General features: G+C 34.1%; 2 long non-coding RNA genes across 22 annotated transcripts; both read right to left on the bottom strand.

Moving 5' to 3' along the window:
• Nucleotides 1–14,730: 14,730 nt before the first annotated feature.
• On the bottom strand, nt 14,731–44,666 carry LOC132287206 (uncharacterized). 4 transcript variants are annotated; one of them, XR_009472948.1, is made up of 10 exons: nt 44,625–44,656; nt 41,982–42,601; nt 39,964–41,797; nt 39,728–39,797; nt 35,223–39,651; nt 35,071–35,120; nt 34,801–34,849; nt 29,743–34,684; nt 29,571–29,653; nt 14,731–26,399 (listed from the first exon to the last, which is right to left on the bottom strand). It is a non-coding gene; the product is annotated as an uncharacterized LOC132287206 (long non-coding RNA). The 4 variants fall into 4 exon arrangements; XR_009472949.1 differs by having other exon boundaries at nt 29,743–36,224; nt 36,334–39,651; XR_009472947.1 differs by having other exon boundaries at nt 29,743–39,651; nt 41,982–42,170; nt 44,625–44,666.
• Nucleotides 44,667–58,434: 13,768 nt separating this feature from the next.
• LOC132282819 (uncharacterized) lies at nt 58,435–66,918 on the bottom strand. Of its 18 annotated transcripts, none has more exons than XR_009471888.1 (7): nt 64,226–66,918; nt 62,210–64,051; nt 61,974–62,043; nt 59,482–61,897; nt 59,255–59,291; nt 59,106–59,155; nt 58,435–59,032 (listed from the first exon to the last, which is right to left on the bottom strand). It is a non-coding gene; the product is annotated as an uncharacterized LOC132282819 (long non-coding RNA). The 18 variants fall into 18 exon arrangements; XR_009471889.1 differs by having other exon boundaries at nt 58,435–59,155; nt 59,482–59,552; nt 59,655–61,897; XR_009471884.1 differs by having other exon boundaries at nt 59,255–61,897.
• Nucleotides 66,919–72,089: the final 5,171 nt, after the last annotated feature.

The raw sequence follows: 72,089 nt of genomic DNA, 5'->3' as shown, positions 1-72,089 counted from the left end.
CAAAGGGCAACAATGTCAATTCATTAGGTGTTAGATGTGCTAAGGGTGTCTTTGTCAACTTTATCAAATTTAAGGGGTTGTCATTATCCAAAAAAAACCGAACTTATATATGACTGTCCTTATGCCAAACCTCAGGGGGTATCATTGTACTTTACCCTTAATAATATGTAACTATTATTTTGGATAAAATGCAATAAACCCCTTAAGCTAATGATAAACTTGTAAAAAGAAAACCTCATTGACTTACAAAAATATGTATAGAATCCCATGAACTATCGAGTTTGTTACAGAAAGCCAATCCAGCGAACTAAGAAAAAAAAAAAGCCAATCCAGCGAGCTTCCGTTCAAGTATGACAGTTATTAAAGCACATGCTTGTCAAATGATGCAAATGTTACACTAATGACCATAACCCTTATAAATATGAAAAGACTACAATGCCCATCTCTTAACTCGTATACCCATACACCTCCTAATTTAAATTTTCAAAAATTCCCAAGATCTGTTTCATCTATCTTGCTCATCATTGTGCTTAACCCTTTCTTCCCCAAAAATCGGCGGAGCCAAGATCTTAAGATTGGGGGTTAAAATTATAAGCAACATTACCTAGCTAAAACTTTTGGAAGAAAAAAAAATTACGTAGGCAAAAATGTTTTACTATTCATTATATTTATACAAAAATATATCTATCTAAACTTTTGCCAATTTATTTAAATAAAAAAACTTTTTATCAAACTTCCTGAACAAACACAAATAATATTTATGTCAAAATTATAAAAAAATTCAATTAAACAATTAGATTTTAATTTATAAAAAAAAAAGAAATTCATGTAATACTTGCACAAATTAATAATCATTACACAATAGTAAAAGGGGGAAAAAAAAAGTGATAAATAAACATTGTTACTTTTTTAGAAACTTATTTGAGATTCAAAACAAAACTATACTACAATATTAATATTGAAAAAGGTAGATATTGGATCTATGTATTCTTATAAACTAAAAATCAATACAACAATATACCAAGTAAAATTTTGAGAAATTCAACTTTTCTAGAGATTAAGAAAATCATAACTAATTAGTATAATTCAATCCAAATTTAAGAAAGCTAAAAAAAAAAAAAATAGACACACACCCATACAAAAATACATATATACATACAAAATTTACATAGAGAGAGGAACAAGAAAAACTTTGAGATTAACTTAGATTGCAGTGTGCATAAAAATTATTTACATCGATGAGAAAGAAGTGATTCCTTAGGTCAAATCAATACATGGGTGCAATGAATAAGGGATTTTTTTTTTTTTTTTTTTTATTCGGAAGTTACATTGAAATAAGGGATTGTAAGTATATTTTGTTTGTGTGTGAAACTTATTTCTCTACACTCTCAGGAGAAAAAGGGCAAAACAAATTCAAGTGGGGAACAAAACAAAACAAAAAGGTCAAAAGTGTGGATGAAAATCATTAAAAAAAAACAAAAAACAATAATTTAGATTATTTAGCATCTCCAACCGTTGTGTATATATATATATATATTTTTTTGTAAATCTGATGTGTTATTATAGATTTACACAAAAAATTTGAATTATTTATTTTTAACTCCAGTGGTTGTTTTATACCTTTTGTGTAAAAATATATCCCCCAATAACAACCAACCAATATTATACCTGGACCCCACATAATTTTTACAAACCTACTTAATATAGAGTTGATTCTTTAATGAAATGAGAAAGAGGGAGGAGAAATGAAATATACTGATGTGATTGTGTAAAAAGGTTGTGTAAAATACACAACAATCTTACACATTGGTGATATGATAATGTATTTGCTAGAGATAAAAAAAAAAAAAAAAATTACACATCATATGTGGCAGTGTATATTTTACACAAAAGATTATTTTAACATATTGCTAATGAATCCGAGGAGAATCCATTTTCTTCTTTGGTTAAATCTAAAGATGTGCTCAACGCGTGCCCACTTCTTCCGCTTGACTGTAGGTTAGGAAAGGGAGATGCAAGGGGCCTTTCAATACAAAATGCTTTTGTTGGCTTGAAAGTTCAAATCCTTTGCAACAATGGCTTTGGATTCGCATAAAGCTTTCATTGGCTCGGTATACCTCATATGCCTCTGCAGTGGAAGAACGACGCCAGTGGATATAACAAGAAGACCAATTTGACACCTTTTTACTTCTCTTCTGCTTAGCCACTATAACTTTTCGGAACCCACAAACCATTCCGACTGGTGGTCAAAATTTATTCGAATATGTCCTTCAATTCATTCGAGATGTGAGCAAAACTCAAATTAGATAAGAATATAGGAGATGCTCTTACACATAAAAAGTATATAACTAATTTAGATTAGAGTATACTATTTTGCTTGATAAATACAAAGTCGGTGACACGTGGCAGTGTAAAAATAGATCATTTAAAACCAAAATATAAAATGCCTTTCAAAACAAAAACTCTTCAAAAATAAATTAACAAAAATAACTATCTTTACTTACGGAAAAGAAAAAAAAAAAAACAAAAATAACTTTTAAAAAATAACAATTGAAAATTTAACCAAACAATAATTATGATAAATAAACACAAACAAATTAATAAAATAAGAATTTAGATTCTTCAGTCATTGATTTATATTCAAAACTTCAAATGAAATTTTTGTTCTAGATTTTATAAAAATTAATTTCTTATAGAATTCTTATTAAAGCATTCCAATAAAAATAAATAAAAAGAAGAAAAAAAAAGGTGATGAAAAGAATCATGTATGAGATGAAATTTTAGGACAATGAGGTTATGAAAAGAATCGTGTTTGAGTTGGAAGGATTTTAAGATAATCACGCTATGGAAATAACATCCCCCCCCTCCTTCCGCCCCTGCGCGTTACATATACACTTGAAACAGGGTCAGCCTTAAGATTCCCAAACTTTTGAGAGCACGTAGGGGTGGCAACGGGGCGGAGTTGGAACGGGTTTGGCTAAACCCTATTCCGCCCCGTTAGAAAATCTATCATACCAACTTTGCCCTTACTTCAGAACGGGTTTGTAATTGTTATACCATCTCCGCCCCTAGTCCGATAGATAAAGTACCGACTTCGCCCCATGTACTCCGTTTAATGGTAGGGTGCGGCAGAGGCGGGTTATGCCACTTTATTACGTGGTAAAAAAATAAAAAATAAAAAACTAGCCTAATGTGGTCAAATTGGACGGATAAATAAGCTAACCCAACTTTTAAATTGCTAAGTAGTAAATATTAATATATTAACGGAAACTTCCAACAAAGTAATAAGAATCTTAAAAATATAATATATATATATATATATATATATATATATATATATATATATAATTAAAATGTACATATATAGTCGGGGCAGGTTCATCATTAAATCTGCCCCCTCCCCCCCAAAACTGGTTTCGGGTTTTCAATTATTTTATCATACCCATCCCAAATCTATTTAGGGACCACTAAATCCACCCTATTAGGGGCGGGTGTGGGGCGGAAACCTGTCGAGTCGAAGGAAATTCCCATCCTAAGCACCAGGGGCGACTCGAAATAAATTGGGACCTTAATTAGGCGAAAAATAAAAGGTGACATTTTAATAATATGTTAATATTAAATAATAAATAAAATCATCCTTCTTACTTTGTGAAATACAAAATTACTATTTACCAAAAAAAAAATACTAATTAGATTCTTGTATTCAAGTTTGGTTAAAATATACAAATAATATATATATATATATATATATATATATATATACACAAATTTATAATAACAAAAAATAATAAAACAAAAAAATAATTATAGAAAAAGAATAATAGAACCTGATTTAGGAAATTCTAATCCAATGTTCCTACAAATTGTTCAATAGAATACAAATAGGTTCACGTAGAGAGTAATGAGTATTGAGTGAAGAAGAAAGAAAACTATAAATTTGTAATTAGAGAGGAAGGAGACCATCTAGTGAGAGAGGAGAGAAAGTATGTGAGGAATAAGAAAATTAAATAAATAAATAAATAAAAGATAAAAGTTAGAAAAAGAATATGGAAAGTTTTACCATTTTCTCAAACAAGTGTTAAGTACATATTTAATATTTACTCGTGTCTGGGGTATGACCTACCGTTAATGAGAAAAATTTAGTGTTGTTGTAAAAATGCGAGTGCAAGAGAGAAAAAAAAATTATTTAGGAATATAAATCTTTGGGCCCTGTATGGAGAGGAGAGAGAGAGATACATAAATAATAATAATAATAATAAAAAGGGATAAATCTTTGAGGCCAATATTATTAAAATTTAATTAAAAAACGTGAAGGAGGAGGAGAGAGAAAATAAAAAATTATTTTAGGATACAAATTTTGTAAATCCAATATTAAATTTCTATATTGATTAACTTTTAATAACATTTGGAAATAATTATAATATAATTTATTTGAAGACATTTGAAATTTTGAAACCCTCCCAAATTGAAGGCCATAAACCTGGACTCTTCTCACCTCTCCCTCTCTCTCTCTCTCTCTCTCTCTCTCTCTCTCTCTATATATATATATATATATTTATTGCCATCCTTGTGGTATTTCTTTCCTTTGTAGTTGAAAGAAATGAAAAAAAATACAGGAAAAATCTATACATATGGAACACAGGGACTAAACATATGTCACTAGCACTCACAAGAAATCAATATACAAGAGGACACCAAATTTAAAAACCCTCAAATAAATATGAACAGGCCACCCAAGACAGCAATTAATTATGAATAATTATAAGCACAAAGAAGTCAAAGGATGATTTGATAATAATCCTAATAAAAGCAAGTTAGGTAGCTCGAAAAGGCCAAACACATAGATGGTCTCATTGCCATTAAAATCTATATTAGATGAGAATAGAAAATCAAGCATATATTATTGGTCAATCCTTTGTCTCAACTAATAATAATACCATAAAATGTTAAGTTAACAACTCTACGTGCAACAAATTTAATTAGAAGCCTAATCGTGTCACGCCACGTGTTTAAATATAATTTTTTCAATGCATAAATAGTATTATTAATCTTTGTGTATTGGGAGAAGTTAATTAAAATGTAAATATGTCTTTTTCTTCTTTTCACAATATCTATATATAGTAAGCATATAAAGAACATTTGGAGCGTCTAGTTACAATTTACATATGAAGAGAGCAGAGGAAGAAGAAGCAAATGATGTTATATGGGATTGTAGGAGTCCCTTGTATGATTCATTTGAAGTAGCTTCTATTAGTCATCACATCGAGCGGCACATGATGGCGTTGGTGTTGCCATCCACCGTTGGATCCACTGTGATCACTATCCCGTCGAGTATGTCGAGATCAGACGGTGATAATGCAGCCATGAAGAAGAAGAATTATCATCAAGTGGGAACAGTAACCAAATTTGAGGGGAGCAATGTGTGGAAGAGGAGGATGATAAGAGGAAGATGCAAGAAGAACAAGCTCAAGAGTGGTTTTTACAGCTTTTGTAATAGTATTATTGGTTTATGGAAGAAATAGAACTATGAATAAATGAATGAAAATCTAATTACTATTTTTTTGTGGCATTATTTTATGCTCTTTTTAATTATATAGGAACATGGAATGTTTTGCACCCAGCTTCTCCCTCTTTCTTTTTCTCAAGGGGTCTCCTAGGAGTACACTACGTGTTTGAGCATGCATATGTAGCTTCATGATCATGATTAGGGGTGACAAACAGGCGGGCGGGCTAGGTCGGTTTGGGCAGTGTTAAATATGGGTCGTGACCCATATTAAATCAGCTTGTATGGGTCGGTGAAAATGGACTGGGTCAACCCATCATGACCAGCTAACCCGTTTCAGGAAGAAATTAAAAAAAAAAAAGAAGTAATTATTTTAGGTAATCTCATTATTATTATATAAATATTAATTAACATAAACAAGAATATCAAACCAAAGAAATTTGAGAAAGAGAGGATATAATGCATATTTCCTTTTGCTTGCTCTATACATTTCGGATACACACCAATACCCCCGGCCCCCACCCCCCCACACACAGCCATAAGCCAACAACTTGCTTATATATATTTAATGTGTTCACACCCACAACATTATATATACAATAAACTTATACACACAATTCAAACCAGCGTACCAAATTATCTCTATCACGCTACTAATTCCATTTCTTCCAAATTTTCATAAATAGTGGACCCCACACCATATATATATAAATATAATAATTATTATAGTTTTTGTTTAGAGAGATAAAAACTTGTAAAAGTATGTATGGATAATTGGAAATCCTCTTATTTATTTTAGAAATTCTTTAAATTTATATTATTTTATTTTGTGACTAGACATGCATGAAGGTAAGATATTATATATATGAAATCATCTGTTAAGCTTTTTATAGAATAAATAATTAAAGGAATAAATCAGATCGTCCTACTTCTTTGAAATACACAGATGTAAACATAGGTTTCTTTCGAACCGTAGTATTACATACACGAGGAGTCCATGATGCATAGAGAATTTTAGAGAGAGATAGTTGGAGAGAGAGAAAGAGAATTTGGAATCGCGTGAGAGAATTTTAGAAAGGAAGAAGTGAATTTGAGTCAAATAAAGGTTGTAAAACTGGGTCTCTTATATAATGGGTGAAATATGGGTCAAAATGGGTGACCCATATTCAACCCATTAAACCCTCTATAAAAATGGGTTGAATATGGGTCACCCATATTCATTTTAAAGCGGGCGGATTGGTGAGCCATAACCCATTTTGCCACCCCTACATGATCATAATCATAGTTGATCCATTAAAAAAATATGTAGGTAAATTATATGCATATCAACATATAATGCATGATGATTATTTTTTTGAAATGATTGATTATAGATAGGGAGCTGATATTGGTGCTCCACAATAATACTCTGTCCTCCACTTTCATTCTCTAAATGAAATTACAAATTAACCCTTGCATCACACAAGTTTTTTTTTTAGTTGGTACTCACACACACATACCTCCACTGGGCTTGAGCCCCTTATCTCCCTTTGGGAAGTAGGGATTTGTTACCACTAAGTAGGGGTGAACGAATAATCCGTTAATCCGTCAATCCGGTCTGAATTAATCCGATTCATGTGGTTCAGTTCGGTTTTCAGATCTCATGATTCGGTGATGATTTAAAAAAACAACAATCCATTATTCACGGTTCAATTGGGTTGGAAAAATCGATCCGATCTATTAACCGATTTGATCCGATCTGTTACCTTAATTATATATTATATATATATAACTATATATATACAATATACTTACTATATTTCTATTTTTTTTAATTTAAAACTTTTCACTTTTGAATGATTTATAAGTCTATTTTGTTAGTAGGTAATTTAAGTTTGTGGTGATATATGTCAAAAAGTTAGTTACAAGTTTTTAATTATTAATTTGAGATTTTAATGAGCCACAAAGTGTAATCATATTAGACTGTTTGAAAAGTTCAATCCGTGAAAACTGAGCCGATCGATTCTAATTTTTAGGAATTCTTGCACCATCTACAACTTCTCTCTGGCGTCCCCTCCTCTTCTCTCTCCCGTTCTTTTTTCTCATAAAATGGAAGATCTCACTAATGATGCAAATAAATACTCTTGATACACCTCCCCACCCAAAAATGGAAGATCTCGCTAATGATATAGTGTTTGAGTATTGAAGAAATCTCAAAAATTTATGAATCATTCCACCCTTCTAATGTCTACTATAACGATAATTTCTTACTTTTTTGTTCTACTTTTTTTATTTTTTATTTTTAGAATATATATTTTTGGGTTGATTTTGAAAATATTTTTTATTTGATGAATCTATCCATAGGGAATAATAATACACACAATTCCTGTATGAGGAATGGTTATCCTTAACGGCATGCTATTAGAATAAATATATTTGAATTAAAAGCAAACTATATATCAATATATCCTCTCTAATTATAGAAAAATATTTAATTGAATTGAAAATCAAGGAAATTTTAATTTTACTCAAATAGAAAATTTGATGTATAGAAAAGCTTATTTGATTTTAGAAGGGAACATATAGAAATTAAGAAATGGAAAGAAAAAAACGTGGGAAGAAAAAAACACGTAATTGAAATTCTTATCCAATTGTAAATTTTCATAATTTGAGTATGGAGATTTTGTAGCAAAAATTCACCAAAATAAAATAAAAAAATAGGAAGAGTCTCACTTTAATAGGGAAGGACAATTCTGGTACTATAATTGATAATAACCAAATTTATGTGGTGTAAGGGTTAATTTGTAATTTCATTTACAAAGAGAAGTAGTATTATTGTCGATCGCTATTATCAGTTCCCTATAGATATATATGATTTGATTATATCATGAGGGCAAACTACGGGGGCTCTACCAAGTAGGCTCTAACAATTAGGCCATGCAATAATGCCCTAATGTGGGAAGATTACAACAGTTGGTTCACAATACATGTTTATATGAAAGGTACAAAACCCTACTATGGGAAAAAGTAGAGCAATGCACCTATAAATTTGTGTAGTATCATTGACAAAGGAGTTTAGGAATTCAATTCACTTGGCCAATTTTTTTTTTTAAAAATCCAGTATGCGTTTAGTGATGAATTATGGGATTGTGCTATGAAAGGTTTGCCATCATCATAACTATGGAAAAAAAAAAAAAAAAAGTTTGCCACCATCATGGACAAAATAAAAATAAAAATAAAAATAAAAATATGGATACGAATAAAGCTTCAAATGGAAAAGGAAAATAATAAATTTAGGAAAATAATTTTCAAGGTGAAGGCTATATACAATAGTCTAACCGTATCACTTATAATTTTTGATGCATTAAAATTAGTCTCTAGTATGATCCATTTTAAGATAAATGATGTTGCTACTGATGCGAAAATCCACACAACCCGAAACGATGATATTTCCTTAAAAAAAAAAAAAAAAGGGATGTCAGAGATAACCCTAGTATGACCCACTTTAAGATACATGATGGTATTTATAAATGCAAAAATTCACGCAACCCGAAACGATGACATTTCCTACAAATGGCACCGATATGGTACCGACCGAGGACACTCCGATGGTCAAGTAAGTGAGCAGAGACTATTCAATGAATCGCTATTAATTTTTTTACCCTACCTCATTTACTGGTTGACTTTCTATTTCTATTTCTATTTACCCTACCTCATTTACTGGTTGACTTTCTATTTCTATTTATTGTCGTTCTCGTGGCCAGAGTTGTGAAGATGAAGGTAGAAAAGATGAACCTTATCTCCTGTAACTACTCTGACAATCTTCATAAATAGAAGTATCAAACGAGGAGGCTATGTTGATACATGTTTTGATAATATCCCAGAGTCTAAAAAAAATGAATGGATGCTTCATCCTTGCTTGCTTCCTCCTTCTCTTCCTTTCATTCTCCTTTTCTTCCCTTCCTTCCAACCAAGGAAAGTTTATTCCATCCCTCCTCCCCTTTTCGTGAAGGCAAAAACTTTATTGCAAGAAAACAAGTACAATACATCAACAACCACCAAAACAGTCAACCAAAACAATGTGAAACTTCTCTATTCTACTCCTTAAAGCCCACCAACTACTTGATGTGCCACACCACTAGGTTCATGAGATACGGAGACAACCAATAAATCACCATCAACTTACCAAGCCTCTTCAAGAAGACAATTTCTGCTCCATTAGAAGATAAATTGGAATGGCTTTTGAAGATGGTGTGTTGAAAAAATAATTTTTGAAATCAGGCTGAAAGCCGATAATTCCAGAGGACCAAAGAGCAACTTCCTTTGACAAAGTTGCAATTTCCAAAAGAGTACCAAATAATCCAAGGGTAGCAAATGATTGGGCAATGATAAGCACAAAATGGAGGGCCAATATGCATTTTTCAAAAAAGGAAGTGCAAGGTGAATACGAAACATAATTTCAATTCCACATCCTAACCTTGTTACAATATGTGTCAACATTGATTTCCATGTACATAGAAATCAATTTAAGAGGAAAGCTGACAACTAATTTCAACTCAACATAATAACTTTGCAAAAACATGTCTTAACAGTTGAAAAAAAAAAAAAAAAAGACATCACATGTTTTATCTAACATATCCACATGATTGATCGACACCTTCACAACTTCAATCGACAGGCTACACCAATAACATCGATCCTAAAAGTTCAGATACATTCTAAAACCTAAAAGTTCAGATACATTCTAAAAGGCTCGCCAAAGTTCAAATAAATTCTGCCATCGTTAGGATCAATCCTAGCTCCTCTAGGATCGACCTCTGTCCGCGATGAATGAAGAAGTTAACCTTATGTGGTTCAAGTTGAGTTTTAAGGCCTCCGTCCAATAGGATTGAAGAGGATGGGTGATCGTTTCTTCCCATCAACAACCTGCTCTCTCCATGTCCTGAAGTTAGGAATCCTATTTAACATCATCCTTGTGATCTGAGTCGGTTGTGAAGATGCAGGGAGAGAGTATGAATAACAACTCTTTAAATAGGGTGATCGTTTCTACGCGTCAACTTCTTGATGTGTTCGTATGATTACAAGTGAACACAAATATAAATTTCCTCATAAATAGCAATCAATTATGTTAGACTATTCGACCTCAAAAATTGGCCTGAATGTCATTACTAGTAAACAAGCTTACAAGCTTATAGACAACTTTTTGTTGAATATGGATAAAGAAGAAAGAGACCTTGTGGATAAATTGGTATGATTGGAGTGCTAAGGAGTTTGTTTGCGTTACAAATTGCAGAATACTCCTCTTGGTAGAAACGTGACAGTTATGAAGAAGACTAGAATTAGCGACCACAAAACGATAATGTCGTGGGCAGTTAATACTGGAAGATTAGAATAAATGTCAATTTTTTATCCATTTCCAATCCATAATTGGATCCTTAATCCATTCAAGAACAACTTTATTTATCATGGGCATCCAATTTCGATATGTCATTGCTTTCAGTAACATTTAATTAGTTATTTATAACATCATTTTAGAAAAAAAAATCTAACATTTTAATTTTTGTGGTGACATCACAATTTACTCTCTAATTGCATTTCATTTGGCTCAAGAAAATGACATATTTTGGGTAATATGTGCTCGCATATTCCTTAAATGAAATATTGAAAAGACAATTACTCTTAAAAAAAAAATAGAGTGCAATTCTACTAATAATTGTGAAGAGCAAAAGATTGTGATGTCACCACAAAAATTAAAATATTATTTTCTTGATAAAGTACAATGTTAGGAATATCCGAGCTTCAATCAAAGCCTTAAATGATCTCGACCCATTAATACTTGTGGTCCAACCTAAATCCAAAATATGATTAAGAAAAGCGGACCCAACCCACAAGAGTGTAATAATATATCACGAAGTTTGATTAATTACTGTATAGCATCTAATATTCATACCGGCGAATTATATTTCTTGAATCTGCAGGACACATTTTACCAAATTATACATCCAAAAGCAATGCAAAATCTGTATAATCAAAGTCATCAAATTTGAAATAGACAATACAAAACCCATAAAAGCAAAACCTACAGTATTCAAAGTGATCTCTAAACATAATATCTGTGTTAGTACCCGCCCACTCGTCTTCACCCACACAAACAGAAACCAAGAGATTTCGTATTACCAAAACTAGAAGTTCTAGAAACAGTAGTTTATAAACAGTGACACATACCTCCTCTAAGGTAAATAAACCATCTCCAAAAGTGAAATAATCCTAGCATGACCAACTTTAAGATACATTATGGCAGTTATGGATGCAAAAATTCACGCAACCAGAAACGATAACATTTCCTACAAATAATTCACGCAACCTGAAACGATGACATTTCCTACAAATAATGTCACTACAAATGGCACCGATATGGTACCGACCGAGGACACTCCGATGGTCAAGTAAGTGAGCAGAGACTATTCAATGAATCGCTATTAATTTTTTACCCCACCTCATTTACTGGTCGACCTTCTATTTATTGTCGTCCTCGTGACCAGAATTGTGAAGATGAAGGTAGAGAAGATGAACCTTATCTCCTCTAACAACTCCGACAATCTTCGTAAGTAGAAGTATCAAATGACGAGGCTATGTTGATACACGTTTTGATAATATCCGAGAGTCAAAAAAACTGAATGGATGTTTCATCCTTGCTTGCTTCCTCCTCCTCTTCCTTTCATTCTCTTTTTCTTCACTTCCTTCCAACCAAGTAAGGAAAGTTTATTCCATCCCTCATCCCCTTTTCGTGAAGGCAAAAACTTTATTGCAAGAAAACAAGTACAATACATCAACAACAACCAAAACAGTCAACCAAATGGTAAACTTCTCTATTCTACTCCTTAAAGCCCACCAACTACTTGATGTGCCACACCACTAGGCTCATGAGATACGGAGAAAAACCAATAAATCACCATGAACTTACCAAGCTTCTTCAAGAAGACAATTTCTGCTCCATTAGAAGATAAATTGGAATGGCTTTTGAAGATGATGTGTTGAAAAAATAATTTTTGAAATCAGGCTGAAAGCCGAAAATTCCGTAGGACCAAAGAGCAACTTCCTTGTACTAAGTTGCAATTTCCAAAAGAGTACCAAATAATCCAAGTGTAGCAAATGATTGGGCATTAATGATAAGCACAAAATGGAGGGCCAATATGCATTTTTCAAAAAAGGAAGTGCAAGGTGAATACGAAACATAATTTCAATTCCACATCCTAACCTTGTTACAATATGTGTCAACATAGATTTCCATGTACATACAAATCAATTTAAGAGGAAAGCTAAATAATGACAACTAATTTCAACTCAACATAATAACTTTGCAAAAACATGTCTCAACAATTGAAAAAAAACAAGAAATCACATGTTTTACTTAACATATCCACATGATCGATCGACACCTTCACAACTTCAATCGACAGACTACACCAATAACATCGATCTTAAAAATTCAGATACATTCTAAAAGGCTCGCCAAAGTTCAAATACATTCTGCCATCGTTAGGATCAATCCTAGCTCCTCTAGGATCGACCTCTGTCCACGATGAATGAAGAAGTTAACCTTATGTGGTTTAAGTTGAGTTTTAAGGCCTCCGTCCACTAGGATTGAAGAGGATGGGTGATCTTTTCTTCCCATCAACAACCTGTTCTCTCCAAGTCCTAAAATTAGGAATCCTATTTATCTTCGTCCTTGTGATCTGAGTCGGTTGTGAAGATGAAGGAAGAGAGTATGAATAACAACTCTTTAAATAGGGTGATGTCAACTTGTTGATGTGTTCGTATAGTGAACACAAATATAAATTTCCTCATAAATAGCAATCAAAAATTGGCCTGAATGTCATTACTAGTAAACAAGCTTACAGGCTTATAGATAACTTTTTGTTGAATATGGATAAAGAAGGAAGAGACCTTGTGGATAAATTGGTATGATTGGAGTGCTAAGGATTTTGTTTGCGTCACAAATTGCAGAATAATCATCTTGGTAGAAACGTGACAGTTATGAAGAAGGTTTTCAGAATTAGCGACCACAAAACGATAATGTCGTAATTTCAATTCCTATCAAATCCAAAGGTTCCAAACAGAGTGAAGGAAATGAAGACCAAATGGGCAGCAAACCAAGAACAGGTACTACTTTATCTATTAACTGGAAGATTAGAATAAATGTCAATTTTTTTTTTATCCATATCCAATCCATAATTGGATCCTTAATCCATTTAAGAACAACTTTATTTATCATGGGCATCCAATTTCGATATATTATTGCTTTCAGTAACATTAGATTATTTATTTATAACATCATTTAAGAAAAAAATCTAACATTTTAATTTTTGTGGTGACATCACAATTTACTCTCTACTTGCATTTCATTTGGCCCAAAAAAATGACATATTTTGGGTAATATACGCTCGCATATTCCTTATATGAAATATTGAAAAGACAATCACTCTTAAAAAAAAAAAAAGAGTGCAATTCTACTAATAATTGTGAAGAGCAAAAGATTGTGACGTCACAACAAAAATTAAAATGTTATTTTCTTGATAAAGTACCATGTAAAGAATTTGTGAGCACAAAATATCCGAACTTCAATCAAAGCCTAGAAATTATCAAATGATCTCAAACCATTAATACTTGTGGTCCAATCTAAAAGCAAAGCAAAATCTGTATAATCAAAGTCATCAAATTTGAAATAGACAATGCAAAACCCATAAAAGCAAAACCTACAGTATTCAAAGTGATCTCTAAACATAATATCTGTGTTAGTACCCGCCCACTCGTCTTCACCCACACACACAGAAACCAAGAGATTTCGTATTACCAAAACTTGAAGTTCTAGAAACAGTAGTTTATAAACAGTAACACATACATCCTCTAAGGTAAATAAACCATCTCCAAAAGTGAAATAATTGTTCCCTACTAGACCTTAAGAATCAATAAACATCACCAAAAACATTAAATAATTTTTAAAAAAATCCACAAAAATACAAAATATCCAAATCTCCCAAGTCATCCAACATGCTTTTCTTCGGTGACTTGTCAAATCTCAACTGGCGGGGGAAAAAAAATTCTAGATCCATCTGTTCAGATCAAAACCGTCTACAAGGTCGCCTACAATGAAACTAGACACACCAAAAAAGAAAACATCGGAAAGAAAAGAGATGCAGAAGTATTTTTCAGCCTCTTTTTTAGGATGTATAAGAGGAGAGCCTTCAAAACAGAACATCAATTTTATATTCTTAAAGTTTAAAAAAGATAAATTTTATTTACACAGTATACACTACAATTGCACTTGCTCTAACACTATCCAACCAAGAAACAAGAAAGTAAATCTAGGGAAACAGACATTCTCCACGAGAGAGAACATGTATCAAACAAGAAAGAAAAAGAAAAGCAACGATACCACCTATATCAAGGACCTTCCAATACTTACAGAGAAATATATAGCTGTAGAGAACAAAATACATTTTAGAAGCCAATCAGAAGATCAGTCTGGCTACCGGAGGTCACGTACAAACTTTTCACCTCACTTGAAAAACTGAAAACGGTAAAACTTAAATGCCAATATCTCCTCCACATAGGAGTCCAGCCATCAGAACCGCAAACCACCGCCAAAAAAAAAAAGAAATCTCCTGCAGATAGAGTGGGCAAATGATGCAACAACAACTATGCTTAAACAAAACAGTAATTCTGTCCTCAAGCTTATCAACAGTTCATCAGAAATTAGAACTGCTACCAAATATAAAACACAGTCACATGAAATTCCTACAATCAACATAAATAAATAAATAAATGAAAATTGTACCAATAATCAAATAGGAAACAATAACAGTAATGAACTGCACTACAAAAGCACAAATGGATTAACAGTAATGGCAGCACGTGCTCCACATTTCTGTGCTATACATCCTACTTCCGGAAGTAGGATATAAGATTTTGCCATGATTTTGTTTTGCCTGAATTGCAACCAACAAATAACCTGCAGCCTAAAGCATTACAATAAGTGATGCAGGATCGGGTAGGGGCGATTCGAAAATAGAATTCAAGTAAATAAGAAAGAGGTTAAGAGAGAGATTGAGAGAGAAATAGAATTAAGAATAATAGGGGAAGAAATAAGAATGAGGGAGAAGAGAAGAATAAGGAGAAATCAGAATTGAGGAAGAAAAAACCACAATAATTTCTGAATAATCAATATCAAAAGCTAACTTTCACAATGTCTCAACCAACATATAAATAGACATCAAATAAAAAACCCTAATCAACCTATTACCATAAACAAAACCGTAAATTGCTGAATATCCCATAATAATAATAAATAAACAAAAATCCCTAATTCTATCTTTCTTTCCCATGTCTCCATTTCTATGTTTCATCTGGAAGGAGTTTTTATGATAAGGTTGAGGTAGCGCACAAATTATAGCATAATCTCCTTCATTAAATTCATGATTCCTATTATGAGCATATGTAGCAAGTTTATAATTCTTTTTACTTGTATTAATTTTTTGTCGCATAGCGGCATAAAAACTGTTGAAATATCTTTATTATTTTTATTTTTATTTTTATTAGATGTTTTATGTAAGATCCCTATAATCATGGGATCATGTAGATAAGATCCCTATAATTATAGGATCCCGTGGATAAGATCCCCATAATCATGGGATCCCGTAGATTTTGGCATATTTTATGTCTTTCTTTGATTTGGTTTCCTTTCTTTGTTCCCTATTCATGTATATAAATATAGATCTTGGCTTTCAGTTTGAGTAAGCCAAAACCCAAAACTTCTTCTTTATGGTATCAGAGCAAAAACAAAAACCTTCATCTCCCCATCTTCCTCCCCAACGCCGCCACCTTCTCTCTCCCTCTCTCCATTTTCCCTCACCTCCGGCGCACCTCCATATCTTCCCAGCCCTTGCACCGGACCCCTCGGGTAACCCTCTATTTTTGACTCCTTTTATAGGAGAATTCCCTTAGGTTTTTTTTAATGATCTAAGGGTCCTTCTAGTGTTTTATTTTTTTATTTTTATTTATTTATTTTTTTTGGGCTGCCGGTGTTTGTTCAGCAGCATATTTGGTGGAAAGCCCCGATTTTTCCGACCTTACTTTTTCTCTTTCCTCCTCCTTCGACTTGTGGACCAGCCTTAGTTTGGTACTATGAATGATTCTAGTAGCCAAAATGACACTTTTATCTTCGGGCCGTGACCACACTGCCGCAATAGCCGATACTATTGGTGGGTATACTACTCTACAGATTGTTGTCCCTCTTGCTTCAACTCCTCCCAGATCATCTTTTCAGAACTTCAAACAGTTACAGCCCCAAATTGATCAGCTTCAGGAGCAGTTCGGAGCCTTATCTACCAGGGCTGGCTCTTCTACTCTCACGACTACTATAGCTACACGTACTCCTGCTGCTTATCATGTTAAAGCGGGAAAACCTACTTGGGTTCTGGATTTCGAAGCCAATGATCACATGACTGGTGAGTTGTCATTATTTTCTACTCCCGTTACCCCTGTTAATCAGGTTGTTAGTCTAGCCGATAGGTTAACCACCATTATTCGTAGCACAGGAAATGTTCATCTATCCCCTGATATTATTTTGCCATTTGTTATTTATGTTTCTGACTTTGCATTTAATCTTCTATCGGTTAGCAAGCTTGCCAAATCACTAAATTGTGCAGTGATTTTCTTTCCTCATTACTGTGTTTTAAAGGACCTGTGTTCGAAGAGGATTTTTGGCAGGGTATATGAGCACGATGGCATCCACTACTTTGGGGATCCTCCAATGACACCCCTCCACTTGCCCCAAGCCTTCAACCCTCTGTTCTTCCATTTTCGAGGTCTTATGATTTTTCTTTTTAGACTTTAAGTTTATAGCATGCTCGCCTTGGGCATGTAAACTTTCAGTATTTATGTTTACTTTTCCCTTCATTAAAAACGGCTTGTAAGGATAATAAGTTTCAATGTGAGATTTGTGAGCTTTCTAAACATACTAGAACCAGTTATATTTCTCATATGCATCGTGCACCTAGTATGTTTGATCTCATACATTCTGATGTGTGGGGTCCTTCTCCTGTTACTACTTTTTCGGGGAATCGTTATTATGTCACATTCATTGATGATTATTCCCGCTGCACATGGGTATATTTACTTAAAAAGAAATTTGAAGTTTTTCCCTTGTTCACTAAATTCCTCCAAATGATCAAAACTCAATATAAAACTATTGTTAGGAATATTAGGTCTGACAATGGTCGTGAATATGTTTCCAATAAGTTTCAGTCTCAACTTAACCAACAGGGTATTCTTCATCAGCTTACTTGCCCATATACCCCTGAACAGAATGGTGTTGCAGAGCGTAAAAACCGCCAACTAATGTCAGTTGTTCGATGTCTTTTAAGTGGTATAAATGTGTCAAAGTTATTTTGGCACATGACGATTCTTACAGCTACTTTTCTCATTAATCGTACCCTTAGTAGAGTCTTAAATGGAAAGGCCCCCTTACAAGTGCTTCAGCCTGATATTACTCTTTTTTCCATCATGCCTCAGGTGTTTGGATGTATATGTTTTGTTCAAAATCGTAGCCCTTCTTATACTAAAATAGACGACAAGGCCATTAAATTTATCTTTTTAGGGTCCTCTTCCATGTCAAAAGGTTACCGGTGTTATGATCCAGTACACAAACACACATCACTCTCTTGATGTCACCTTTCATGAGCATTCCCCTTTTTATGGTTCTAACACTATCTTGCAAGAAGCTTCTACTCTCGATCAAAGAGGCTTCTCATCTTGCTCGTCCTCTTCCTATTTTCCAAGAAGAGCCTTCTCTTATTGTTTCCTCACCCCCTTTGCATGTCTATTCACGCCGTCTTCGTGCTCCGCCTCAACTGCCTTCATCCTCCTCAGACTCAGGTACATCTCTCGCTTCTTTACATTGCCCAGACCCTGTTCCTGCTCCTGAGTCTCAGCATCCAACTCAAGACCGCAAACCCCCTGCTAGATTTGGATTCGCTTGTAGTACTGATTATCTTATTTCGCAATATATCTCTTATGATTGTCTTTCAGGGTCTTACCGAGCCTTTCTAAGCAAACTTGATTCCATTTCCATTCCTAGAACGTTGTCTGAGGCTCTCTGGAATCCTAATTGGATGTCTGCTATGAAGGTAGAAATGGATGCTTTGCAACATAATGAAACATGTGAGCTTGTATCTCTCCCTCCTAGTGAAAAAACTGTTAGTTGCAAATGGGTATTCAGTGTTAAATATCTGGTTGATGGTTCTATTGATCGGTATAAAGCCCGCTTGGTGGCCAAAGGATTTACTCAGATTCCTGGTAAAGACTTTAATGATACCTTCGCTCTTGTAGCTAAATTGACCTCAGTTCGTTTGCTTAGTCTCCGCCTCTCACAATTGGCCTCTTCATCAGCTTGATGTGAAGAATGCTTTCCTTAACGGTGATCTTCTTGAGACGATTTACATGGATCCTCCACTCAATTTTTGGGTTGAGGGGGAGTATGCCGGAAAGGTCTGTCGATTGCGGAAGTCTTTGTATGGATTAAAACAATCTCCCAGAGCTTGGTTCAGCCGCTTTAGTGATGTAATTCTATCCATAAAGTTTGTTAGATGTCATTTTGACCATACATGTTTTATCTGCCATTCCTCCAATGGTCGATGTATCATTTTGCTTGTCTATGTTGATGATATCATCATTACTGGCAATGACATCCCTGGGATTGCTCAAGTAAAGCTTCAATTGGCTAAAGCTTTTGCTGTGAAAGACCTTGGGCAGCTCAGATATTTCTTTGGAGCTGAGGTTTCTAGATCTAAGCAGGGTATCTCCTTATCGCAAAGGAAGTATGTCTTGGATCTTCTTCGAGACACGGGTATGCTTTGGTGTAAACCTGCTTATACTCCTATGGATCCTAATCTAAAGATCTCGATTGAATCCGAAGATCTCCTTTCTGATCCCTCGCAGTATCAGCGCTTGGTAAGAAGATTGATTTATCTTACCAACACCCGTCCTGATTTGGCTTTTGCAGTTAGTGTTGTGAGCAAGTTTATGCATGCTCCTCATACAGCTCATATGGATGCAGTATATCATATTATTAGATATCTTAAGTCCTGTCCTGGACTTAGATTATTCTATTCTTCTAGCAAGCAAGTTGGGCTACCTTGTTTAAGTGATGCAGACTATGCTGGGTCCAAGACTGACAGACGTTCCACATCTGGCTTCTGTACTTTCTATGAAGACCATCTTATATCCTGGAAAAGTAAGAAACAACCTGTAGTTTCGAGATCTTCAGTAGAGACTGAGTATCGTGCCATGACTCTAGGTACTTGTGAGATTCTCTGGCTTTGATCTTTCTTGGAGGAGCTAGGGCTAGGAGAAAAACAGTCCTCAGACTTGTTTTGTGATAATAAGTCAACCATCATGCTTGCTTCAGATTCTGTTCTTCACGAGAGGACTAAACATATAGAGGTGGACATTCATTTTATCAGAGAGAAGGTTCGTTCGGGAATTATCAAGCCGTGCTTTGTTCGTTCCTCTAATCAGTCGGCCGATGTGTTCACCAAATTTGTTGGTCCATCTTTGCTTCATTCCTCGATTACCAAGCTGGGCTTGAATGATATCTTCACTCCAGCTTAAGGGGGAGTGTTGAAATATCTTTATCATTTTTATTTTTATTTTTATTAGCTGTTTTTAACCTTTTATTAGATATTTTATGTAAGATCCCTATAATCATAGGATCACGTAGATAAGATCCTTGTAATTATAAGATCCCGTAGATAAGATCCTCATAATCATGGGATCCCATAGATTTTGGCATATTTTATGTCTTTCTTTGAATTGATTTCCTTTCTTTGTACCCGATTCTTGTATATAAATATAGATCTTGGCTCTCAGTTTGAGTAAGCCAAAACCCAAAACTTCTTTTTTAAAACCATGAACAAGCTGCACGAAGGAATCAACAAATTCAAGTGAATGCATACATGGAGGTGGATGAAAATAATAAATTGACTGGCTTGGCACTATAAATAACCTCAAAAGAACATATGGCAGTACTTTCATTAGTCAAACTAGTACAACAAACTCCATGATGGGTAAAAACAAGTTCTAAGTATCTAGGTGCATACTAACATTAAAACTAACCAACTTTCTTAGTCCTTGGTTCACAACCTCAATTTTCCTATCTGTCATCGGACAAGATGCAAAAAAAAACTTCAAATTTGTTCCTAAAAATGTACAAAGTGTCTTCTAGAAATTATTGCGGTACTTGATATCTTTATTCAACACAATGGAATTAGATGACTTATGATATTTTAAAATTCTTTCAAAACGATCTTGAGTGAATTCTTTTTGTGCAAACTAATCATTTGGTTGACTCAGTTTAACATATTCACAAGGATGTGTGAGATTTTGTGTGACAATTGAATATGATCCTGGGGCTAAGGTAATTGTGTTTTGCACAACATTCATGTGGCAATTCAGACACATCTTGACAAATAGAAACGATTACTTCCATAAAATCAATGGACAAAAGGCCCAAAGAATGTAGAGCCTTTGGAAGAGGGGAGTAGTTTTTCAAGACTTTTTCTCCTAACTTATAATAAGATTGAGGTGAAATAGTCTGATTTCCTTTTCCTAACACTAGTTTGAAGAGGACGAAGTTGCTCTACGAAGATATAGTCGCATGTACAAGGGTCATAATTTGCTCTTACATGTTAAAAGATATTGTCCGGATGATAATATCTTATTTATGTTAAAAACTACTGAAGCATCTGGACAATCAACTCTTCACATTCCAAATCTAACATTATTAATCATGACTTACACTTGCAAATGTGTTGAGGGTTCTGACCCTTTTATCATAAGATGGACTGATCTATCATACTGACTTTCAAAAGATGATACAATCATTGTAACTCACTAAGGCATGAAGCTACTGCAACTCTAACATCACAATCTATAATCCTTTAAAATTCTTTAGCAATTAAAAAAATACCCCAATGTTAAATCATACTCTTCAGGAGATATATATACAGATATTAATCTACTATTATAATAAATATTTAACAAAATAACAAAATATAAAATGTTACTCTAAAAGATATGAAAAAAAATATAAAAATATTTCTGAGCCAGGATCAAACTCAAAGATTCACTAAGATTACTGATAGTACGTGGTCAAACCTGGTGAACACAGCTACATGCGGATGTACAGGATATCGATAGCCATTAAGCAGAATCATTTCTTGAGCGTTCTAGAGAAAGCCTTCATTATTGGAGAGAGAGTGCAACTTGCATTGAAGCACATGAGTCCTAGCGTACTTTGCAAAGCAAGTGATTAGTTTTGTTAAGCAAACAAAGGAGTTCACTGATTGAGGATGGAATTTGAAAAAGCCTATTTCCAATTTTCAAAAGTAGTTGTTCCAAATTTATTTTCAATGTTGTTTTTGTTTTCCTTTCATTTTCACACCAGTTAATTCTATTTCTAATGGGAACCTTGGTTTGTACTCAACAATCTTAACCTTGCTTGGCTTATAACAAAGCCATTGGGGACATAAAACGAACAAAGCCATTGGGGACATAAAACGATATTCTCCTCTGACATCGTTAAGAAGATGTATCAACTAGGTCAGTGGATAAAGTTTAAAGAAGGTTGTTGATAGTCATGGTGAAATGGTAGGACATAAGAATGGTTGAGGATAATGCCAACATAGACCTCAAATTGAATCAAGTACACTAAATTATAAACTCGAACAATGCACAACTAAGAAATCTGAACGCAAATGAAATTAATTATGCTAGAAGTAATGCACTGGTGTCGGTACTTAGGTGTAAAATTAAAGGTGGAAACAATAAAAAAGATATATATTTATTTGGTTCAAGGGTTCAATTAGGACCATTTGCAATTTCTAAACTAATCAAATGGATAAAAGTACTAAAACAACTTTCTGAAGTCCTTTGTGATCAACCCAAATATTGAATGCTACTAAAAAAGTCAATCTCATTTTATTCGTTTTTTTATTTTTATTTTTTTTTGAACTGGTTCAAAAACTACTGGAATTGTTGAACTGGTTCAATTTTGAACTGATTTCAGAACTTGTTCAAAACTTGAATAGCTCTATACCCGAAACCAAACAGGGCTGGTGTAATTCTGGTTGGCACTTGGGCTGAAGTAATACTAGACTGGGCCAAACAACTAATCTGATCTGATCTGATCCTCTGATATGTATACCCTGCGCTTTCTTTCCAAATGGATAGAAGACCAAAACTTTAGGCTTGAATCAGTGACCTTCCAGCAATGACAACAACGAACAGCAGAATCGACTCCGACGATGGTCATGAAACTAACGATGGCGAGGGCAACGCGATGCGATTCTGACTACGGCTTCCGGCAATGATGTTTGTATCAGATTCCAATTTGAGGATTTGCAGCGGCGATGAAGGTTGACGACGACAAGAACTAACAAAAAGCTCTTTGACAACTGCGACACGGCAAGGAAGCTGTTGGTTTGAGTTCTGTAGATTGGTTGTGGGTTTGGGTACTGTAATTGTGTTTGGGTTTGTTGTTCTGTTTGGTGGGTTAGATGGCTTACTGCTGTTTTGGTGGAGGTGGGTTGGTTTGTTTTTGGTCTGGGCTAAAGTTTTGCAAGATTTGATGGATGGCAGCAGTAGTGGCAGCTAGGGTGTTGACTAGGTTCTGATTGTACGTTTTGGGTGGATGAGAAATGAGGATGAACAGACTTGTGAACAGTAGAGTCAACAACATGAATCTTCTGCTCTGATACCAATTGATGCAGCAACGGGTAAGAACGATTCGATAACAGAATTCAAATAAGAAAGAGGATAAGATAGAGACTGTGAGAGAGATAGAATTAGAATAATAGGGGAAGAAATCAAAATGATGGAGAAAAGAAGAATAACAGAGGGAGAAATCAGAATTGAGGAAGAAACCACAATAATTTCTGAATAATAATCAATAATCAATAATCAATATCAAAAACTAACTTTCACAATGTCTGAACCAATATATAAATAAACATCAAATAAAAAACCCTAATCAACCTATTATCATAAATAAAACCCTAAATCGCTAAAATATTCCATAATAATAATAAATAAACTAAAATCCCTAGTTCTATCTTTCTTTCCCATGTCTCCCAATAGTAGGTGTGGGCCATGTGGTCTTCAAGCTCTCGGGCCAGGCCCGGTTCCGGTTCTCCATCAATAAGACGGTTGATGAAACTTCACATCACTACCCAGACTGATGTGTTTTAGCATAGGGATGTTTGTATTAGGAATACAATGTATCAGGCAGAGATCAATCAAAAGCAGAGAGGATGAAGTTTTCAGTTACATAGGAGAAGAATGACCCGACATTAATTGAAAGGATCACCAGCAGCATACTATAGGTTAAACCTACGAACTATGCTCCTAAAAGTAATGATGACCCTCAACCTGAAGTATCAAAATTAAAATTCCACCCTACTAAGCGTACCAAAATTCTCAATAGTCAGTCAAAAAAATAACTCAAAACACATTTTCTTCAACTCCAAATTTCTAGAAGTAATATGAACAAAAAGAACTTGCAACACGATTCAATTCTTGCAACATGTCATCCGTATCTTCCACATAAAACATTGAAGTTGTAAAGCTCAACAACTCGAAGATTTAACTCTCCACTGTAATGAAAACAGAAATGAGAGAAAAAAGAAAAAAAGTAGTAGTTATTTCGGAGAAGAGAACAACAGAACACACAAAACCAGAATAAAATATAAGGTTATAGAAATTAAACCACAAAAGAACTAATATTAACACTCGAGGATAAAAAGTAAATCTCAGTGCTATCTAGGAAAAGGAATGACGTATTACCAAAAAAACAATGGAATGGACGTTTTCTATAACACTAAGGGAGGAGAAAACGGAGATGGGGAATCAAGCAGCAGACCCCTTCACAAAGAAAATACCACAACACTACCGTTCCTACAAATTGTTATTAGATAGATACAACAAATTCAAATTTCTAATTCCACAATAATAATCTAACCTCACTCTTGACAGCAGGACACACTCACGTGTGTGTCATAACAGCACCATATACAGTCAATCACTTAGATCTTGAAATATACCATGAGGTCCCTAAGAAACAAGAAGCCATCCAGGCATCAGGATACAGAAGCGGAATTTACTGGAACAGGTTAAATAACTGCAATCAAGTCCCCAAGCACATGCTGCTAAATATAGCTTCAACATGTTGCAACGAGAAAGCAGAGAACTCTCTAAACAGGCTGCTGACGCACATTCCACAAGAGTGTAAGTGTGTACATATCCATATGTTATAAGAACCTCAATCATAGTAAGTGAGGATCAAGCAGCATTCCTACGATGAGAAGATGGAATCATAGTTAGAGAAGTGTTCTCACACATTTTAAGAACCATCAATTTCACCAATGATCCGCTCATCGCATCTATATTGGCAAGTAAAAGGAAAAAATGCAATCTAAAAATATCTATTATAAACCATGCGAAAGTGTGAGGGTATAAAGTTTAACCGCTGGCATGCAACTGAACCTGCCTTTAATATGTCAATTTCCTTGTAATGGATGAAACGACAAAGAGTAAAGAGTCAACAAAAACCCTGCATGAAAAGAATATAAGAGAACTAGCAGCCTGCAAACAAGGAAAGGCAACTACAATCAGCAGCCTCACATGAAGGCAACGAAACAATATTCTCATTTCATCTTTCGACTCAATGGTGAAGAGAGAGTCATTAAAAATGGTTCCAATAACCTCATTTAGACAAAGGTGAGTTTTCAATTTAACACAACCACCAAAAGGAACGAGGGGATAGCAGAAGACTCTGCAAACACTAAGTACCAATAATTTCATTTACACAAGGAGTGTTACAAGAGTTAGAATTCATTTTTGTTTGTTAAGGGCATTACTGTAATTTTGCTTACTTAATACTAGTATAAATATATAAAATAGAACCCTGACATCCATCAGATTCTCCTCCTCCTCTCTAACCCTAAAACAGAGTGTCATTCACTTTAACTGAGAGAGGAGTCGTCTCTACACCACTTCAAGAGGTAAGGTAACAAGAAAAGACAAATTTCAGGTAAAAGATGGCATCCATAGACAAATGCAAATTGAAAGCCAACACTAACACCGGAATGACAAAGATAAAGAGAAATAGGAGACATAACTAGATGATGGGATATAATGCTATAAATAGCAATGGTTCTTTGGTCAACTCTTAACTACTTATCAACACATCTTCTATAATACAAATGGGAAACGCTATCTTCTGGAACAATAATCACCAATCGTCTCATCCAACAAGCAATTCACCCAAAAACGATACCAGCAATACTTTCCCAATAGATTATTAGTGTGTACACATAAAAGAAGCAAAGTTAACAGCCCGAACTGATGCATCACTAGATGGAATCTAGCATTATTCAACTGTCAAGAAATTTCGTATGATCCCTACAACATAACCCAACATGCAGGACAAAAATATCAACATGGCAAACAAACAAAAAGAGGGCAACAAATAAAACTAGTATTTATTTACACTTTTCTTTTAATTCTAAATACAATCTCAGCAACATAGAGTTGCTGCTAATTGCATTACACATTAGCCAATGGAAAAGAAGGCGGAAGCAAGATAGAATGATCTCCCCGTACTCTCCAAAATCCATATAAAAAAAACACAAATAAATATATCACACATAAAAACTAACATAAACAAATAAACAGAATGCACATATAAACGAGAACACTTGTATTGGGGTCCGCACGATAGACATCATAGACAAATAACTGTTTGATGTTCCAACTGCGGGTGCTCAATCAGTGAATTGCAATATATCCTCCCATACGTTCACTGCAACGAATAAAGAACAAAGAACCATATCACCAAGAATCGATATTAAAAAGAGATGTGTATTTGCAATTCAATCTATGTTGCATCAAAACTTATTTGGTTTAACCAAGATGGTCCAACCTACTCTTGGAATTCAAAGCACTGCTATTAACCTTAGACTAAGAATCTAATTTAAACAAGATGCATACAATTATCCAAGTATAAGATTGAAAATGCAAAAATGTACGACATCACATCTTAAAATATGATATCAACAATATGTGTCTCACAAAATAGATAAGACCATCATTTTAAGGAAAATCAGATATTAGTAGGTGAGTGCTTTTAATGACGCAAATCACCAAGAAAAGTACTGAGCACAGTCCACAAAAGGGCAAAAAATAACCGCAGTCAATCAATTGCAGCCACCAAACACCAGAAAGCAAACAGCTAGCAGAAGCTCCACCAGTTAGAAAAAATGAATAATAAGATAACAAGAACAAATATATATATATATATATATACACGCGCACACACTCAGAAAACTCATCAGCTGAGATGGCGTAATTACAGTGATGGCAAAACCCAGACTGGAAGTCGATTGTCCAAGAGTTAAGCTCAGTCTGAAAAGGAAATGCATCCTTAATTTTTTTTTTGGTTTGTGTGCGTGTGGGAGGGGGGAAGAATTTGCTTCCTTACAAAAAGGAGGAAGATAATACAAAACATAAGATACCAAGGTTTAGAGTGTATCCATAAAACACAAAACAATTTGGTTCAGAAAGAAGATGGAAAGGAAAGAACAAATAGCTTGTAAGCAGCCGCAACATCCTGTATCATTAACAATCTAACAGAAGCAGAAAGACAGAAAAGAAAGTACCAACAACAGCTATATATCCTAACAGAAACTTACAAGCAGAAGTGCTATAACAACAGCAGCTATATATCATTCGCACGAGACTTACAAAAATTAAAGGGTAAAAGATATCATTCGCATCAGGCTTATAAAAATTAAAGAGCAAAAGATTGATCATTTCCTGCAATCTAACCACACTTAGCTATTCCAAACGACCGTGCTAGAAATCCACCTTAAGGTCAGGTCCAAGCAAAGCGACTACAAACAAGCAAAATAACAAGTGTCGGTAAACACCAAAGAGAGTTTTAAAGCAAAAATAAAGAAAATAGAACAAAAAGCAAAAACAAAGAATTAGTTTTTGGCAGGATACAGTCCAATAACAGAAGTAAGAAGTCCAGCCACGCAAAATAACAGAAGTAAGAAGTCCAGCCACGCAGAAGGCTCTTTTAACTTTCACCAAGTCCATCTTCAAGTAATAGATTGCAAACAAGTAAAAAAGTAACGACCAACCAGCAAAAGGAACTCATTCACACATGCTACAAAACAAAAACTAAGAATAAAAGAATGTTGCAGATACGGGATTTGAAATCGTGACCTCAAGGTAATGAGCCTTGCAAGCAACCAAACTGCTCTCTGCCCCACACTGAAGAGAAGTGAGAACTAATAGACAAACAAGGATTTAATGCACCCCTCCACTATATATCTGTACAAATAGAATAGCCCATTTAAAGAGAACAGTAATTCTAATCCTCACCTAATATTTCAAGTAAGATGGATCCATCAACTTTTAGAACAAAAGGCAGAAAAGGTGAGAGAGATGAAGAAAGATTTAAACAGAGCAGTAAAAAATGAGTATAAGGGGAAATAATACAAAAGATACTGTTACACAACTTTCAAAATGTAAATAAGCACTAACCAAGACCAATCAAATGCAGCCTGCCACAAGGACCCAACTGCACTTTGACATTTACTTTAGTTTTTATTAAGATCCTGCATAAAATCCCCCCACTGTTATTATTCAAAATCAAGTTCACCTAAATTTGTTAGTAACAAATATAAAAATCATTGACAAGGAAGATAATACAAAACACAAAACACCCTCGTGAAAGAGAAGTGTAAGTGAAGAACCGAGGGGAAAAAAGAAAAAGAAAGAAAGCACAAAGCAGAGGAGAGCCTTTGCAAGAAGCCCTTGAAAGCACAACCATTCAAAAGTACTGTACCACAGCAAGGCCTTCAGCAGAAAATCTACAAAGCAGAAAATCCATAAAATTTGTACCTCAGAAATTAGAGATAGAGCGTAATTACTTCCAAGAAATCAAAAGAGAAGGGGGAAAAAAAAAGTTTTCAAGGTTCACATGTCCAGCTGGACAACAGGCACTCTAAAAGAGTTTTAACAATGATCCCACTATTACTCGTACGAGTGTTCAGATCACGTAATGTGAACAACTGGCATAACCTACAAGAAACAAAACTGCAGATGCACCTATCAAGGACCATTCTACACTTTGCAAGATATAGCTGCGGAGAACAAAATATTAACTTTTTAGAAGCCAACCAAAATATCAGTCTGGCTACTAGATACTATGTAAATATTTTCCACCCGTCACAAAAACTGGAAACTACAAAACCTAAAAGCCAATACCTTCTCTACATAGGAGTCCAGGCATGAAACCAGCAAACAATAAAAACTCATTCACATGCTGAAACAAAAAATTAAAAATTAAAAATTAAAAAATATAAAATAAAATAAAATAATACTGCAGAGACGGGATTTGAACCCATGACCTCAAGGTTATAAGCCTTGCCAGCTACCAAACTGCTCTGCCCCGCGCTGAAGACTAGAACTGAGTACACTATTATATACAAACAAGGATTTAATGTGCCCCTCCACTATATCCGTATAAATAGAATTAACCAATTTATAAATGAATTGTAAAGGAATTCTCTAATCCTCACCTAATATTTCAAGTAAGAAAGCTCTACGAATTTTCAGAACAAATGATAGAAAAGAGAGATAGAAATGAAGATTAAAAACTAAACACAGCAGTACAAAAAAGGGAAGATGGTGAAATAATACCAAATATACTGCTACAACTTTCAAAACGTAAATAAGCAAAAAACCAAGACAAATCGAATGCTGCCTACCACAAGGTCTCGACTGTACTATGACATTTCCCGAACCCTTGTGGCCTTCTTGAGATCATACATAAAAACACGCAACTACTATAATACAGGCAATTACGTAGGTCCGACAAGTTCGATTGATTGAAGACTACAAGAAGCCTAAAAGAACCTATCCACATGCAATCAATACATTCTGAGTTTGAACTAAATATTACCTGAAACCAATTCATCGGTCGATCATTCAATCAAAGCTCTCTGAATGGATCAAAGCATAAATTCCAAGCTTTCGAAAAAAAATCTAAAAAATAAAAGTTTAGAATCAAAACCAGTGTAGGAGCCAAACAAATATTAAAGGTCAAACTAAGGTATTTAATGAAGTCCATTTACCGGCAAATATCCACCATGATCTTCTTAGTTTCTCTGTCTGCCATCACTTCAAAAAAATGCCCATAAACTAGGATATGCCAATGACTTAATATCCTAACACAAACTTAATATAAGATTGATCATTTTCTGCAGTCTAACCAGGTAAAGGTTCTCTTAGCTCTTCCAAAAGACCATTCTCAAAATCCACTACAAACAAGAAAAATAACAAGCGTCTGCAATCAACAAAAATAGAGGTCAAGCAAAATCCAAGAAGATAGAACAAAAAACAAATACAGATAATTAGATACTCTTCTGTTTTCAACTAATCACAGGATGTACAGTCCAATAACAAGTAAAAAGCCCAGCCACAAAAAAGTTTCTTTAACTTTTGCTAAGTACATCTTCAAGTGACTGCAAAATGCAAAAAGCAAAAAAAAGTAAAAAAGTAACAAGCAACCAGCAAAAGAAACTCATTCACACATCCTGGGATTAAAAAAAAAATGCTGCGGAGACTGGATTTGAACCCAAAACTGAGAACTAATAGACAAACAAGGATTTAATGCACCCCTCCACTATATCTGTGCATACATATAGAATAACCCATTTATAGTGAATTGCAAAGGAATTCTAATCCTCACCTAATATTTCAAGTAAGAAAGATACATGAATATTAAGAACAGGTAGTGAAATAATTACCAAATATACTCTGTTACACAACTTTCAAAATGCAAATTAGAACAAACCAAGACAAATTGAAATGCTGCCTAACACAAGATCCAGACTGCACTATGACATTTACCGAACACTACTGGCCTTCATTGAGATCCTACATAAAAACACGCCAATACTATTCTATAGGCACCGAATACGTAGGTCCGACAAGTTCAATTGATCGAAGATTACTTTTAGTCTAAAAGGAATTCAAACTATCCACCATGCACTTGATACATTCCGACTTTGAAAAATATTACCTAAAACCAATTGAGTGGGTTGGTCATTTGATCAAAGCTTCTCTGGATTGTTCAACACATAAATTCCAATCTTTTGAAAAAAATTTAAAAAGTTCATAATCAAAATAGTCTAGGAGCCAAACCAAGATCAAAGGTCAAACAAAGGAATTTACTTAAGTCCATTTACCTGATACATAATTGTGTGATTGGGGAAGCAAATAAATATGATCTCAATTTTTTTCTCTGCCATGCTTCAAAAAAATGTACATATACAACTCAAGGCACTTTGACACATTACAACTCAGGTTTTGGGTAAAGATACGCCAATGACTCAACATCCTAATACAAACTAAAAGAAAAATCAATCATTTCCAGAAAAATCCAACAACTATAAACAAGCAAAATAACAAAGAGAGAGGTCAAGCAAAATCCAAGAACAAAAAACATAAACAAAGAATTAGATACTATCTTCTGTTTTCAACTAATCAATGAATGTACAGTCCAATAACAAGTAAGAACGCCAGCCATGCAAAAGGCTCTTCAACTTCACGAAGTCCATCTTCAAGTGACTGCAAACAAGCAAAAAAGTAACGAGCAACCAGCAATACAAACTTATTCACACGTGCTAAAAAAAAAAACCAAGAATAAAAGTAATGCTGCAGAGACGGGATTTGAACCCATGCCATCAAAGTTAGGAGCCTTGCGAGCTACCAAACTAAGTCTACCCCACGCTGAAGACAAGAACTGAGAAAAAATAGACAAACAAAATTTACTGTGCTCCTCCACTGTATCTGCACGAATAGACTAAGCCATTTATAATGAATTCTAAAAGGAAAAGTAATCCTCACCTAATATTCCAAGTAAGAAAGATCCTTGAATTTTAAGAACAAATGGTGGAAAGGAGAAATATATATGAAGGAAGAATAAACACAGCGATAAAAATTGGGAAGATGGTGAAATAAAATCAAATATACTCTGAAAAAACTTTCAAAACATGAATAAACACGAACCAACACAAATCAAATGCTGCCTCCCACAAGGTCCCGACTGCACTATGACATTTCCCAAACACCCTTCATTGGGATCCTACATAAAAACACGCCACTACTATAATACAGGCACCGAATGCATAGGTCCAACAAGTTCGATTGATCAAAGACAATAAAAAGTCTAGAAGGAATTCAACCTATCCACCATGCAATCGATGCATTCTCACTTTGAACTAAATATTTACCTGAAACCAATTCAATCAATTGATCGAATAAAATCTCTGGATCGATCAGCTCATAACTTCCAAGCTTTCGAAAAAATCTAAAACTTAAAGTTTAGAATCGAAACAGTTTAGGAGCCAAACCAAGATCAAAGGTCAAACTAAGGTATTTACTAAAGTCCATTTACCTGTACCTAATTCTGCGATTGATGATACAACTATTCCACCATGATCTTCTCAATTTTTTGTCTGCCATGTCTTCAAAAAAATGACAATAAAAAACTCAAGGAACTTTGATATATCAACTCAGGTTTTGGGTAATAAGATATGCCAATGACTCGATATCCTAATTCTTACAACGAAGAATATTCCCTGCAGTCTAACCAGGTAAAGGTTCTCTTAGCTTTTTTCCAAGAGTCCGTTCGCAAAATCAACTACAAACAAGCAAAATAACAAGAGTTTGTAAACACCAAAGAGAAAGGTCAAACAGAATCCAAGAAGGAGAAAACACAAAAACAGAGAATTAACAAGAAGTCCAGCCACACAAAAGGCTCTTTAACTTTCACCAAGTCCACCTTAGCAAAAAAGTAACGAGCAACCAGCAAAAAAAAAACCCAAGAATAAAATAATGCTGCGGAGAAGGGATTTGAACCCATGACGTCAAGGTTAGGAAACTTGCGAGCTACCAAACTTCTCTGCCACAGGCTGAAGACAAGAACTGAGTAGATAAGACAAACAAGGATTTAATATGCTCCACCATTATATCTGCACAAATAGAATAACCCATTTAAAATAAATTGTAAACGAGTAGCAATCCTCATCTTATATTTCAAGTAAGAAAGATCAATGAATTTTCAGAACAAATGGTGGAAAAAAGAAATATAAATTAAGGACGAATAAACAGAGCAGTAAAAATTGGGTAGATATTTCACCAAATATACTGTTACACAACTTTCAAAACATAAATAAGCACAAACCAAGACGAATCGAATGCTGCCTACCACAAGGTCCCAACTGCACTATGACGTTTCCAAACACTACAGGCCTTCATTGAGATCCTACATAAGAACACGCCACTACAATTATACCGGCACCGATACATAGATCTAACAAGAAGTCAAAAAGGAATTCAACCTATCCACCATGCAATCGATGCATTCTGACTTTGAACTACATATTACCTAAAACCAATTCAATCAGTTAATCATTCGATCAAAGCTCTCTGGATCGATCAACGATTAAAAAATTACAAGCTTTCCGAAAAAAAATATAAAACTTAAAAGTTTAGAATCAATAACAGTTTAGGAGCCAAAACAAGATCAAAGGTCAAACTAAGGTAGGTATATTTAGTAAAGCCCATTTACTTGTACCAAATTGTCCGATTGAGGATGCAAATATTCCACCTTGATCTTCTCAATATTTTGTCTGCCATGTCTTCAAAAAAATGTCCATAAACAACTCAACGACTTTAACACATAACATCGATCATTTCCTGCAGTCTAGCCACGTAAAGGTTCTCTTAGCCTTTCAAAAAGACCGCTCTCAAAATCAAACAAGCGAAAAACCAGAGAGAGGTCAAGCAAAATCCAAGAACAAAAAAATAAAACAGAGAATCAGATGCTCTCTTCCATTTTCTACTAATCACAAGATGTATAGACCAATAACAAGTAAAAAGTCCAGCCACACAAAAGGCACTTTAGCTTTCGCCAAATCCATCTTCAAGCAACTGCAAACAAACAAAAAAGCAAAAAAGTAACGAGCAACCAGCAAAAAAAACTTATTCACACATGTTAAAAAAAAATAAAAATAAAAACCCAAGAATAAAAATAATGCGACGGAGACGGGATTTGAAACCATGACGTCAGGGTTAGGAGACATGCGAACTACCAATAGTGGTAAAAATAGAATAACCAACTTATAATAAATTATAAAGGAATAGTAATCCTCACCTAAAATTCCAAATAAGAAAGATCCATGAATTTTCAGAACAAATGGTGGAAAATAGAAATATAGATGAAGGAAGAATAAACAATAGTGGTAAAAATTGGGAAGATGGTAAAACAATAACAAATATACTGTTACACAACTTTCAAAACATAAATAAGCACAAACCAAGACGAATCGAATGCTGCCAACAACAAGGTCCCACTGAGATCCTACATAAAACAACCAAATACTATCATTAAGGCACCAAATACGTAGGTCTGACAAGTACGATTGATCGAAGCATACTGGAAGTCTCACAGGCATTCAATCTATCGACCTACGTATTCAGTGAAATAATAACAAATATACTGTTACACAACTCTCAAAACGTAAAACTAAGGTATTTACTAAACGAGATCAAAGTTCAAACTAAGATATTTACTAAAGTCCATTTACCTGATACCTAATCATGCGATTGAGGATTTAAATATTCCACCATGATCTTCTCAATTTTTTGCCTACATGGCTTCAAAAAAATGTCCATAAACAACTCAAGGCACTAAGATACATTACAACTCGGGTTTTGGGTACAAACTCACAGAAACATCGATCATTTACTGCAGTCTAACCAGGTAAAGGTTCCCTAACCTCTTCCAAATGACCGCTCTCAAAATAAACTATAAACAAGCAAAATAACAAGTGTTGGAAAACACCAAAGAGAGACGTCAACCAAAGTTCAAGAACGAAAAATGAAAACAGAGAGAATTAGATACTCTCTCCTGTTTTCAACTAATTACAGGATTACAGTCCAACAACAAGAAAAAAGTCCAGCCACGCACTAGGCTCTTTAACTTTCACCGAGTCCATCTTCAAGTGACTGCAAACAAGCAAAAAAAGTAACGAGCAACCAGCAAAACAAACTTATTCACATGTTAAAAAAAATATATCCAAGAATAAAAATAATGCTGCGGAGACGGAATTTGAACCCATTACGTCAAGGTCAGGAGCCTTGCGATCTACCAACCCATGCTGAAGACAGGAACTGAGAACAAATACACAAATAACGAATTAATATGCCCCTCCACTATATCGGTACAAATAAAATAACCCAATTATAATGAAATGTAAAGGAATAGTAATCCTCTCCTAATATTCCAAGTAAGAAAGATCCATGAATTTTCAGAACAAATGGTGGAAAAGACAAGTATAGATGAAGGAAGAATAAACACAGCGATAAAAATTGGGATGATGGTGAAATAATACCAAATATAAGCACAAACCAAGACGAATCGAATGCTGCCCACCACAAGTGACTGCAAACAAGCAAGAAAGTAGAGAACAACCAACAAAAGACACTTAAATCACATGTGCTAAAAAAAAAAAATACCAAGAATAAATTAAAATGTTGCAGATACAGGATTTGAACCCATGATGTCAAGGTTAGGAGCCTTGCGAGCTACTAAACTGCTCTGCCACACGCTGAAGACGAGAACTGTGAACTAATAGACAAACAAGGATTTAATAAGCTCGTCCACTATATCTGCACAAATAGAATAATCCATTTATAATGAATTGTACAGGAATAGTAATCCCCACTTAATATTCCAAGTAAAAAAGATCTATGAATTTTCAAAACAAATGGTGGAAAAGAGAAATATAGACGAAGGAATAATAATAAACAGAGTGGTAAAAATTGGGAAGATGGTGAAATAATTCAAAATATGCACTTAAAAAACTTTCAAAGCGTAAATAAGCACAAACCAAGATGAATCGAATTCTGCCTACCACAAGGTCCCGACTGCACTATGACATTTCCTGAACACTACTGGCCTTCATTGAGATCCTACATAAAAACACGCCACTACTGTTATACAGGCACCAGATACGTAGGTCCAACAAGTTCAAATGATTGAAGACTACAAGAAGTCTACAAGGAAATCACCCTATCCACCATGCAATCGACGAATTCTGACTTTAACCTAAATATCATCTGAAACCAATTCAATCGGTTGATCATTCAATCAAAGCTCTGTGGATCAAACAACACATAACTTCCAAGCTTTCAAAAATAATCGAAATCTAAAACTTAAAGTTTAGGACCAAAATAGTTTAAGAGCCGAACCAAGATCGAAGGTCAACTAAGGTTTTTACTGAAGGCCATTTACCTGATACATAATTGTGCGACAAAGAATGCAAATATTCCACCATCATGATCTCAATTTTTTGTCTGCCATGTCTTCACAAAAAATGTCCATAAACAACTCAAGGCACTTTGATACATTACAACTCAAGTTTTGGGTAAGATATGCAAATGACTCAATATCCTAGAACAAACTTACAGAAACATCGATCATTTCCAGCAGTCAAACCAGGTAAAGGTTCTCTTAGCTCTTCCAATAGACCGCTATCAAAATCAACTACAAATAAAGCAAAAAACAACTAGTGTTTGTTAACACCAAAGAGAGTCGAACGAAAAGAAAAATAAAAAAAAAATAGAACAAAAAACAAAAACAGAGAATTCAATACCATCTTCTGTTTTCAACTAATCACAGGATGTACAGTCCAAAGACAAGGAAGAAGTCTAGCTTGCAAAAGGCTATTTAACTTTCACCAAGCCAATCTTCAAGTGACAGCAAACAAGCAAAAAGGTAAACAAGCAAAAAAGTAACGGACAACCAGCATAACAAACTTAAAAGGAATAAAAAGAAAGCTGCGGAGACGGGATTTGAACCCATGGCATCAAGGTTAGGAGCCTTGTGAGCTACCAAACTGCTCTGCCACACGCTGAAGACAAGAACTGAGAACTAATAGACAGACAAGGATTTAATATGCTCCCCCACAATATCTGAACAATTAGAATAAGAAGCCATTTGTAATGAATTGTAAAGGAATAACAATCCTCACCTAATATTCAATGTAAGAAAGATCAATGCATTTTCAGAACAAATGGTGGAAAAGAGAAATATAGATGAAGGAAGAATAAACACAGCGGTAAAAGTTGGGATGATGATGAAATAAAAACAAATATAAGCACAATCCAAGACGAATCGAATGCTACCTACCACAAGGTCCCGATTGCACTATGACATTTCCCGAACCCTTCTTTGAGATTCTACATATTAACACGCAAATACTATTATACAGGCACCGAATACGTAGGTTTGACAAGTACGATTGATCAAAGACTACAAGAAGTCTAAAAGGAATTCACCCTATCCACCATGCAATCGACGCATTCTGACTTTGACCTAAATATCAACAGAAACCAATTCAATCGGGTTGATCATTCCATCAAAGCTCTCTGGATCGAACAACACACAACTTCCAAGCTTTCAAAAATAATATAAATCTAAAACTTAAAAGTTTAGGACCAAAATAGTTTAAGAGCCACACCAAGATCAAAGGTCAAACTAAGGTTTTTACTGAAGTCCATTTACCTGATACATAATTGTGCGATTGAGAATGCAAATATTCCACCATTATGATCTCAATTTTTTGTCTGCCATGTCTTCAAAAAAATGTCCATAAACAACTCAACTCTCTTTGATACATTACAACTCAGGTTTTGGGTAAGATATGCAAATGACTCAATATCCTAAAAAAAACTTACAGAAACATCGATCATTTCCCGCAGTCTAAACATCGATCATTTCCCGCAGTCTAACCAGGTAAAGATTCTCTTAGCTCTTCCAATAGACCGCTCTCAAAATCAACTACAAATAAAGCAAAATAACAAGCATTTGTAAGCACCAAAGAGAGAGGTCAGGCAAAAAAAAAAAAACATAGAATTCGATACCATCTTCTGTTTTCAACTAATCACAGGATGTACAGTCCAAAGACAAAGAAGAAGTCTAGCTCGCAAAAGGCTCTTTAACTTTCACCAAGCCAATCTTCAAGTGACAGCAAACAAGCAAAAAGGCAACGGAGAACCAGCATAACAAACTTATTCACACATGTTAAAAAAACACGTAAAGAATAAAAAGAAAGCTGTGGATACAGGATTTGAACCCATGATGTCAAGGTTGGGAGCCTTGTGAGCTACCAAACAGCTCTGCCACACGCTGAAGACAAGAACTGAGAACTAATAGATAAACAAGGATTTAATATGCTCCCCCACTATATCTGAACAAATAGAATAAGAAGCCATTTGTAATGAATTGTAAAGGAATAGCAATCCTCACCTTATATTCAGTGTAAGAAAGATCAATGTATTTTCAGAACAAATTGTGGAAAAGAGAAATATAGATGAAGGAAGAATAAACACAGCGGTAAAAATTGGGATGATGATGGAATAATACCAAATACAAGGACAATCCAAGACGAATCGAAATCTACCTACCACAAGGTACCAATTGCACCATGACATTTCCCGGCCTTCTATGAGATTCTACATAAAAAGACGCCAATACTATTATACAGGCACCGAATACGTAGGTTTGACAAGTACGATTGATCCGAAGCCTAAGAGAGGTCTAAAAGGAATTCACCCTCCTATCCACCGTGCAATCAACACATTCTAACTTTGACCAAAATATCAACAGAAACAAATTCAATCTGTTGATCATTCGATCAAAGCTCTAGATCGAACAACACATAACTTCCAAGCTTTCGAAAATAATATAAATCTAAAACTTAAGTTTAAGACCAAAATAGTTTAAGAGCCAAACCAATATCAAAGGTCAAACTAGGCTTTTACTGAAGTCCATTTACCTGATACATAATTGTGCGATTGAGAATGCAAATATTCCACCATTATGATCTCAATTTTTTGTCTGCCATGTCTTCAAAAAAAATGTCCATAAACAACTCAAAGCACTTTGATACATTACAACTCAGGTTTTGAGTAAGGTATGCAAATGACTTAATATGCTAAAACAAACTTACAGAAACATCGATCATTTCCTGCAGTCTAACCAGGTAAAGGTTCTCTTAAGCTCTTCCAATAGACCGCTCTCAAAATTAACTACAAATAAAGCAAAATAACAAGCGTTTATAAACACCAAAGAGAGAGGTCAAGCGAAAAAAAAAAAAAAGAACAAAAAACAAAAACAAAGAATTAGATACTATTTTCTGTTTTCAACTAATCACAGGATGGACAGTCCAAAGACAAGGAAGAAGTCTAGCCACACAAAAGACTCTTTTAACTTTCACCAAGCCAAACTTCAAGTGACTGCAAACAAGCAAAAAAGTAACGGAAAACCAGCATAACAAACTTATTCACACACGTTAAAAATAAATAAAAAATAAAAAACCAAGAATAAAAATAAAGCTGCGGAGACGGGATTTGAACCCATGACGTCAAGGTTAGGAGCCTTGTGAGCTACCAAACTGCTCTGCCCCACGCTGAAGACAAGAACCGAGAACTAATAGACAAACAAGGATTTAATATGCTCCCCCACTATATCAAATAGCAATCCTCACCTAATATTCAGTGTAAGAAAGATCCATGAATTTTAAGAACAAATGGTGGAAAAGAGAAATATAGATGAAGGAAGAATAAACACAGCGGCAAAAATTGGGATGATGGTGAAATAATACAAAATATAAGCACAAATAGATTAACCCACTTATAATGAATTGTAAGGGAATAGTAATCCTCACCTAATATTTCAAGCAAGAAAGATCCTCAAATTTTCTGAACAAATAGTGGAAAAGAGAAATATAGATGAAGGAAGAATAACACGGCGGTAAAAATTGGGAAGAAGGTGAAATAATACCAAATATACTGTTACACAACTTTCAAAACCTAAATAAGCACAAACCATGACGATTCGAATGCTGCCTACCACAAGGTCCAGACTGCACTATGACACATATCGAGCATTACTGGCATTCATTGAGATCCTACATAAAAACACCCACTACTATTATACAGGTACCTAATACGTAGGTCTGATAAGCACGATTGATCGAAGCTTACCAGAAGTCACGCAGGCATTCCATCTATCAACCATGCAATCAATGAATTCTAACTCTGAACTAAATATTACCTGAAACCAATTGAATCTGTTAATCATTCGATCAAAGCTATCTTTTTCATTTGAAGCATAATTTGCAAGCTATCAAAAAAAAATTCTATAAGTTTTGAATCAAAACAGTTTATGAGCCAAACCAAGATCAAAGGTCAAACTAAGTTATTTACTTAAGTCCATTTACCTGATACCTAATTGTGCGATTGAGGATGCAAATATTCCACAATGATCTTCGGCTTTTTTGTCCGTCATATCTTCAAAAAAAATGTCCATAAACTCAAGGCACTTTGATACATTACAACTCAGGTTTTGGGTAAGATATGCCAATGACTCAATATCGTAGTACAAACTTACAGAAACATTTGATCATTTCCTGCAGTTTAACCAGGCAAAGTTTCTCTTACCTTTTCCAAAAGACCGCTCTCAAAATCAACTAAAAACAACCAAAATAACAAGTGTCCGTAAACACCAAAACGAGAGGCCAAGCAAAATCCAAGCCGACAGAACAAATAACAAAAACAGAGAATTAGATACTCTTTTGATTTCAACTAATCACAGGATGTACATTCCAAGAACATGTAAGAAGTCCAGCCACAAAAAAGGTTCTTTAGCTTTCACTATGTCCATATTCAAGTGACTGCAAGCAAACAAAAAAGTAACGAGCAACAAGCAAAAGAAACGCATTCATATATGGTAAAAAAAAAATATTAAAAAACCAAGCATAAAAATTATGCAGCGGAGACCGGATTTGAACCCATGACCTCAAGGTTATGAGCCTTGCGAGCTACCAAACTGCTCTGCCCCGCGTTAAAGACGAACTGAGAACTAAAAGATAAAAATGATTTAATGCACCTCTCCACTATATCTGTACAAATAGAATAACCCATTTATAATGAATTGCAAAGGAATTCTAATCCTCACCTATATTTCAAGTAAGAAAGATCCGCAAATTTCCTGAACAAATGGCCGATGGAAAATAGAAATATTGATGAAGGAAGATTAAACACAGCAGTAAAAATTGGAAAGATGGTGAAATAATACCAAATATACTACACAACTATCAAAACGTAAATTAGTACAAACCAAGACCAATCGAATGCCTGCCAGCCACAAGCTCTCTGGATCAATCAAAGAATAATTTCCAAGCTTTTGAAAAAAATCTAAAACTTAAGAATCAAAACAGTTTATGAGCCAAACAAAGATCAAAGGTCAAACTAAGGTATTAACTAAAGTCCATTTACCTGATACCTAATTGTGCGATTGAGGATGCAAATATTCCACATAATCATATCATTTTTTGTCTGCCATTTCTTCAAAAAATGTCCGTAAACAACTCAAGGCACTTTAATAAATTAAAACTCGGGTATTGGGTAAGATATGCCAATGACTCAATATCCGAATACAAACTTACAGAAACATTGATCATTTCCTGCAGTCTAACCAAAAGGTTCTCTCAGCTCTTCCAAAAGACCACTCTCAAAATCAACTATAAACAAGCAAAATAACAAGTGTCTGTAAAAACACCAAAAAGAGAGGTCATGCAAAATCAAAGAACTAAAAACAAAAACAAAGAATGAGATACTCTTCTGTTTTCAACTAATCACAGATGTACAGTCCAATAACAAGTAAGAAGTCCAGCCATGTAAAAGGTTCTGTAACGTTCACAAAGTCCATCTTCAAGTGACTGCAAACAAGCAAAAAAGAACGAGCAACCAGCAAAAGAAACTCATTCTTACATGCTAAAACGTAAATATATGATACCCTAAATTTGCGAGTAGCAGATATAAAAATCATTGGTAAGGAAGATAATACAAAAAAAAAAGAAGAGAGAATTGGAAGTGAAGTGTAAGGTAGGTAATATAAAAACACAAGATACCAAGGTTTTGCGTACATCCATCAACACTGAATAATTTTGCTTAGAAAGAAGCTGGAAAGGAAAGAACATATAGCTTGTAGGTGGAGAAAGAGTCAAATAATAAACCTCTCTAATGTGTTCCTACATCCTGTATCGTTACAATCTAACAGAAACACAAAGACACAAAAGAAAGTACCAAATTAGAAACAATTCATTATATGCATGTTTCTGCAGTAACCTAAAACCACAGTTGAACATAAAGCTGAAAACGAAATGCAACATAAGAGAATCTCAAAACACCGATGACGAAAAAGCTGATCTGATTAAAAAAAAAAAAAAAAACTCACATGGCCCAACTCAACAAAGGTTTTCCCAAAATAGCACAAATGTAAGCCAGAGGTAACAAGTAAACAGTTGCTGCAGCAGGTTGCAGGTAGCTCCTGCATCTCACCATATCAAAAGCAGAGGGATCTCTACGTATCAGAAGGGATCAACTGATGTCCAATCAGTCTCATCCAAGGAGAAGCACTGCATTCCTGAACAGCATCTTTAGTTAATCCTAAAGAGAGCTCAAAGTTGACAGTTAAAACCTAATGCATCATTACTAACAGCATATAGAATTATTGAACCATCCAGAACTGTCCTGGAACCCCTACAAGATGTAGTTACAAGCAACAGTAATAGCTATATCCAAAAAAGAATATATGTTCACGAACAACTCCAGGCACTTTGACACATTGCAATTCAGGTTTTGGGTAAAATATGCCACTCACTCAATATCCTAACACAAACTATCAAGCAGAAGGTTCTATAACAACAACAGCTATATATCATTCTCGCCATGCTTATAACAATTAAAGAGCAAAAGATTGATCATTTCCTGCAGTACAACCAGGTAGAGATTCTCTTAGCTCTTCCAAAAGACCGTACTTGAAATCATTCTTAAGGTCAGATCGAAGAAAAGCGACTACAAACAAGTAAAATAGCTAGTGTATGTAAGCACCAAAAAGATAGTTCCTGCAAAAATCAAGAAGATAGAACAAAAAACTAAAACTGCAAATTAGATTCTCTCTTTTATTCTCAACTAATCGCAGGATACATTCCAACAAAACAAGTAAGAAGTCCAGCTATTTAAAAGGCTCTTTAACTTTCACCAAGTCCATCTTCAAATAATAGACTGCAAACAAGCAAAAAAGTATTGACCAACCAGGCAAAAGGAACTCATTCACACTGGCGAAAAAACAAAAACCAAGCATAAAAAGAATTTTGCCAATACAGGATTTGAAACCGTGACCTCAAGGTTATGAGCCTTGCGAGCTACCAAACTGCTGTGTCCTGCACTGAAGAGAAACTGAGAACTAATAGACAAACGAGGATTTAATCAATGATGGGATTTGAGTGCCTCTTATGTATTTTTGTGCATTGTATTTGTGTGGCAAGCAACTGCGTGCATGTGTGTCCCGTGGGAGGAGGAGGATGAGGGCCCGGGGGAGTCCATCGATGAAAAATATTTGATAAATGTTTACAGAATTAGGAGTTCAAGTTTTTCTCATATAGCCAATGTTCTTAATGTATCTCTCTTTGGAGACAAAAGTACACCAAAGAACTAGAAGTAGAAGACTAGGTAAAGGAAAAGTTATTGTGATGTTAGTCATGGAGTTAAATTCAATAGCTGACTTATGATGCTACTATTCGCTGCAGCTATGTTATTCTAGAAGTTACAAAAAATAGAAAACAAGGTCGAAATATGTTCAATGTACTATTCTTGAAACAAATTTTAAGAAATCGAGTTAATACAGTCAACTTACTTGCAGAGAACAATTGGTATTTAATCCAATTAAAATCTTGCGAAATGGAGGAAAGAGGGTTCTAAATCATAAAGGATCTCGGGATGCGGAGGAATTCTTGCTAATTTGAAGAAACAGAATCTATGTTGACAATTCATGATTGGTGTTTATGCTTTTTTATTGTCCTTGTGTCTATTAAAATCGCATTTTCTAGTTGTTTCCTGGAGTTACCACATCTCAAGAATCTAAGAATCTAAGATGAAAATCAGCTCTGAAATTCTATTGCAACTTCAGAAAACTCTTTTTTTGATGGGCGGTGTAGGGAGAATTGGGTGTTAATATTGAGCTTTTATTGATTATTTCGGAATACATAGACTGATGGACTTTCATCCAGTGCAAATAAGTCAATTTGCAGATAAGTAGGTAATTTAATCAGCAACGCACAACCTACAAAAACCTAGGAACGAAGGATTTAAAAAAGGTGACTTCGTGTAAAGATTAAAGACATATAATCACTTGATAAAATTAGGGTGCCTCCTAGGTATTTGCATGCATTGTATTTTGTGTGTTGTTCTGAGATCATCCAAAATAAGTATCTTCCCAACAAATCCCTAATTGTATGGTCCTAACCCTAATTGTATGGTGAATTAGGTTGCTAGAAATTAAATATATAAGTGGAGTGTGAAACAGATAGAGAGTATCTATGGATTATCAATCATATATTTAATTCAACAAAAAGTTCCAAACCAGTAAAGAACAACATCATGAGAAAAACACAGAAAATCTTCGTCTAAAAAGTAAACACCACCCAATCACCAATCATTCACCACGAGAGAATTCCAATATGGCATGTTATTTTCTTCCAAATAAAAGATAAAACAGTTTTTCCCGAAACTTCAAATTAATATTGTAGGAATTCCCATGAATGTAAAATAATGGATAATCATACCTCGAAATTTTTAAAGATCAAATTATTTGTAATTATAATAATTAAATATTTAATTCAACAAAAAAGTTTCAAACCAGCGAAGAACATAGTTCGGAGAAAAACACAAAAAAAATCTGTCTTGCTCAAGACCTCATTCAACACAGCAGAATTCCAAGAAATATGGCATCAAAACATTGATATAACTATGCAATCGTAAAAGCTGCAAATTATTTTCTACCCAAACAAATAAACCTAGTATCTCTATAAGAACTCACAAAAGAGGATCGATTCGACCAGAAACCCAAGACCAAAACGAGTCGCTAATGGCAATCTGACGTTTCCGACAGAACTTATAGAGAGCGATGGTGGTTTTCAAGGGCTAGGATTAAGCGGTGGATTTTAATCTAACGATGACAAATTTCCCTATATAATATTGGCGTATACAATACGCGTTTATTAGAGGCGGTGGAAAATAAACCACGTGTAATATATAAATTATAAGTATTCCTTAATACAGTATATTACTCCGTATATATATATATATATATATATGAACAGGTCTACGCGCCATCACCGTTTGACCGTTTGTCGACATCACCGTTTGACCCTTGTCGATAACCGTGTTCGACCTTTATCAAAAGTAGAGTGAATAATAATAACAATAATATCCTCTGTCGTTGGATAAAGTGAATAATAATAATATTATTAATAATAATAATGTTATAAATAAATACTTAAAAATAAAAAATATTAATTTCAGATTTTAAGAGTATATATAAGGGCATTTTAAAGTTTATATAATTAAAATTTTTTTAAAAAAATAGATTGTGTATATGTATTACTAGTATTAGGGGGCAATTTGTACATATTTTTAAATATTATAAATTTATATATAAATTCTAAATAGGAGGAGTGTTTTTTGTGTTTTATTATTTTTTCTTTTTTGGTTTTTTTTTTTTTTGCACTTTACCCCTCTTCAGTTATTTCTCTTCACAGGCATTTCCAAAAACATCCCCGTCCATCCTATATTTTTTTTGGAGGTCGACTAAAATTTGTCAAATACATCCCCGTCTATGTTCCCATCTCAATACCTTCACATAACATCCATTTTGAAAATAATCTTAGAAAATATTATCCAAAACAGTGAGTTGATCGTGTGCATCAATTTCATTTTTTTTTATTTTTTCTATTTTCATTTCCTTCAAGTTGCCACGGGTTTAACATTTTGATTTATGAGTCAATAATCAGAATTAAATAATCCAAATAAGGATGTCAATCTAACCCCGTAACCAAAACCCAAAAGTTGAGTGAGAAACAAATTCACCCATTTTTTCAATGTAAAAAATTTATCAAAAGAATGAATGTCTAAACTCTTGTAAAATATTATCCGCAAGGGAGAAATAGCAAAATCCAAGGGACAAAACAAATAGTGACTAAATTCTAAGAGCTAGTCATGATTCATATAACTGGGTTTGTAAACAGATAGGATTAGGACGGGCAGGAAATATCCAGGAGGGGGAGGGGTTGAAAGTGAATTTAGTGTAATTTTTTTGTAATTTTAAGAGGGAAAAAGTGAAAATAAGAAAATTTAATGATATATAATAGTAATATATATATATCAGTGGGGGCAACCAATGTGCCTCCCGTCCCTGCGGAAGGGATCAGGTCTGAACCGGTCCGAACTGATAAGAAATATTCAATTAAGTCCGATTCAATAATGATTATTTTATGATTTAATTCAAAAAATGATTTTTTGTTAATCAAATTTCTGATCCGATGAATCAAATCCGAAAAGTATATAACCTTTTGTAAAAAATTTTAATCTCAATAGAGATTAGCAAACAATGACAACAATGATTAAGGAGAGATAGAGAGAAGCCGTTGAAAAAATAAAATATAGTAGAAAAGTAAGTTTTAAAATTTTTATTAAAGAAAAAAAAAATGAAGAGAGCCAAAATTGAGAGGGAAGAAGAAGAAGAATGATAGAAAACATTTTAATAATAGAGTAAAGTACAATAACATCCTCTGAAGTTTGGCATAAGGTTTATCATATACAAGTTTAGATTTTTTTTTGACAATGACATCCCCTTGTCAAAAATTGGATCCAAACAACCTGTTAAAAATGTAAAGAGTCAAGATTGCCCTTTAATTTTTTATTGATTTAAATTGTAAAATACCAAAACTCCTTAATTACACTTTTACCCCTAGAATACATTCATTACACCTTACCACACTCTCTAATATAAATATATATATTATATATATTATACGTATACTGTAAACCCCAAACACCATACCATAACGAAAAAAGAACCACCACCACCACTACAAAACAACAACCACTACCAAACTCACGACCTCTGAAACCCTAACCCTAACAAACCCACCACTAAATCCATTACTACCGTTGCCACCATCACCGCCAAGAAATCCATCGCTGTTGACCCCTCAAACATGGCTGCTGCATCAACGTTGTTGTCAAAGATGAAAGGCTCATCTCTGTGATGACCACGCAATTCTCTGGATCTTTCTCGAGTTTGGGTGCGAAGGTGGTTGGATTGATTGATGGAGGCGAAGACAGATTTAATGGTAAGGAATCGTGTTATAAAGACGTCAAGAAAAGGCCTTAGAGTCTTTACACAGTTGAAAATAGAGATCCCAGCAAAAAAAATCAGCGACTGGATAGGCACCTTCGACATCGCCGAAGAGGCGGCACGTGTTTACGACTCCCCAGCCCTTTCGAATTCATCGTCTCTGCCGACAACAAAACAACCGCAGGTCTGCATCCATCAACATAAGTGCACAGAGCCCTAGCCAAAGCAACACCGTCGAGTCCTTGGGCTTTGCACCGTCGTTGATCTTCCTCCATCGTCACTTGACCTTAACTTGGCGCATAGGGATGGCAATTTTTACTGCATATTCCGCCCCTTTAATAATAGATATAGGAACAATATTTATACCGTTGGGGCGAGCATGGATGCAAAATTCTGACTCGTCGCGAGTCATGGGGCGAGGACGAATTCTGATAAATACCTAGCCCGCCCCGGCTTATATACAATCCTTTTTTATAATATATATATACCCATATTAGTATAACTTACAACCTTAAAGTGATAAACACCCTTATACTTGCCATATCGTTCTCTTATCTGAGTAGTCAAGACTAAACAAAACTTATCTCTCTAACCTCTCATGTTCTCCATAACCAAACTCCCTTACAACTAAATCTTTTTTGGTGAGTGATTTAATTTTGTAACCAAATATAGAATACGTCGACTTCAAGTTTACAATCCTTCTGTGTAAACGATCTGCAATCCACCACCACTGCTGGAGGTCGACGGTAGAGCTAAAATTTGGAATAGGTAAGGGGTTTGTTTATCATGGCTTGGGTTTCTGGTTTGGTTATGCCTTGTGTGGCTTTCTATTGGTTTTCTCTTTGCTGTCTTTGGCTGTGTTTTTTTTTTTTTTTTTTGTCATGGTTATGGATTTTTTTTTTTTTTTTTAGAGGTGGCCCTTCTATGTTTGTAATATGTTTTCTCCTTGTTGTTTGTGTTTTGATTTAGTATATATAAGTGAAAATTCATTCACTGCAAGCTTTATCCTTCTCCAATTTGGGTAAGTGTAATACCCCTATATTTTTGAGGAATTATTAAATTAAATTAATTGCTTTTAATTGATTTATTTATTTTAAATTAATTTATTTATCTCCTTAGTTGTTAATTTGTTTATTTGATTTATTAGTATGATGATTATGTGTGTATGTGTTTAATTGTTAGTTGGTTCATTGGCGTGTTGACTTTGTTTGTATGGAATGACTTGGTTGTTATGATTATGTTTGTGTATGTGCTACGTGTATTTAGTTGTTTAATTATTTTATTTATTTATTTATTTAAGTTTAATGGACTGTGTTTTGAATGTTTGAACCATAGGATTTGGTCTTGGGTTATAGAAAAAGGCTTTAAAAGATTTGGGATGGTTTAAGGCCATGGATGTATGATTGATGAGTACTGAAAAGTGCGTATTTAAATACCTTAAGCTTAGATATTCTAGGACCTTTATCTATCTTATTTTTCCGTCTTAGACTAATTTCATGTTATTGTCCTTTTTAGGTGTTTATCCCCAAAACAAGCTAATTCAGTTAAATAAGAGCATTAAAGAATCAATTTTGAGATGAATGGAAGAAATGAGCAAAGTGGAAGCAAGTGGAAGAAAATTGAAGCAAAGTGTGGAAAGTCAGTAAGTTCGATCGATCTCAACATTCCTTCGATCGATCATAAAGTGATCGATCTAGGCTTCATCAAGATGGATCCAAACTTTTGTCCTTATCCAAAGATCTCACCATCTTCGATCGATCGAAAAAATTCGATCTTATCCACACCTACCACCCCACCTAACACTTTTGTCCTTTTCCCAAAAATATCCCAAAATATCTCAGAGATTTATCTTTATTCAAAAAGGCGCCGCCAAAGATGATCGATCTCTGCAGCATTCGATGGATCTAACCTAAGTTCGATCGATCTCACCTCAGTTCGATCAATTGAACCTCCTCAAGTCCGAATTAAATCAAATTCCAAGTCATTAAAAGTTGTCTCATAGTGCAATCATTGGAGGAGCCCTTGTGCATGAATCCAGACCATTGGGTGTGACACTTGAGCCTCCTATATAAAGATTTAAGCTACTTTTTACACATAGCTTTTTACACATATGCTCACATATTAGATACATTCTTAGAGAGGAAGAAAAGAGGGGAGAAGAGGCTAGAGACACACTCTTGGGAGTTCTTCCATTTACATCAAGAAGGAGGTCATTCCTACCAAGGAGATAGCCTTTGAGGGTTGGATGACTACTTCAATGAGTGGCTAAACATCTTCTTGGGGCTAGAGTTAGCCCTAAGCATGCCTTCTAGACTCTAATGCTTTGTATTTTGAGGGGATTTGAGTTGTAATCTTGTCTTGACACTTATTTTATATATGAATCTTGTTTATTCAATGATTTGTGTGGTTTAATACTTCCAATTGATCATTTCATTCTATCCATATGTCTATATATTCTAAAATAGATGTTCATGTGTTTATCTCTAGTTTTTGTGTTATTGATGCATGTTTATGTGTATTGATGCTATGGATCTAGAGATTGTCAAGGCATAATGCTTAATAGAATACTATTGTGGTTTATTTGATGATTCATACTTATGTCTTGATGGATTGTGCCTCTCACTTAGTTTATTTAGTTTAATTTTCATGCCCTTAGCTTAGTTGTAGTGTAGTTGCCTTAGTTGTTAAATGGGAGGACAATCCATGCTTGTTGTTTGATGTTCCATGCTTATGAATACAAGTAGTATTATTCTCTAACCATGTGATGTGTTTGGATTGTGAGCTTAAGGGAAGGATTAATGGTTTAGTTTGATGTATTGTGCTATTCACTAGGTTGCTTAGACAATATATGCTTAATTGGTCATCCCTGCTTGTTGAAACAATTAATCACACACTCTCAAATTGCAACACATGTTTCCCTCTCATTAATTATACATTGAATGTTTAGAATGGTGATGTTTAGTGGTGACCTTTAGACTCCAAGACCTCACTCTCTTGTTTTCTCTAAATTTCATTTAAATTGCTTATTTTACATTGAATTTGTTTAGTTTAGTTTGTAATTTAATTAACCAACAAACCGACCTTTTGATCACTCGACCTACTAACCCTATTAATTATTTTCATTGCAAACACACCCACAATCCCTTAGGACGATCCCTACTCACCCTAACTATATTATTTTTGGTTAGAAGTAGTAGTGGCTTTTATAAATTTAAAACTTGGCCACATTGCACACTTACACCTTTTTAGCACATTCTTAAGCGTTGGTGCGACGACACACCAATGATTATCTATATATATATATATATATATATATATATATATATATATAGTATGTGAAATTATATAGCTATGTATAGAGATATATAATATACATAAACATATTAATATGTATACTAGTATAGTCAGAACCCTACAAGGATTAGGGTTGGGAGTTATGTATATACATGTATATAAATAATATCATTATTTTGGAATAATTATTATTATTATTATATATATATATTAGGTATATATATATTGTAATACCCCTATATTTTAGAGGAATTATTTAATTAAATTAATTGCCTTTAAATAAATTTAATGGATTTATTTATTTTAAATTATTTATTTATTTACTTGTTTATGTGATTTATTGGTATGATGATGTGCTTGATTGTTGATTAATTTGTTAGCGTGTTGATTTTTATTTGTATGGTATGACTTGGTTGTTAATTCTTATTTGATTATGTGCTACATGTATTAAGTTGTTTTAAAATTAACTGTTTATTTATTTAATTATTTGTTTAAATTTAATGGATTTGGTTTGGATTATTTGGACCAAAGGATTTGGGTCTTGGGTTGGAGAAGGAAGCCTTAAAGGATTTGGGATGATTTAAAGGCCCATGAATTTATGCATGAGTATATATATATATAATTATATAGAGAATTATATATTTATAGTAAGTATATATGCATAGGACTTTATGCATATATATGATAAGTATAGTTAAAAATGATTTATAAATATATATTACATAATATATATATATATATAGATATATGTCATGTATATTAATATAACTAGAGTCCTACATAGAGGAGGATTTGATTTGACAATATATATTATTTATTTTTATTGCGTGAGGAATATATATATAATATAATATAACATATGTGTATATATATTTTATTTAAAAGTATTATTAGTTTTTGGGTAATCATACTAGGAATAGGATTAGGGTATTAATGTGTATAAATATGCACATAAGGTTATATTGTTAAATGGTTTTTCACGTTACAAAAAATAAGAGAAGCAGAAAAAAAGAAGAAGAGAAGACTGACAAAGAAAAGGCCAGATCAGAAAAAGAGAACGTCGGATTTGGAAGAGACAACCAAGGTTGAAGCGTCAATTTCGTTTCGAAACCTTCAGGCAAGTTCTTTTCTAACTCTCCTCTTAGAACCCATAAGTTTATCACCTTGGGTATCAAAATCTATAGATTAAATTAGCATGTTAATCACCTAGACATAGGATAAATGAATGTGAAGAAATTGATTAGTAGAAAAGGAAGAATCCTTCTTCAACTAGGAAACTTTCTCCAATTCCCATTTTAGTATTCTGTCTGTATCTCTTTCTTCGAGTGCCAAAATGGCTTAAATCTCGCACAGTTGAATGGAAATTCGATTATCTACAATTTTGTATTTCACAAAAATTTCGTGAAACGGATGTTTACCTTGTCAAAACTGGGTTGGAAGACAGTACGAATTTTGTATATATATATATATCTTATTCCATAATTGTTTTAACCAATTTGGATAATTTGTATGGTTGGGTGTTGATTAAATAATTCTTAATATTTATATTTAACATGTAACGTGTTATTTGGACATTGCTAAATTGTATAACCTACGTGTTATATACGCCTACGTGTTATAATGTCACACATAAATAAATAAATATAACCCAATCAACTAATAAGTTGTTCATTGATATTTATCATATTTATATATGTGATGTTGGTGTTGATGAAATCATAATAGGTTATTTATTTAAATTAATTATATGCTTATAACTTGCATGGAGTACCTATGTATGATTTATTTCATAATTAATTGTAGAGTTTGGTATATGGTTAAATTGGAGGCATGGATGAGTTGTTAAAGGTATAAATAAATTGTCTTATTAATTGTATGAATAAAATACATACATGGGAAGTATATATGAATTACTAATTAATAGTATGGATAAAAAAAAACATACTTTTGGAAGCATAGATGAGTTGCCAAGACATAAACAGATTGTCATTTAATAGGTATGGTTGATTTACCAAAGTATAAATGTATTACTTGTAGATGCATGGTTGAGTTGCTATCGTATAAATAAACATACTTCTAGAGACATGGTTGATTTGCCAAAATATAAATAAATATTTGTAGAGGCATGGATGATTTGTCAAATTATAAATAAATTGCTAGTTAAGTTAGATGATTAAATATACATTTATGGATATTGTGTTTATAAGTTGGAGGTGATAAATATTCTTATATTATAATAAACTAATGTTTAATGGATAATATATTATTTTATAGTATTGATAAAATAATATTAGTGAAGGTATGGATGAATTGCCAAAATATAAATCTTTGTTAGGTGATATTTATAAATAAAATCATACATTGGTGGATATTAGGATTTGGATTGAAGGAAAATGTTTTTTGAATTATTATTTATTATTTAAATGGTTAAATAACTATTTAAATATGGAATTTAGGTTTAAATGAGTTTTCTCTTAAAAGTGAAATGTACTTGATGGTTAGTTTAAATATGGAGGTAGTTTTATCATTGTTTATGGTCTTGGATTTCAAGGAATATATTAATGAACATATTCTTTATATATTTATATATATAATACATATGTATCATCTTATATTAAAGGTTAAAACTTTAATTAGGATAATTTTGGTTAGAGATATTTTATTTATTGGTTTTCAGAGGCTTGGTAGAGGAAACTTGCTCGTGGGTCTAACCCACGATTTATTTTTCAGGTTATTAGAAGTTCCAGTCTCGAGGTTGAGGATTCGCAGCTGGGAGACTGTCATTCATCTACTCGTCTTGTTTCCTTTTAAGTAGTATTGTTTTTTTTTATTGTTAGATATTATGTATAAACTGATGGATTAGTAGTTTATGGTTTAGGGGTCCTTGACTTATAGGATTCCTGAGTTGTATTTTAGAATTTTAAATTCATGAAATTTATTTTTGTCAAGGAGGTTTTATTTTATTAATAGAATTTCGTTTAATGATTTATTCTTCCTGTATTATGTGTTCGTTTAAATACTAATTTGTTTTGATATTCCCGTGTTTTCAGGTGTGGGCTTGGCCAACCTACACTTGGAAATTCGGGGGTATCACAGTTGGTATCAGAGCACTCCAGGTTCAAGTGTCCCTAAGGTGTCTTTCGTTATGTGAATTCCGCGTTGCGTCTCTTGATACTTAGAGCCCATAATATGATTCGTTGTATTCTATATACGGTCCGTTAGAATAAGTTGATGTCAATTAAATTCTGTAATTATAGAATGGTTGACACTAGGAAAAAGAAGAGGTCTGAGGAAGTAAGTGAATACATATTCGATTCATATTCGACTTGTATTTGATTTCTCTATTAAGGAAGAATTTAGAATTTCAAATTAGAGATCAAAGATTCTAATAAAGGAGATTACGTAGTATGGAAAGAAAAAAAAAAAAATGCTGAGTCTCAAAGATGAGTGGTCATGTGAAAGAGAGGTTAGAAGTATAACGAATGATATTAAAAGGATGAGAGCTTTTTGACTTACATATAGTTAGCTTTATGTTTATCTCAAAAAGAGATGCGTGTGGAGCATTCTTCGAGAGTTTGGGGATTTGATGAAGTTCTTATTAGAACGAACCATTAGATTAGATATATATTTTTCGTACCCATGAGAGCATTGGTATTATAGCGTGATTGGCTTTATAAAGTCATCTAGGATATTTTACCATAAGGGTAGAAGAAGGATAAAGGTCAAGTTCTTGGTATTCGGGTAGGCAGACATAAGTTGCCTTTATTTATGATTAAGGGTTATGATTCAAGATTGGATAATTTCTTGCTAATCTAAGAAAGAAAATTATATGAATCAATTTTATAAGATTGATTTTAGAGGATTTTTTTTTTTTTTAAGTGAATGTTACCTTAGAATGGGGTAGACTTGAGAGTATCAAGGTGGTGTTGGAAGTTTATTTCCATTTGGGGTCATCACTGGTAAATTGACAAAGTGGTTTACTCGTTATAACATTTACATGCGGCAAAAAGGAGTCTTAAATAATATGGACAATTGAGAATAGTAGTTAATATTTACAGAGTTTATCTATACCAATAATATGACACAATTTAAGGATTTGTATGGTGATTGTGTAATTGGAGGGATAATATTTATTGTTGGGTCCTACATATATTAAATGATACAATCAAAGGGATTATTTTTGTTCGAGATTTTGTGTGTATTACCGGAGTAGGCAGAATAATTGTATTAATAGTAAACTCGCATATTAGAGTTTGGAAGTTTAAAAGTAAGTCTTTACCCAAATTGTCTCCCACAAAGGGAGTAATGTTGACTGGAAAGGAAACGAGGTTATCACCTCACTATGTAAATATTTATGTTTTATGTTTAGGTAATAGCCTATAGTTGGTAAGGATATAAATATGTATTTTGCGCCATGAGTCGTTACAAATGGTATCAGAGTCTGGCCAGTCGGAAGTGTGCCGACGGGGACATAGGGCCTCCAAAGGGGGTGGATTGTGATGACCTTGTGGGCGGGTGTGCCGTAGGCGGGTGCGAGAGACACTGTCAGGCTACCACACTGGCGAGCTACGGGTGCACAAGTCCCACATCACCTGGGTAGAGGAAAGGTAAAATGTTTATATATAAGTGTGTCATCTCCAATTAGTATGAGGCCTTTTGAGGTGAAACCCAAGAGCAAAACCGTGTGGGCTCAGGCCCAAAGCGGACAATATCATACCATGTGGTGAAGTGGGTCGTTACAAATGGTATCAGAGTTTGACCCAGTCGGAAGTGTGCCGACGAGGACGTCGGGCCTCCAAGGCGGGTGGAGTGTGATGACCCTATGGGAGGGTATGCCGTGGGCAGGTGCAAGAGACACTGTTAGGCTATCACACTGGCGAGCTACGGGTGCACAGTCCCACATCGCCTGAGTAGAGGAAAGGTGAAGTGCTTATATGTAAGTGTGTCACCTCCAATTGGTATTAGGCCTTTTGGGGTGAAACTGAAGAACAAAACCGTGCGGGCTCAGGCCTAAAGCGGACAATATCATACCATGTGGTGGAGTGGGTCATTAGATATATATATATATATATATATGGCACGTAATTTAGTCTAACTAGGAGAAGACTAGGGTTGTATGTGTATATATATATGTGTGTGTTTGTGTGTGTGTGTATAATCTTTGTTGGGTTTTTACGTGAGAATAAAAATAGATAAGGAAAAGAGGCAGTCGAGATGCGAGAAAGAGAGAGAGTGATCCAAGATAGAGGAGAAGAGAGGTCAAGCAAGGAGCAAGACGGACCAAGGATAAGGACGGCGACAACGAGGTAGGAGCCGGAGTTGCAGATCAGAATTAGGAAACTTGCGGTTTTGGCTTCATTTCGAAACCTTCAAGCAAGTTCTTTTCTATCTCTCTTCTTATAAACCATAAATTCTGCACCTTGGGTATCAAGATCATATAGATTTATTTAGCATGCTAATTCACTTAGACAAAAGGTTAAACGTATGGAACGAAACAAGTTGTATGTATATGTATATATGTATTTATATGTTTTGGTTGTGAATGTTTGAATTGAATTAAAACATATTATTACTTGATTATAATGCATAAATTAGATGCGTAATAATGGGTTAGGATATCCTATGATTAAATAGGATTGCTAGTACACGAATCGGAGGCGAAACGGATGAGTTACAAAGGCTGAATCGCTACTGTCGGAACAACACTCGAAGGTAGCGCTCGAGCACAAAATAGCACTCGAGGGTGTGCTTGAGCCATGTGATTTGCACTTGAGCACTGGAGTTGCTAATTGCATTGGAACTTTTCATAATTACTTCAAATTGATTACCAAAGGTCCCGAACACGTTCTATCACGTTCTATAGTTTCAAAAATATTATATATGATTTAATTGCTTGATATTTGTATTAAATTCACATGAATCATGATTTGATGAGAAAAGATAAAAGTAACCATGTTTAAAATCGTGGTATTTAGGTAAACATGTATTAATCAACTAATAAGTTGCGATATAAGATGTGACATGCTCTTACATGTGATATTATGAATGGAAAACATAGTAGGTTGTTTTATTTAATTTATTCATATTTATAATTTGCATGGGATGTCTATTGTTTGTTTGATTATGTATTTATTATGATGTCGATATATGGTTAAATTGGAGGCATGGATGAATTACCAAAGGCATTAAACAAATTGCCTTATTAATTGTATGAATAAAATACATACATGGAAAACATGTAAGATTTGCTCATTCATAGTATGAACAAAAACATATTTTTGGAGGCATGGATTAGTTGCCAATACATAAATATATTGTCATTTAATTTGTATTGATAAAAACATCCTTATAGAGGCATAGATGATTTGTCAAAGCATAAATAAATTGCTAAGTAAGTTAGATGGATAAATATATGTCTATGGATATTGTTTTTGTGATTTGGAGGAAATAAATACTTTTATTAGAACGAACTAGTGTTTAGAGGTTATTATGTTATGTTATAGTATGAATAAAAACATACTTGTGAAGGCATGGATGAGTTGTCAGAGTATAAAATTAATGCAATGTGATTTGTATAAATAAAATCACACAATTGAAGATATCAGAATTGGGATTAAAGGAACAAATTCCTTGATTTGATAATTTATTATTTAATGGTTAATTAACTATTTAAAATGAAATTAAGATTTAAAGGAGTTCCTCTTATAAGGCAATTCTACTTGATGATTGGTTATAAATATGGATATGATTTAATCATTATTCATAATTCTTAGCATTCTGGGAATGTATTAAATGAACTTAACCTTTTTATTTATCTATATATATATGTATCATCTTAATATTAAAATTTTAGTTAGGATGGTTTTGGTTAGAGATATTCTATTTATTAATTTTCAGAGACTTGGTAGAGGGAACTTGCTCGTAGGTCTAACCCACGCTTTATTTTTCAGGCTGTTAGAAGTTCCAATCTCGAGATTGAGGATCCGCAGTTTGGAGACTTATCTTTTATCTATTCATCTTATCTAATTATAAGCAGTGTTGTCATTTATTATTACATGTTAGGTTAATTATGTATGAATTGGTGGATTGGTAGTTTATGGGTTAGGGTCTTTGACATACAGGATTGTCGAGTTATATTTTAGAAATTTAAGTTTATTGAATTTATTTTATAAGGAAGGAATATTTAATCAATATAATTTTTTTCAGTAAATTATTTATTATTTTTATTCATCTTGTATTCTGTGCTCGTTTATTGCCAAATCATTTTTGATATTCTCGGATCTTTAGGTGTGGGTCTGACCAACCTACACGTAAAAATTCGAGGGTATCACAATAAGTGATTACTTAAAAAAATTCAAAGATTACTTAAAAAAAATTTTAAAGCATGGTTCAAAGAGGAATTTTTTTATTTTTTTTTCCAGATATATGAAATACCTGACTCTGAATGATATGAAATCACCACATGAATTAAGTAAAAAATATATATATATTTATTGGAACGGGGCGAGCATAAGGTCAATCATTTCACAACGGAGTGGGGATAGATTATTGAAATTCAACCCATTGTGGGTACGGGGCGAGGATGGATTCATAAAAAATCCAACGAGGCGGGGACGGGTTTACATAAACCCGTTCCAAACCCGCCCCGTTGCCATTCTTATTGGCATATCCCAAGGGAAGTTGCCATTTCATCGTATCCATCCCAGCTGCGACATGTGCGACCTCTGTTCCTTTTCAATGGCCTTTTGCGTCCTGAGACTCTAAAATCTCAACCTCCCACCTTAAAAAAAAATTGCCTTATTTTGATGTCGAACCAGTAGGTCCGAACCGCTAACTGGGTCCTTACCCGAACCCGAGATCACCTAAGTCAATTCCATTAAGTCCAGGGTTATTACATCATTAATACGTCAAAATTATGATCCATTAAAACTCTAGGTGACCTTCTAAAACTTGTGGTTAATTGTGCCGGAAAGAGGGGAAAAAATGAGTAACCAGCAGCCAACCAATCCACCGAAATGGAGCTTCGGTCTGCCGGAATAGCTCCTGTACTGGTCAACCAAAATGACCATTTCGGTCGGCCGGTTGTGACCAAAATGGTAATGCGAGCTGCACTTTTAGCTGAACTTCCATGAAACTTGAAACTATGCATAAGGCTTGCTATAGAACTTTTAAACTGAATGAATCATGTCCCAACACATAAGAAATCATAGAATACAGATTACAACCTTTACTTAAGTTCGTTAACAACATAATTACAAATAATTTTGCATAGTCTCTTACAAGATAACAAAGTTCATAAAATTTACATTCCACGTGTTCCATTTGCTTCCACAATTTCTACATGTGCAACATTGTACAAATTTCATCTCATCATTACAAAAGATACAAACAAAAGTTCCAATCCAGTTTAGAATTGTCGTGGGTTGTCGTCTGCCACTTCTTTCCCCGAACTTGAAAAATGTTGAAATAATGGGGTAAGCATAAGCTCAGTAGGAAGTCTCTAAGACACACTTCTTGTAACCCCGTGAATCCACGTAAAGAATAGACAAAAAGGGACGGGGTCATACCATAAGGAGTGCATGTCAACAACCATAATGACAAGTATATAACGAATGTCATCCAAACATATACACATCATATATGTTAATGGAGTGCAATGTCATGCAAATGTCGCTCCCCACATCCGAAACATTTCCGTTTCAACTTCCAAACCGTTAGTGTAATCCGACACAAGGCACCTCCAAGGTGTCATGAAAGAAGGATTGACTAACTATCCACGACGAATCGAATGCTACCTACCACAAGCACAATCCAAGACGAATTAAAACAAATATAAGCACAATCCAAGACGAATCGAATGCTACCTACCACAAGGTCCCGATTGCACTATGACATTTCCCGAACCCTTCTTTGAGATTCTACATATTAACACGCAAATACTATTATACAGGCACCGAATACGTAGGTTTGACAAGTACGATTGATCAAAGACTACAAGAAGTCTAAAAGGAATTCACCCTATCCACCATGCAATCGACGCATTCTGACTTTGACCTAAATATCAACAGAAACCAATTCAATCGGGTTGATCATTCCATCAAAGCTCTCTGGATCGAACAACACACAACTTCCAAGCTTTCAAAAATAATATAAATCTAAAACTTAAACAGTTTAGGACCAAAATAGTTTAAGAGCCACACCAAGATCAAAGGTCAAACTAAGGTTTTTACTGAAGTCCATTTACCTGATAGATAATTGTGCGATTGAGAATGCAAATATTCCACCATTATGATCTCAATTTTTTGTCTGCCATGTCTTCAAAAAAATGTCCATAAACAACTCAACTCTCTTTGATACATTACAACTCAGGTTTTGGGTAAGATATGCAAATGACTCAATATCCTAAAAAAAACTTACAGAAACATCGATCATTTCCCGCAGTCTAACCAGGTAAAGATTCTCTTAGCTCTTCCAATAGACCGCTCTCAAAATCAACTACAAATAAAGCAAAATAACAAGCATTTGTAAGCACCAAAGAGAGAGGTCAGGCAAAAAAAAAAAACATAGAATTCGATACCATCTTCTGTTTTCAACTAATCACAGGATGTACAGTCCAAAGGCAAAGAAGAAGTCTAGCTCGCAAAAGGCTCTTTAACTTTCACCAAGCCAATCTTCAAGTGACAGCAAACAAGCAAAAAGGCAACGGAGAACCAGCATAACAAACTTATTCACACATGTTAAAAAAACACACAAAGAATAAAAAGAAAGCTGTGGATACAGGATTTGAACCCATGATGTCAAGGTTGCCAAACAGCTCTGCCACACGCTGAAGACAAGAACTGAGAACTAATAGATAAACAAGGATTTAATATGCTCCCCCACTATATCTGAACAAATAGAATAAGAAGCCATTTGTAATGAATTGTAAAGGAATAGCAATCCTCACCTTATATTCAGTGTAAGAAAGATCAATGTATTTTCAGAACAAATTGTGGAAAAGAGATTCAGTGTAAGAAAGATCAATGTATTTTCAGAACAAATTGTGGAAAAGAGAAATATAGATGAAGGAAGAATAAACACAGCGGTAAAAATTGGGAGGATGATGAAATAATACCAAATACAAGGACAATCCAAGACGAATCGAAATCTACCTACCACAAGGTACCAATTGCACCATGACATTTCCCGGCCTTCTATGAGATTCTACATAAAAAGACGCCAATACTATTATACAGGCACCGAATACGTAGGTTTGACAAGTACGATTGATCCGAAGCCTAAGAGAAGTCTAAAAGGAATTCACCCTCCTATCCACCGTGCAATCAACACATTCTAACTTTGACCAAAATATCAACAGAAACAAATTCAATCTGTTGATCATTCGATCAAAGCTCTGGATCGAACAACACATAACTTCCAAGCTTTCGAAAATAATATAAATCTAAAACTTTAAGTTTAAGACCAAAATAGTTCAAGAGCCAAACCAATATCAAAGGTCAAACTAAGGCTTTTACTGAAGTCCATTTACCTGATACATAATTGTGCGATTGAGAATGCAAATATTCCACCATTATGATCTCAATTTTTTGTCTGCCATGTCTTCAAAAAAAATGTCCATAAACAACTCAAAGCACTTTGATACATTACAACTCAGGTTTTGAGTAAGGTATGCAAATGACTTAATATGCTAAAACAAACTTACAGAAACATCGATCACTTCCTGCAGTCTAACCAGGTAAAGGTTCTCTTAAGCTCTTCCAATAGACCGCTCTCAAAATTAACTACAAATAATGCAAAATAACAAGCATTTATAAACACCAAAGAGAGAGGTCAAGCGAAAAAAAAAAAAGAACAAAAAACAAAAACAAAGAATTAGATACTATTTTCTGTTTTCAACTAATCACAGGATGGACAGTCCAAAGACAAGGAAGAAGTCTAGCCACACAAAAGACTCTTTTAACTTTCACCAAGCCAAACTTCAAGTGACTGCAAACAAGCAAAAAAGTAACGGAAAACCAGCATAACAAACTTATTCACACACGTTAAAAATAAATAAAAAATAAAAAACCAAGAATAAAAATAAAGCTACGGAGACGGGATTTGAACCCATGACGTCAAGGTTAGGAGCCTTGTGAGCTACCAAACTGCTCTGCCCCACGCTGAAGACAAGAACCGAGAACTAATAGACAAACAAGGATTTAATATGCTCCCCCACTATATCAAATAGCAATCCTCACCTAATATTCAGTGTAAGAAAGATCCATGAATTTTAAGAACAAATGGTGGAAAAGAGAAATATAGATGAAGGAAGAATAAACACAGCGGCAAAAATTGGGATGATGGTGAAATAATACAAAATATAAGCACAAATAGATTAACCCATTTATAATGAATTGTAAGGGAATAGTAATCCTCACCTAATATTTCAAGCAAGAAAGATCCTCAAATTTTCTGAACAAATAGTGGAAAAGAGAAATATAGATGAAGGAAGAATAACATGGCGGTAAAAATTGGGAAGAAGGTGAAATAATACCAAATATACTGTTACACAACTTTCAAAACCTAAATAAGCACAAACCATGACGAATCGAATGCTGCCTACCACAAGGTCCAGACTGCACTATGACACATATCGAGCATTACTGGCATTCATTGAGATCCTACATAAAAACACCCACTACTATTATACAGGTACCTAATACGTAGGTCTGATAAGCACGATTGATCGAAGCTTACCAGAAGTCACGCAGGCATTCCATCTATCAACCATGCAATCAATGAATTCTAACTCTGAACTAAATATTACCTGAAACCAATTGAATCTGTTAATCATTCAATCAAAGCTATCTTTTTCATTTGAAGCATAATTTGCAAGCTATCAAAAAAAAATTCTATAAGTTTTGAATCAAAACAGTTTATGAGCCAAACCAAGATCAAAGGTCAAACTAAGTTATTTACTTAAGTCCATTTACCTGATACCTAATTGTGCGATTGAGGATGCAAATATTCCACAATGATCTTCTCCTTTTTTGTCCGTCATATCTTCAAAAAAAATGTCCATAAACTCAACGCACTTTGATACATTACAACTCAGGTTTTGGGTAAGATATGCCAATGACTCAATATCGTAGTACAAACTTACAGAAACATTTGATCATTTCCTGCAGTTTAACCAGGCAAAGTTTCTCTTACCTTTTCCAAAAGACCGCTCTCAAAATCAACTAAAAACAACCAAAATAACAAGTGTCCGTAAACACCAAAACGAGAGGCCAAGCAAAATCCAAGCCGACAGAACAAATAACAAAAACAGAGAATTAGATACTCTTTTGATTTCAACTAATCACAGGATGTACATTCCAAGAACATGTAAGAAGTCCAGCCACAAAAAAGGTTCTTTAGCTTTCACTATGTCCATATTCAAGTGACTGCAAGCAAACAGAAAAGTAACGAGCAACAAGCAAAAGAAACGCATTCATATATGGTAAAAAAAAAATATTAAAAAACCAAGCATAAAAATTATGCATCGGAGACCGGATTTGAACCCATGACCTCAAGGTTATGAGCCTTGCGAGCTACCAAACTGCTCTGCCCCGCGTTAAAGACGAACTGAGAACTAAAAGATAAAAAAGGATTTAATGCACCTCTCCACTATATCTGTACAAATAGAATAACCCATTTATAATGAATTGCAAAGGAATTCTAATCCTCACCTATATTTCAAGTAAGAAAGATCCGCAAATTTCCTGAACAAATGGCGGATGGAAAATAGAAATATTGATGAAGGAAGATTAAACACAGCAGTAAAAATTGGAAAGATGGTGAAATAATACCAAATATACTACACAACTATCTAAACGTAAATTAGTACAAACCAAGACCAATCGAATGCCTGCCAGCCACAAGCTCTCTGGATCAATCAAAGAATAATTTCCAAGCTTTTGAAAAAAATCTAAAACTTAAAAAGTTTAGAATCAAAACAGTTTATGAGCCAAACAAAGATCAAAGGTCAAACTAAGGTATTAACTAAAGTCCATTTACCTGATACCTAATTGTGCGATTGAGGATGCAAATATTCCACATAATCATATCATTTTTTGTCTGCCATTTCTTCAAAAAATGTCCGTAAACAACTCGAGGCACTTTAATAAATTAAAACTCGGGTATTGGGTAAGATATGCCAATGACTCAATATTCGAATACAAACTTACAGAAACATTGATCATTTCCTGCAGTCTAACCAAAAGGTTCTCTCAGCTCTTCCAAAAGACCACTCTCAAAATCAACTATAAACAAGCAAAATAACAAGTGTCTGTAAAAACACCAAAAAGAGAGGTCATGCAAAATCAAAGAACTAAAAACAAAAACAGAGAATGAGATACTCTTCTGTTTTCAACTAATCACAGATGTACAGTCCAATAACAAGTAAGAAGTCCAGCCATGTAAAAGGTTCTGTAACGTTCACGAAGTCCATCTTCAAGTGACTGCAAACAAGCAAAAAAGAACGAGCAACCAGCAAAAGAAACTCATTCATACATGCTAAAACGTAAATATATGATACCCTAAATTTGCGAGTAGCAGATATAAAAATCATTGGTAAGGAAGATAATACAAAAAAAAAGAAGAGAGAATTGGAAGTGAAGTGTAAGGTAGGTAATATAAAAACACAAGATACCAAGGTTTTGCGTACATCCATCAACACTGAATAATTTTGCTTAGAAAGAAGCTGGAAAGGAAAGAACATATAGCTTGTAGGTGGAGAAAGAGTCAAATAATAAACCTCTCTAATGTGTTCCTACATCCTGTATCGTTACAATCTACAAAGACACAAAAGAAATTACCAAATTAGAAACAATTCAGTATATGCATGTTTCTGCAGTAACCTAAAACCACAGTTGAACATAAAGCTGAAAACGAAATGCAACATAAGAGAATCTCAAAACACCGATGACGAAAAAGCTGATCTGATTAAAAAAAAAAAAAAAACTCACATGGCCCAACTCAACAAAGGTTTTCCCAAAATAGCACAAATGTAAGCCAGAGGTAACAAGTAAACAGTTGCTGCAGCAGGTTGCAGGTAGCTGCTGCATCTCACCATATCAAAAGCAGAGGGATCTCTACGTATCAGAAGGGATCAACTGATGTCCAATCAGTCTCATCCAAGGAGAAGCACTGCATTCCTGAACAGCATCTTTAGTTAATCCTAAAGAGAGCTCAAAGTTGACAGTTAAAACCTAATGCATCATTACTAACAGTATATAGAATTATTGAACCATCCAGAACTGTCCTGGAACCCCTACAAGATGTAGTTACAAGCAACAGTAATAGCTATATCCAAAAAAGAATATATGTTCACAAACAACTCCAGGCACTTTGACACATTGCAATTCAGGTTTTGGGTAAAATATGCCACTCACTCAATATCCTAACACAAACTATCAAGCAGAAGGTTCTATAACAACAACAGCTATATATCATTCTCGCCATGCTTATAACAATTAAAGAGCAAAAGATTGATCATTTCCTGCAGTACAACCAGGTAGAGATTCTCTTAGCTCTTCCAAAAGACCGTACTTGAAATCATTCTTAAGGTCAGATCGAAGAAAAGCGACTACAAACAAGTAAAATAGCAAGTGTATGTAAGCACCAAAAAGATAGTTCCAGCAAAAATCAAGAAGAACAAAAAACTAAAACTGCAAATTAGATTCTCTCTTTTATTCTCAACTAATCGCAGGATACATTCCAACAAAACAAGTAAGAAGTCCAGCTATTTAAAAGGCTCTTTAACTTTCACCAAGTCCATCTTCAAGTAATAGACTGCAAACAAGCAAAAAAGTATTGACCAACCAGCAAAAGGAACTCATTCACACTGGCGAAAAAACAAAAACCAAGCATAAAAAGAATTTTGCCGATACAGGATTTGAAACCGTGACCTCAAGGTTATGAGCCTTGCGAGCTACCAAACTGCTGTGTCCTGCACTGAAGAGAAACTGAGAACTAATAGACAAACGAGGATTTAATCAATGATGGGATTTGAGTGCCTCTTATGTATTTTTGTGCATTGTATTTTGTGTGGCAAGCAACTGCGTGCATGTGTGTCCCGTGGGAGGAGGAGGATGAGGGCCCGGGGGAGTCCATCGATGAAAAATATTTGATAAATGTTTACAGAATTAGGAGTTCAAGTTTTTCTCATATAGCCAATGTTCTTAATGTATCTCTCTTTGGAGACAAAAGTACACCAAAGAACTAGAAGTAGAAGACTAGGTAAAGGAAAAGTTATTGTGATGTTAGTCATGGAGTTAAATTCAATAGCTGACTTATGATGCTACTATTCGCTGCAGCTATGTTATTCTAGAAGTTACAAAAAATAGAAAACAAGGTCGAAATATGTTCAATGTACTATTGTTGAAACAAATTTTAAGAAATCGAGTTAATACAGTCAACTTACTTGCAGAGAACAATTGGTATTTAATCCAATTAAAATCTTGCGAAATGGAGGAAAGAGGGTTCTAAATCATAAAGGATCTCGGGATGCGGAGGAATTCTTGCTAATTTGAAGAAACAGAATCTATGTTGACAATTCATGATTGGTGTTTATGCTTTTTTATTGTCCTTGTGTCTATTAAAATCGCATTTTCTAGTTGTTTCCTGGAGTTACCACATCTCAAGAATCTAAGAATCTAAGATGAAAATCAGCTCTGAAATTCTATTGCAACTTCAGAAAACTCTTTTTTTGATGGGCTGTGTAGGGAGAATTGGGTGTTAATATTGAGCTTTTATTGATTATTTCGGAATACATAGACTGATGGACTTTCATCCAGTGCAAATAAGTCAATTTGCAGATAAGTAGGTAATTTAATCAGCAACGCACAACCTACAAAAACCTAGGAACGAAGGATTTAAAAAAGGTGACTTCGTGTAAGATTAAAGACATATAATCACTTGATAAAATTAGGGGGGTGCCTCCTAGGTATTTGCATGCATTGCATTTTGTGTGTTGTTCTGAGATCATCCAAAATAAGTATCTTTCCAACAAATCCCTACTTGTATGGTCCTAACCCTAATTGTATGGTGAATTAGGTTGCTAGAAATTAAATATATAAGTGGAGTGTGAAACAGATAGAGAGTATCTATGGATTATCAATCATATATTTAATTCAACAAAAAGTTCCAAACCAGTAAAGAACAAAATCTTGAGAAAAACACAGAAAATCTTCGTCTAAAAAGTAAACACCACCCAATCACCAATAAATCATTCACCACGAGAGAATTCCAATATGGCATGTTATTTTCTTCCAAATAAAAGAGAAACAGTTTTTTCTGAAACTTCAAATTAATATTGTAGGAATTCCCATGAATGTAAAATAATGGATAATCATACCTCGAAATTTTTAAAGATCAAATTATTTGTAATTATAATAATTAAATATTTAATTCAACAAAAAAGTTTCAAACCAGCGAAGAACATAGTTCGGAGAAAAACACAAAAAAAATCTGTGTCTTGCTTAAGACCTCATTCAACACAGCAGAATTCCAAGAAATATGGCATCAAAACATTGATATAACCATGCAATCGTAAAAGCTGCAAATTATTTTCTACCGAAACAAATAAACCTAATATCTCTATAAGAACTCACAAAAGAGGATCGATTCGACCAGAAACCCAAGACCTAAACGAGTCGCTAATGGCAATCTGACGTTTCCGACAGAATTTATAGAGAGCGATGGTGGTTTTCAAGGGCTAGGATTAAGCGGTGGATTTTAATCTAACGATGACAAATTTCCCTATATAATATTGGAGTATACAATACGCGTTTATTATAGGCGGTGGAAAATAAACCACGTGTAATATATAAATTATAAGTATTCCTTAATACAGTATATTACTCCGTATATATATATATATATATATATATGTGAACAGGTCTACGCGCCATCACCGTTTGACCGTTTGTCGACATCCCCGTTTGACCATTTGTCGATAACCGTGTTCCAGGCTTCCAGCCTTAATCAAAAGTAAAGTGAATAATAATAATAATAATATCCTCTCTCCCGTTGGATAAAGTGAATAATAATAATATTAATAATAATAATAATGTTATAAATAAATACTTAAAAATAAAAAATATTAATTTCAGATTTTAAGAGTATATATTAAGGGCATTTTAAAGTTTATATAATTAAAATTTAAAAAAAAAATAGATTGTGTATATGTATTACTAGTATTAGGGGGCAATTTGTACATATTTTTAAATATTATAAATTTATATATAAATTCTAAATAGGACGAGTGTTTTTTGTGTTTTTTTATTTTTTTTTTTTTTGTTTTTTTTTTTTGCACTGTACCCCTCTTCAGTTATTTCTCTTCACAGGCATTTCCAAAAACAATAAATAAATAAATATATATATATATATATATTTTTTTTTTTTTATTATATTTTTAGAATTAAACAAAAGGATTTTTTTAATTTAGGTGTTTAATCCTTCAAGAAACAGATATAGAATAATAGAAAACAATTGTTTATGCTTCTGTCATTTTTCGCTCTATGGTATATTTTCCAAATATAAAATAAATTTAATATTAGAAAACCCTTTAAAATTTTGCAAAATTTAAGAAATACACCCTTATAAATATCAATTCTGAAATACAATTTTAATTTGTTACCCATCTCTCAACTTCAGTCCATCCTATTTTTTTTTTTGGAGGTCGACTAAAATTTGTCAAATACATCCCCGTCTATGTTCCCATCTCAATACATTCACATAACATCCATTTTGAAAATAATCTTGGAAAATATTATCCAAAACAGTGAGTTGATCGTGTGCATCAATTTCATTTTTTTTATTTTTTCTATTTTCATTTTCTTCAAGTTGCCACGGGTTTAACATTTTGATTTATGAGTCAATAATCAGAATTAAATAATCCAAATAAGGATGTCAATTTAACCCGTAACCAAAACCCAAAAGTTGAGTGAGAAACAAATTCACCCATTTTTACAATGTAAAAAATTTATCAAAAGAATGAATGTCTAAACTCTTGTAAAATATTATCCGCGAGGGAGAAATAGCAAAATCCAAGGGACAAAACAAATAGTGACTAAATTCTAAGAGCTAGTCATGATTCATATAACTGGGTTTGTAAACAGATAGGATTAGGACGGGCAGGAAAAATCCAGGAGGGGGAGGGGTTGAAAGTGAATTTAGTGTAATTTTTTTGTAATTTTAAGAGGGAAAAAGTGAAAATTTTATAGGTATATAATTGAAAATAAGAAAATTTAATGATATATAATATATATATATATATCAGTGGGGGCAACCAATGTGCCTCCCGTCCCTGCGGAAGGGATCAGGTCTGAACCGGTCCGAACTGATAAGAAATATTCAATTAAGTCCGATTCAATAATCATTATTTTATGATTTAATTCAAAAAATGATTTTTTGTTAATCAAATTTCTGATCCGATGAATCAAATCCGAAAAGTATATAACCTTTTGTAAAAAAATTTAATCTCAATAGAGATTAGCAAACAATGACTAAGGAGAGACAGAGAGAAGCCGTTGAAAAATAAAATATAGTAGAAAAGTAGGTTTTTAAATGTTTATTAAAGAAAAAACAATGAAGAGAGCCAAAATTGAGAGGGAAGAAGAAGAAGAATGATAGAAAACATTTTAATAATAGGGTAAAGTATAATGACACCCTCTGAAGTTTGGCATAAGGACAGTCATATACAAGTTTAGACTTTTTTTTTACAATGACATCCCCTTGTCAAAAATTGGATCCAAACAACCTGTTAAAAATGTAAAAAGTCAAGATTGCCCTTTAATTTTTTATTGATTTAAATTGTAAAATACCAAAACTCCTTTATTACACTTTTACCCCTATAATACATTCATTACACCTTACCACACTCTCTAATATAAATAGATATATTATACGTATTTATATATTATACGTGTATGGTAAACCCCAAACACCATACCACAACGGAAAAAGAACCACCACCACCACTACAAAACAACAACCACTACCACCACCACCAAACCCACAGCCTCTGAAACCCTAACCCTAACAAACCCACCACCAAATCCATTACTATCGTTGCCACCATCACCACCAAGAAATCCATTGCCGTTGACCCCTCAAACCTGGCTACTGCATCAACGTTGTTATCGAAGATGAAAGGCTCATCTCTGTGATGACCACGCAATTCTCCAGATCTTTCTCGAGTTTGGGCGCAAAGGTGGTTGGATTGATTGATGGAGGCAAAAACAGATTTAATGGCAAGGAATCGTGTTATAAAGACGTCAAGAAAAGGCCTTAGGGTCGTTACACAGTTGAAAATAGAGATCTCAGCAAAAAAAAATCGGCGACTGGACGGGCACCTTCGACATCGCCGAAGAGGTGGCGCGTGTTTGCGACTCCCCAGCCCTTTCGAATTTATCGTCTCTGCCGATAACAAATTTACCGTTGCCCCAACCACAGGTCTGCATCCATCAACAGAAGCACACAGAGCCCTAGCCAAAGCAGCACCGTCGAGTCCTCAGATTTTGCACCGTCGCTGATCTTCCTCCATCGTCACTTGACCTCAACTTGGCGCATAGGGATGGCAATTTTTACTGCATATTCCACCCCTTTAATAATGGATATGGGAACAATATTTATACCGTTGGGACGGGCATAGATGCAAAATTCTGACTCGTCGCGGGTCATGGGGCAAGGATGGATTCTGATAAATACCCAGCCCGCCTCGGCTTATATGCAATCCTTTTTTATAATATATATATATACCCATATTAGTATTACTTACAACCCTAAAGTGATAAACACCCTTATACTTGCTATATCGTTCTCTCATCTGAGTAGTCAAGACTAAACAAAACTTATCTCTCTAACCTCTCATGTTCTCCATAACCAAACTCCCTTACAACTAAATCTTTTTTGGTAAGTGATTTAATTTTGTAACCAAATATAGAATACGTCGACTTCAAGTTTACAATCCTTATTTTTCCATCTCCTCGTTCCCCCTTTCTGTGTAAACGATCTGCAATCCACCACCACCGCTGGAGGTCGACGGTAGAGCTAAAATCTGGAATGGTTAAAGGGTTTGTTTATCATGGCTTGGGTTTCTGGTTTGGTTACGCCTTATGTGGCTTTCTATTGGTTTTCTCTTTGCTGTCTTTGGCTGTGTTTTTTTTTTTTTTTTTTTGTCATGGTTATGGATTTTTATTTATTTATTTATTATTAGAAATGGCCCTTCTGTGTTTATATTATGTTTTCTCCTTGTTGTTTGTGTTTTAACATATACAAGTGAAAATTCATTCACTGCAAGCTTTATCCTTCTTCCAATTTGGGTAAGTGTAATACCCCTATATTTTTGAGGAATTATTAAATTAAATTAATTGCTTTTAATTAAATTTAATTGATTTATATATTTTAAATTAATTTATTTATCTCCTTAGTTATTTATTTGTTTATTTGATTTAGTAGTATAATGATTGTGTGTGTATGTGTTTGATTGTTAGTTGGTTCATTGGCGCGTTGACTTTGTTTGTATGGAATGACTTGGTTGTTATGATTATGTTTGTGTATGTGCTACATGTATTTAGTTGTTTAATTATTTTATTTATTTATTTATTTAAGTTTAATGGACTGTGTTTTGAATGTTTGAACCATAAGATTTGGTCTTGGGTTATAAAAGGAGGCTTTAAAGGATTTGGGATGATTTAAGGCCATGGATGTATGATTGATGATTACTGAAAAGTGCAAATTTAAACACCTTTAGCTTAGGTATTCTAGGATCTTTATCTATCTTATTTTTCCGTCTTAGATTAATTTCATGTTATTGTCCTTTTTAGGTGCTTATCCCAAAAACAAGCTAATTCAGTTAAATAAGAACATTAAAGAAGCAATTTTGAGTTAAATGGAAGAAAGGAGTAAAGTGGAAGCAATTGGAAGAAAAATGAAGCAAAGTGTGGAAAGTCAGTAAGTTCGATCGATCTCAACATTCCTTCAATTGGTCATGAAGTGATCGATCTAGGCTTCATCAAGATAGATCCAAGCTTTTGTCCTTATCCAAAGATCTCACCATCTTCGATCGATCGAAAAAATTCGATCTTATTCACACTTACCACCCCACCTACCACTCTTGTCTTTTTTCCAAAAATATCCAAAAATATCTCAGAGATTTGTCTTTATTCAAAAAGGCGCCGCCAAAGATAATCGATCTCTGCAGCATTCGATGGATTTAACCTAAGTTCGATCGATCTCACCTCAGTTCGATCGATTGAACCTCCTCAAGTCCGAATTAAATCAAATTCCAAGTCATTAAAAGTTGTCTCATGATGCAATCATTGGAGGAGCCCTTGTGCACGAATCCAAACCATTGGGTGTGACACTTGAGCCTCCTATATAAAGATTTGAGCTACTTTTTACACATAGCTTTTTACACATATGCTCACATAGGTTTAGATACATTCTTAAAGAGGAAGAAAAGAGAGGAGGAGAAGCTAGAGACACACTCTTAGGAGTTCTTCCATTTTCATCAAGAAGGAGGTCATTCCTACCTAGGAAATAGCCCTTGAGGGTTGGATGACTACTTCAATGAGTGGCTAAACATCTTCTTGGGGCTAGAGTTGGCCCTAAGCATGCCTTCTAGACACTAATGCTTTGTATTTTGAAGGGATTTGTGTTGTAATCTTGTCTTGACACTCATTTTATATATGAATCTTGTTTATTCAATGATTTGTGTGGTTTAATACTTCCACTTGATCATTTCATTCTATCCATATGTCTATGTATTATAAAATAGATGTTCATGTGTTTATCTCTAGTTTTTGTGTTATTGATACATATTTA

The sequence above is a fragment of the Cornus florida genome, unplaced genomic scaffold (assembly GCF_030987335.1).
Source record: "Cornus florida cultivar Cherokee Brave unplaced genomic scaffold, ASM3098733v1 CherokeeBrave_3.0.0_Hap2_Chr11, whole genome shotgun sequence".
In the NCBI taxonomy this organism is placed as follows: Eukaryota; Viridiplantae; Streptophyta; class Magnoliopsida; order Cornales; family Cornaceae; genus Cornus; species Cornus florida.
Note: the sequence above shows the minus strand (reverse complement) of the source record. Positions and strands in the feature narration are given on the sequence as shown.